Raw genomic sequence first — 72,089 nt, forward strand, 5'->3', positions numbered from 1 at the left:
CGTGCAAGCTTTAATAGGCCTCGAGTGGTTATTTTTAAAACTCTGAACTTTCTCCACAAAAATGCCATTTGGAAGGCTTCTCGCAAGATAGACCTCCAGTGTGAAGGTGCCGCTTTGCGGATTTTTCAGGACCACTCTGCAGAACTTTCCCACCTTTGCAAGACCTTTAACCGCGTTTGCACCTTCCTGGTTAAAAACAAATGTAAATTCGCTATGATGTATCCAGCTCGACTCAGGATCTTTCAGGGATCCTCCTTCACTGACTTCACCACCCCCGGAGTCGCTGAAGCCTATTTTAAAGAGGAGGCTGACTCTCTTGCACGTGATATTTCTGACACCCAGAGGGATGACTACATCCCCCTTGTTTCTTCACAAATTCCCATTATGTCCCTTATGGGCTAAATTGCATTGCGGCTGTCGGGCTGTGCAAAGTTATACCGTTTTGCTCTAATCCTTTCGTTATAGTGATCATTCAATGAGCTTGATATATGTTTTCCTTCCAGTTAAGTTATTTCAGTGTTGCTGGCAGTAACGGATCAGCCCCGCCCTTCTGTTGATTCTGTATGGTTATAACCATCAACTGCTTTTGCTTCACTCGAAGTCTGTTTGTTACTATTTACATTTTTTGTGTAATGTCTGTCTCATTACTCTGCTGTCTGTTTTTCTATCTCTCTCTTTCTTTTTGTTTGTACCCCCGGTTGTGTTATTCTTACCTCATGTCTTACCCCACCCCCCAATTCCACTTCACCTTTCTAGGGATGCAATATTTTACCATGCTTTGCCTTTGCCAGATGAAGTATCTTTCTTTTCTATGGTATGGCTACGGTTAGGATATGCACTTTTAATGTAGGAGGTATTAACACACCAGCTAAGAGGCGGAAGATATTATCTTACATGAACAAACACTATATTGATATTGCATGTTTACAGGAGATGCACCTGGTTCTACAATAAAAGAAAAATTGCAGATGTTGAATTGGTCCTTTTTAGGTGCAGATTCACTTAATTCTAAATCATGCGGAGTGGCAATTTTAACGAGACGATCTCTTCCCATTGAAGTTTTGACAGTAGATGCTGATCCAGACGGCAGATACGTCATTGTGCATGTTAAACTGGGTTGTAAATTTTATCACATATGTAATGTCTATGCCCCAAATGTTTATAAAAAAATATTCTTCACTTCACTTATGGCTAAACTTTACAACTGTGACCTCTCTTTCTTAATTCTATGTGGTGGCTTTAATTTAGTCTCCTCTCTGTATCTGGACAAATCCCATCATACCAGTCGCTCTAGACCCCTTCCCAAATTAGGTGTTCCTTGGCTTGCCAAGAGACTCAACCTAGTAGATACCTGGCGAGCTTTGAACCCAACCGAAAAAGAGTATTCATGCCTCTCTATGGTTCATAACACTTGGTCCCGTATAGACTACATCTTGATCGCTTCCCTGCTCTTCCCTAATATTCGCCAAACCACCATTGAACCGATTTCTATATCAGATCATGGAATGGTGTGGACTGAATTGACTTATTCAATGGAAAAATCTTCTCCCCTTTATGGAAATGTCCTTCCCATTTAGCAAAATCAGATGGTTTTCAACATAAATGTGATGACATCTGGGAAAATTTTTGATTGGATAACTACGCATGCGTCGGCTAACCCTTCCTTTTTTTGGCAAACTGCTAAGACAGTCTTGAGGGGTGAAGTGATCTCCTATTATTCACACCTTAAGAAATCTCTTAACCAGGCATACCTGGAAACACAAACCGCCCTATCCACAGCCTACCAGACCTTTAAATTACATCCCTCTACTGAAAATAGAACAGCATACCTTTTGGCTAAATCTACTTTCAATGATCTTTTACAATTGGCAGGAGGCAAATACCAGTTTAATGTAAGTTAAAAGTTTCACCGTTTTGGGAACAAGATGGGTAAACTTCTTACTTCATTACTACAGGGAACTAGGAAACCAATGGTAGTCCACCCCCTACAAAAATCGGATTGCTCCCTCTCCACTTCTAATGCACAAACTGCAGCCATTCTGCGTGATTATTATGTATCCTTATATTCCTCCCCAGATCCGAAAGATACTCTTTCATCTCATGATGTTTACCCCCCAATTCTGGGACACCCTACCCTTACCCCAGATACCTGTTGAATTAATCTCCTCTTTAACATCTCCCATTACACTCACCGAAATCTTAGGGACAATAAAACGACTTAAACCATGTAAATCCCCAGGGCCAGATGGATACACAAATTAATTTTATAAACAAATGTCCCCTAAGATAGGTTCGACTTTGCAGGCTGTTTTTAACAGAATTCTGACCGAGGGGATCCTTCCTGATAGATTTACAGACGCAGTGATCAAAGTCCTACCTAAACCAGGCCGAAACCTTTCCTTACCGGGCTCCTATAGGCCTATATCACTATTACATTTTTACCTCTATCCTAGCCCAGAGACTAAAACCAATTATGCTGCTTCTTATTCACAAGGACCAAACCGGTTTCATAACTGGTCGCCATTCAGTTGTGAATCTCCGACGGGTCCTCTCGGTCATCCAGCATGCTAATTCGAACTCCTCTGATACTTCTCCCCCTGCACTCATCTTATCTATTGATGCGGAAAAGGCCTTTGACCTTTTACTATGGCCATACCTCTTTAAGACCCTACAGAGATTTGGTTTTCCTGATTCTTTTATTTCAATTATTCGCACCTTGTATTTTTCTCCTTCTTCTTCTATTTCCTGTAACAGTCTCCTCTCTTCCACCTCCATATTGCAAAGGGGGACGAGACAGGGCTGTCCCCTTTCCCCCTTCCTTTTTGATCTCTGATTAAGCCCCTAGCGATAGCTATTCGGAACTCACCTCATATCCATGGAATTACCATTGGCTCGCATGATCTGAAAATTGCACTGTTTGCTGATGACACTCTCTTGTTTTTGACAAATCCAGAGCAATCATTACCCTCCTTATTACAATTGATATACTAATTTGGGAAAAGAGCCGGTTACAGAATCAATGTTACTAAATCAGAACTTTTGCTATTGGGTAATCTGTCACCTTCCATACTCTCTCACCCTGGCATTCCCACTGTCAAGGTGACACATTCCCACTTCAAATATTTAGGTATTAATGTCTGCTCGGACCTATATAATCTTTATAGAATTAATTACCCCCCTGTTATAGACAATTTAGCCCTCAAATTTGACTCTTGGAAGGACTTACCCCTCTCTCTTTTAGGCAGACTTGAAGTGATTAAGTGTATTATTTTCCCCAAGCTATTTTATTTTATACAAATGCTCCCTATTTCACTAACCCGTTCCGATACTCTCAAGCTTAAGGCACTCTTTTCAAGGTTTCTTTGGCAAGGTAAAAGACCACGAATAGCCAGACAGAAATTAAAATCTCCCAAAGCGAATGGAGGCTTTGCAGCTCCTGATGTTCAGGCATATTCTCTAGCAGTCCATTTTTGATATATTGCTGACTGGCTCCATTGCACATCACAATATATTGATCATGACTTGGAAGTAGCGCTATTTTCCCCATTTGCTCCTGGTGCACTGCTGCACTTACACCCGCCTCAGATACCTTCCTCAGTAAAAAGCCATATCTTATTTAGGGACACTTTTTCTGCATGGTTAGCTATTAACAAACTCTGTCACCACGATCCCCACTTCTCCCAATATATTCCATTGTGGGGCAACCCAGCATTCCCACCCTCGCTGCATAATGCCACATACTTTCTATGGAAAGAGACTCCTTCCACAAAGTTTTTGATCATGGAGGAATTCTCTTCTCCTTTTCGGATCTTTGCCAAAATTTTGACTTATCTCCACGTCACATGTATATGTACTTTCAGGTGCGTCACTTTGTACTCTCTTATGGTGCTCAATCCCAAAGGGGAGATTCCAATAGCGTGTACCCAGCCTCTCATGCCATTGATACTCTCCTGCATTCTATCCAGGTACGTCCATATAGAGTGAAATATGCGTACTCTATTTTGTTATTTTGTCTGCCTACTGTACAATGGGATAACTTATTCTCTAAATGGAAAGCTGATATACCTACTTTGTCAGACATTGCTGATATCACACAACCTTGTGAGAGATCCCTAAAATTTTTATCTTCAGCATATTTTCAAGAAGTTCACTTGAGGTTTTTACACAGAGCATATATCTCTCCTTCACAATGAGCTCATATGTTACCCTCAGAATCCGGTGACTGCCTAAAATGTGGGAAGTCCTCAGCAACATTTATACATTGTGTGTGGGAGTGTAGAAAAATTAGACGTTTTTGGTGTAAACTTCTTGCCTATATTAACAGATTACTATCCTCGAATGTACTCCCGGATCAGTTGGCCTGTCTTGCTTTAAACTTTGCAAACTGGCAGATTGCTCTGAGACATTTTTCTCTCCTTAGTGTAATTCTTACGCTTGGCAGAAAATGTATATTGATTAAATGGGTTAAACGTTCTGCCCCTTCCATTGCTGAAGTTCAGCAAACACTATTGCAATTGTTGTACTATGATAGAAAAACAGTTTTAACATCGCCCTCCTTTAGCTCACGGAAATTCTGCCTCAAATGGAGCCCTTTCCTAGACACTTTACCTCCCTCTACCAAACAACATATCTTAAGAACTCTTGATTGTTCATTGTCCTCCTATGAATCGTATGCATATGTTTAAATGATCTGACTGCTATAATTTCTAAGTATATGTTTAATTATTCTCCTCTCTCTGGCACTCTACCACTCATCCTTATCCCGCCCCCCCTCACCCCCCTTTCTCCCCTGTGTTTTCCCCCTCTCCACTAATACTTTGTCTTGATGTTCTCTTTCTGTCTCTATGATTTCCTCTCTATTGGTTAGTACTGTATGGAAGTACTGGTTATACTATGCTAATTGTATGGGTATGGGTCTGACACCCCTTTCTAATCTTGGTGTATTTGTAGTTAGATTCAGTTAAAAACCGGTTTGCCTTGATGCGGTTTTATACCTATGGTTTTACCAGCTGTTTTATGACTTGATGTATATCACAGGCCTCTTCTATACCGAGATGTCTTCGCATAAGACTGATTTATCCTAGATTGCTTTTATATATATACTATGCTCAGTAATTTCCATGCACTCTTTATTGTTCGATTCTTTTTCTGTTACTTCTGAATGACTGAAAAAATTTCAATAAACATATTTTAAAAAAATATATATATAAAAATGAAGATGCAATTAATTAAAAACTTATCACACAGTGTCAACTTGCAGGTATCTGATTGTATATTATATTAAAATAGTGGACTGTAAAACTAATCATTGATGTGTAGAGTTGCATGAGTAGGTAATTATGCACAATAATACATTATAATAATTCCTCATAATTACAAATGGTCCAAAAGTCCACTTGGGGGCTAGAGGATGATGCCAAGCTGATAGAGTCTATTGTCTGATGGTGGTGGTGGCACATGATTATTGGGTCAGAGTGTCTGCTAAGTGACAAAGTCATTGAACCAGTGTTCATAGAATGGTTGCAGAGAAAGTACAGTATGTGCCCTCAAGAGATCCCAAGTTATATCCAAGCCAATGCACCACATGTTTCCACTAGTTACTTATAAATGTCTGCTGATGACATTCACTCATTTGGATATGAGTCAAAAGCAGGGATAAAAAAACAAAGAAAAATATAAAATATATTGCTGGAAATGCAAACCTAAGGTGGAGTGATCAGACAATTTCTCAGACCAATAAAATGGTATATTGTAGACTATAGGATCACACATTGTAAGCTATGAGGCTGTCTATAAAAAAAATCTAACAGCTCTTTAAGTATTGCAGTTTAGCAAATTTATGTTGTACACATGGGATTGTCATACATACAAATGTGTTCATACACCTAGCGTCTCTATGCCATACAGCTCGACTGAGTCACTCCGAGCTGTGTTTTGTTATACTCTTCAAATTTTGCATCTGCTCTGCATTGCAAAATACCACTCAAAGTGTACAATAGACATTGGGCTGAGACTTTAATTGCACAGGAATTATGTTTACAAAATATACAAAGTCATAGATGAAGAACATAGTTACATAGTTACATAGTTTGTGAGGATGAAAAAAGACATACGTCCGTCGAGTTCAACCTATTTGTGTTCTCTACTCTGTATTATTTTCAGAATTAATTTTATCTGTTGATAAAGTCTGCCGTTGTGTTGTATTCCCTCATTTTATTATAACTATGGTACTTGATCTATCCACCATAACACTGTATATCCTTATCCATTAGGAATTTATCTAGGCCATTCTTAAAAGTACAGACCGAGTCTGCCATGACTACTTTCTCAGGCAGGGAATTCCAAACTCGTATTGTCCTTACTGTGAAAAAACCTTTACGCCTCTGTGTGCGCCATCTCCTCTCCTCTAACCTAAGTGGGTGTCCACGTGTTTTCTGTGCTGGTGTTAACAAAAAAAGATCCCCCGATAGCTCTGTGTATTGTCCCCTTAAATATTTATAAATGTTTATCAAGTCCCCTCTTAATCTCCTCTTTTCTAGTGTGAACATGTCAAGCCTTGCAAGTCTTTCCTGGTATTCCAGCATCTCTTTCCCCCTAATTAGTTTGGTCGTCCACCTCTGAACCTTTCTAGTTTCAGGATATCCTTTTTGTAGTAGGGTGCCCAAAATTGTGCACAGTATTCCAGATGGGGCCTCACTAGGGCTTTATATAACGGGAGTGTAACACTCTCATCCCTTGCATCAATACCCCTCTTTATGAATGCTAGTACTTTGTTTGCCTTTTTGGCGCTATCCTGCATTGGGTGCTGCTGCAAAGTTTGTTATCTATATGAACACCTAAATTTTTTTCCAGTACAGGGTCCCCTAAAATCACCCCATTAAGTATATAGGTGTAATTTTTGTTCTTGCTACCAAGGTGCATTACCTTACACTTGTCTGTATTAAACCTCATTCTCCATTTTGCTGCCCATGATTCCAGTTTAAATAGATCATTCTGGAGAGACTCAGCATCTCCCTCCGAATTTATAACCTTACATAGTTTGGTATCATCTGCAAAAATTAACACCATGTTATCTATACTTTCCGCTAGATCATTAATGAAAATGTTAAACAATAGTGGTCCGAGAACAGACCCTTGTGGCACCCCACTTAGAACTTCAGTTCAGTTTGAAAAAGTTCCATTTACCACAACTCGCTTCTCCCTATTATCTAACCAGTTACTAACCCAAGTGCACATTGTGCTCCCTAGCCCTTGTTCATGTAATTTATAAATAAGTCTCATGTGTGGCACTGTGTCAAAAGCTTTAGCAAAGTCTAAAAATATTACATCCACCGCCTTACCCTGATCAAGGTTAACACTAACTGTTTCATAAAAGCCTAGTAAGTTTGTTTGACATGATCTATCCTTCACAAATTCATGTTGGTTCCTAATAATAATCTTTTTGGCTTTGAGGATCTTCTGTACGCTATCCCTCGGAATGCTTTCTAGGACTTTCCCCACTATAGATGTAAGACTAACTGGTCTATAATTGCCTGATTCAGCTTTATTTCCCTCTTTGAAGATTGGCACTACTTTCGCTATACGCCAGTCTTTGGGAACCATGCCTGAAGTAAGGGAGTCATTAAAGATTAAAAATTAAAAATAGAGGTCGGAGTGTAGCTCCATGAGAACCCTTGGATGAATACCGTCTGGACCAGGTGACTTATTAATCTTAACTTTTTTCAATCGGTCGCAGACTTAAATAAGCACTAAGCAGTGGGACATTATCCTTATTGGGGTTAGGTTCTATTTCATACATCTGGTCCTCTATTGTAAATACTGATGAGAAAAACTTGTTTAATGTATCCGCTATGTCGTTATCATTTTTCATTAAGTCTCACAGTTTTTCCTTTAAAAGGCCTATACTCTCCTTCTTTAATCTTTTGCTGTTCATATATTTAAATAATTTTTGGGGTTTGATTTACTTTCCTTTGCTACTAGCTTTTCAGTTTCTACTTTAGCCGTTCTTAATTCTATTTTGCATATCTTGTTGCAAACCTTATAGTACTCGAATGACTCCGCCTTTCCATCTGATTTGTATTTTCTGAATGCTCGCCTTTTTCTGCCCATTAATTCCTTAATATTTTTATTAAGCCACATTGGTTTGGATTTTTTAGTCCTTTGTTTGCTGCCCATGGGAATACATTTACGAGTAATCTTATCGAGCAGTGATTTTAATGCCTCCCATTTTTCCATAGTGTTTTTTCCTTGAAACAAAATTTCCCATTCAGTGTCCCTTAAAGCTTCTCTCATCATGTCAAAGTTGGCTTTGCTGAAGTTCAGAGTCCTAGTTGAACCTATATAGGACTGCTTATGAAAATTGATATTGAATGTGACCATATTTTGGTCGCTGTTTCCTATGGGCTCCCCTACTATAATATCTGATATCAAATCCCCATTGCTAGTCAACAACAAGTCTAAGATTGCATTGTACCTTTTTGGTTCCTCGTTTAGTTGAAGTAAGTAGAAGTAAGAACAATGGAGCTTGTCATGAGAAAAGCCATGGCTGCTGCATCATAGCCTCAACAATACAGATTCAGACTCATTCGCACACAGATGTACAAATGTTGAACATCAAATTGATCACTGTAACCTTGCAAAGTAGTTTTTTGCTTCATGTAGTATTATATAGCTATGGGAGAGGTAACATTTTTGTGGGAATGGCACAAATAGAACAATATATGCTCAGGATTTCAACCACCCAATCAAGGAATAAAGGTAATCACCAAGCTGCTGCTTATAGCCTACCAGAGTAGTTTATGTAAAAAAAGATTTGGCAAGGGATTGCTACAAACATTTTGGTTAATTATGTGCACCTACTGGTTATTAGAGATGTGCACTGACTCCTGTATTTTGGTTTTGTTTTTTGTTCTAATTCATTGTCGGGTTTTGGTTTTTATCAAAATGGTACTCACGTGTTTTGGTTTTCAAACTGTATTTTTTTTTAAAAATGAATAAAAACAGATAAAAATCACATAATTTTGGCTGTTTTTTGCTCCTACAGTATTATTAATCTCAATAATATTTATTCACATTTATTTCCAGTCAATTTTGATCACCTCACAGCTCATAATATTGTTTTCACCAATATAGGTGGCAGCAAGCTGGGTGGTTACTAAGCAACAGAGCAGCAACACAAACTCACAACAGTTTATAGCAAATCTATGAAACATTGCCACACAGCAAAGGCAGAAAATTAAGCAGTGTAAGATGGAATTGTCCTTGGGCCTTCCACTCACACTTATTTTGGACATACAAAGTTTAACAAAACGAGCAATTCAGCAACTTGTTTTGTTTGGGCACCCAAATACCAATTTTTTTTAAAGATTACCTCTGATAACTAATGAGTACAGTAGGTGGATGATGAGGATGTTGATGGCAGAGATAGCATGGGCTGGTGCAAACTGTTGTTAGGTGATACTGGTGTTCTTGTTTTTATATTACATGTTATTATCATTTTGTAAAATACAATTCATGAACTCACAGCAAGTGATGCAACATGGAGGAGGTGCCTAGATGGTTAACATCCCTACTTCTACTAACTTTGGCATCATAAATGGAGCAAATGCATTCACAAAGATTGTCAGGATTTGGGTAAAAATAAACCCACACCAAAGAGGGTTTTTTTTGTATGTTTTTTGGTCCAATGTCCAGGCATCACAATGGCTTTCTGCTTATCTCAGGTAAGAAATGCTGCCACTGGTGGCTAACTTACACACACAACATTCTCATCTTTAACAGCATCATTAGCATCAGATAGTACATAATTATCACCCTGATCCTGTTGCACTACCATCCTCAATTCCTATTATGGGGTATATGCAATTGCGGTCGAATTCCCGAAATTGTCGAATTTCGGGTCATTTTCGACCAAAAAAAAATTTTGCCTATGCAATTCAGTGCTTTCCGACCAAAAAACGGACTTTCAAAATTCGACTTTTTGAAATTCGAATTTTTGCAAATTCGACTTTTCTGCAATGATACAAGTGCTGCAATTCGACCAAAGCATATTCAATTCAAGTTTGGAAATTCGACAGCAGTGCTTTTAGACAGCAAATTCGTCATTTTCAATCCGCCACACTTTGGAGGGTGAAAACAAATAAAAAAAATTTAAACATGTTTTTTTTGTGTGTTTTTTTTGGGAATAGCAGATCTATTTATATTAGAAGGGATTAGGTACTTTTTTTTTTTTTTTTGGAGGCACAAATATTATTTATATATTTTTTAAAATATTATTTTTTTTTTATTTTATTTTTTTATTGCTGGAACGGTAAAATCCTAAAAAAAATGGCGTGGGGTCCCCCCTCCAAAGCATAACCAGCCTCGGGCTCTTCGAGCTGGTCCTGGTTCTAAAAATTCGGGGAAAAAATTGACAGGGGATCCCCCGTATTTTTAAAACCAGCACCGGGCTCTGCGCCTGGTGCTGGTGCCTAAAATACGGGGGACAAAAAGCGTAGGGGTCCCCCATATTTTTAACACCAGCATCGGGCTCCACTAGCTGGACAGATAATGCCACAGCCGGGGGTCACTTTTATGCCGTGCCCTGCGGCCGTGGCATTAAATATCCAACTAGTCACCCCTGGCCGGGGTACCCTGGGGGAGTGGGGTCCCATTCAATCAAGGGGTTCCCCCCCCCCCAGCCACCCAAGGGCCAGGGGTGAAGCCCGAGGCTGTCCCCCCCATCCAATGGGCTGCGGATGGGGGGGCTGATAGCCTTTTGTGATCATGAAAAGAATATTGTTTTTTCCAGCAGTACTACAAGTCCCAGCAAGGCTCCCCCGCTAGCTGGTACTTGGAGAACCACAAGCACCAGCATGTGGGAGAAAAACGGGCCCGCTGGTACCTGTAGTACTACTGAAAAAAAAAAACCCAAATAAAAACAGGACACACACACCGTGAAAGTAAAACTTTATTTCATACGTCGACACACACATACTTACCTATGTTCACACGCCGACATCGGTCCTCTTCTCCATGTAGAATCCAGGGGTACCTGAAAATAAAAGATCAATATACTCACCTCAGCCATGGTCCAGAGATAAATCCACGTACTTGTAGAAAAAAACAAAACGCAAATACCCGACCAAACGGACTGAAAGGGGTCCCATGCTGACACATGAGACCCCTATCCCCGAATGCAGAGAGACCTGTCAGTGACAGCTGTCACAGAAAGGTCTCTAAAGCCAATCAGGAAGCGCAACTTTGTTGCGCTCATCTGATTGGCTCTGCGTGTCTGAGCAGACAGCGCATCGCACAGCCCAGTCCATTATATTCAATGGTGGGAACTTAGCGGCTAGCGGTGAGGTCACCCGTCGGTCAGCGGCTGACCGCGGGTTAACCCCACCGCTACCCGCAAAGTTCCCACCATTGAAAGTAATGGAGCGGCTTTGCGATGCGCTGTCACAGCACAGACAGCGCACAGCCAATCAGATGAGCGCCACGGAAGTAGCGCTTCCTGATTGGCTGAAGGGACTTCAGTGACAGGAGTCACGTGATGTCCCGGGATTCGGGAGAAAGGGGTCTGATGTGAAAGCATGGGACCCCTTTCTTAGTTCGGTATGGATCGGTGTTCGTTTTTTTGTTTTGCCAAGTACGTGGATTATCTCTGGACCTGGATGTACCTCTGGACACTGGAAGGTGAGTATAATTTTTTCACAGGTACCTCGGATCGTCGGAGACCGTGGCAGTCGGCGTGTCAACATAGGTAAGTATGTGTGTGTCGGTAGTGTGTAATAAAGTTTTACTATCAAGGTGTGTGTGTACTGTTTTTATTTGGGTATTTTTTTTCCAGTAGTACTACAGGTACCAGCGGGCCCGTTTTTCTCCCGCATGCTGGTACTTGTGGTTCTCCAAGTACCAGCTTGCGGGGGAGGCTTGCTGGGACTTGTAGTAGTACTACTGGAAAAAACAATATCTTTTCATTATCACAAAAGGCTATCAGCCCCCACATCCGCAGCCCATTGGATGGGGGGGGACAGCCTCGGGCTTCACCCCTGGCCCTTGGGTGGCTGGGGGGGGGACCCCTTGATTGTAGGGGTCCCCACTCCCCCAGGGTACCCCGGCCAGGGGTGACTAGTTGGATATTTAATGCCACGGCCGCAGGGCACTGTATAAAAGTGACCCCCGGCTGTGGCATTATCTGTCCAGCTAGTGGAGCCCGATGCTGGTGTTAAAAATACGGGGGACCCCTACTCTTTTTGTCCCCCGTAATTTTGGCACCAGCACCAGGCGCAGAGCCCGGTGCTGGTTTTAAAAATACGGGGGATCCCTGCCCAATTTTTCCCCTGCATTTTTAGAACCAGGACCAGCTCGAAGAGCCCGAGGCTGGTTATGCTTTGGAGGGGGGACCCCACGCCATTTTTTTTTCCGGGTTTTTCCCGTTTTTTTAAAATCGCGGCAAAATCCGCCAAATCGGACGATTTTCGCCCGCGATTCTGGCGAATCCGTTTTTCATTGAATATGGTGAATTCCGGAAGCCACCTTCCGGAATTCACCTGTCGAATTAAGTCGAATTAAAAAACGGCGAAAAATTGCAGCGATTCGCCGTGAATTGCATATACCCCTATATCTACATCTTTACTTGTACTACTCATCCAAACATTTGCAGGGGGTGCAGAAATGGTGGAAGGAGGCATCTCTACGAGTGATAACTAAACTATGAATGGACTAATCTACTACAGACAAGAACCGCTAACTGCTAAAATCTAATTTTATTGCATATATATTTTTTATTTTTTTTATTAAAAAGCGCTCAAAAAACAATGGGGGTCATTCCGAGTTGTTCGCTCGCTGCCGTTTTTAGCAGAATTGCTATCAGGCTAAAAACCGGCAGTTCTGTGCATGCGTATGGGCCGCAGGGCGCACACGCTAAGTACTTTCACACAAAACTATGCAATTTTACACAGGGCCGAGCGACGCTTTTCAGTCGCTCTGCAGATCGGTGAGTGATTGACAGGAAGTGGGTGTTTCTGGGCGGAAACTGAGCATTTTCCGGGAGTGTGCTAAAAAATGCAGGCGTGTCAGGTAAAAACGCAGGTGTGCCTGGGGAAACGGGGGCGTGGCTGGCCGTACGCAGGGCGTGTATGTGACGTCAAACCAGGAACCAAACAGTCTGCAGTGATCGCAATCTAGGAGTAGGTCTGGAGCTATTCAGAAACTGCAGGGAAAAATGTAATAGCAGAACTACTAACCTTTCGTTAGCAATTCTGCTAAGCTAAGATACACTCCCAGAGGGCGGCGGCCTAGCGTGTGCATTGCTGCTAAAAGCAGCTAGCGAGCGAACAACTCGGAATGAGGGCCAATGTCTTTAGCATAATCACTTTATACTGAACAACATAAGCATAATATACATGCAATATTAAGAGGCAATAAAGTTTTGTAGTCTGGATATACTCCGCTTTATATGCAATATTTATCGAGGCAATAAAATTGTGTAGTCCTCCAATTTAATATAGCATAATGTGCAATGCTCCAATTTAATTTAGCATAATGCAGATCTTTATATCTATAAAGAAAAGACAATTGTATGCACTTTTCACTGAGGCCAGCTGGGGACAAGTCTTCCTTTTTAAATATATACTCAAAGTCCTCTTTATATCCACTGCTGTTTTTTGGCTGAGTAGTGTCACAGCTATAGTTGTCTTTTCCAATCCCATGCAGCCATCTAGAGCTCCTGAGGTACAGTAACTTGATATACTTCTCCTAGCTTTCAGTGCAGTTAAAAGCCTCATTCCTTATAATAGCGCTGAAATCCAAACAAATAGGTGCTCACCAGATATTTGATAATACGTTTCTCTGCTTTTAACAGATATCAGCGGCATCCTCAGATCCATATTACATGTACTCGGAACCTTATATTTATAGCGCATCTCATTAGTGTGCAAAGTGCATCTCAGTTAGTGCCTCCTGTGTGTAGTGGATTAGGCCATACATTGTTTTGTTATATCTTGTATTAGAGGTTCACATGTTCCTCTAATTGGAGGCTGCTGTTCAATTGGTATAGATAAAGTTTACATCTTTGCCATTTTGACCAGTGCCTTTAATTTGTGGATGTGTTGTAGATCTCGTAGCTAATGTGGATACCCCTGAATTTCTTCATGGATTTGTGAATACACAGTTTGTTTTTCAGCCTTAGTGTTATTCTGTTTTTATGGGCACTGATATGTCTCTTTTAAAGGTGACACCTCTACTTCTTTTCCTCTACGAGTAAAGTGAAAGAAATGTCAGACTCATAAATACTGTACTGTAACCAACTTTTTTTAGGCACTGATTTGTCCGTTTTTAATGTGATGCATATATCTCTTTTTTAACATTGTGACAGATTTTGATTTCAGGTGCCCTTTCCTAAACGTTATCCCCCTGGACCACCAGTAGATGTTGTAGTACTATTATGACTGGCAGCAGCCACAGCACTATTACTTGGTTGCTACTCCTGCTCTTCTATAGACTGATTGTGATCCATATTGACTCACTAATTATATTTATTAAAGCAGTGGAGCATGGCATCTACTGGGCTTTATTGAATGCACACATGGTATAAAAAAATGACAGCTTTTTTTAACAAATGACAGTTTAACACTGCTGATTCACAGTGCTTATATTTATTAATTCAGAGGGGCAAAGCACCTACTGGGCATTATTGAAAATACACAAGTTGTATAAAAAAAAGAAAGCAACCTTTTTGTTTTTTCACAAATAAAATCTCACTGCAGACTCACAGTGCTTATATTAATTAATGCAGTGTATGCCGCAGTCGCCCACCCCTGATCCACGCTGGTGCCCGATAACAGGTTTGGACTGGGCTGCTGGGTTTATCCTCTGTAGTCTCCACTGCTTTGGAGCACCACCCACTATAATCAGTGGGTGTGGCCTATGCAAACTTGAGCTGCTCACTATCAGAGATCACAGCGGTGTATTTGCAGTGCTATGTTTTGCAGAAGCACATTGTGACAGATCCGGCAGGAGAGGTTCCTGCAGCTCTGACCATCTCCAGATGCAGGCACGATGACTTAAATCATGTAGCTCAGCTGAGGAACTGGCTATTATACAAGTGAGTGACCTAGCTGCTCTCCTCGGTGGGTGACTGACTGGAGTACTGACTATTCTGCTGTACCCTATTGCATATTACCAGGCACCAGATATAATACTGCTCACTGCACAGATCCTGACAAAGTATCCTCATCCTGGTCCACCCTCTTATCTCCTCCCCTCCTCTCCAGAGCTCTGCAACTCTGGAGTCTGAGATCCCTTCATAAAAAGGTCAGTGTCTGGGAGTGAAAAAGACATTTGTGGAAGAGGGGAGGATATAATGTGTACTATTGTTATGTGTGGGCAGGCAGTTGCTAGGGAATACTGCTGTCATGTGTGGGCAGGGGGTTGTTAGGGTACACTGCAATCATGTGTGGGCAGGGGAGTATGTTAGGGTATACTGCAGTCATGTGTGGGCAGGGGGGTGTTTGGATACACTGCTGTCATATTTAGGCAAGGGGATATTAGGGCTTACTTTTGTCCTGTGTGGGCAGTGAAGTGTTAGTGTATATTGCTGTCATGTGTGGGCAGGGGGATGTTAGGGTATAATGCTGTCATGTGTGGACAAGTTTGGGCAGGGATATGTTAGGGTATACTGTTGTCATGAGTGGGCAGGGGATGTTAGGATATACTGCTTTCATGTTTAGGCAGGGGGTGTTAGGGTATACTGTTGTCATGTGTGGGCAGGGGTTTGCTAGGATATATTGTCATGTGTGAGCAGGCGGTGTTAGAGTATATTGCTGTCATGTATGGGCAGGGGGGTGTTAGGGTCTACTGCTGTCATGTGTGGGCAGGAGGGTGTAAGTTTATATTATGTTTAATGGGCAGGGTGGTGTAAGTCTATACAGTTGAGATTTGTGGACAGGAGGTGTAAATATATACTATTGTGATTAATGGATAGGGGGTGTGAGGGTATATTATTGTCAATTGTGGAGAGGGGGTGTAAGTGTATACTATTGTCATGTGTGAGCAGGGGAGTGTAAGTGCATATTATTGTCATTTGTGGGCAGGGGAATGTAAGTGTACATTATTGTATATTATTGTTTATGTGAGGAGTGGGGTTATCAAAGTCATCAGCAAGGGTGGGAGTAAAGTGAAAATTCCATAATCCTAAATTCTGCAGCCACCTACTGTGTCCTCTCCTGCCTTTCTTCCTATCCTTTGGTTCTGGCCTGGTCCCTACTCAGCCGCTGACATTAAACACCCTTTCGTTGCCAGAAGCACCATATCCTTCACATATCCCTTCAGTGGGCACCAGCTGCTGCATTTCCCTAGTTTGCCTTTAATGAACCAATCTGACACTGCACGCAAGTCTCCCAGTAATGGAGAGTAACTGAGACTGAGATGGCATCTGATGTCTGTGCGGCCTGGCCGGTGTGGCTGGAGGGGCCACTATCCCTCTCTCCTCTTCCAATTGCTCAAAGTCTGACCCTGGCTTCCCGGAGGCTGTCCTTGCTGTCGACACCGGGGATTCAATGCCACAAACTCGTGACTGTCCCCAATATTAAACAGAAGGAGGAGCCGCCATCCATGCGCTGCTGCAGTTCTGGGCCTAGGTAAGAAAGAATTGTAATACCATATATTTCTAATCTACTGCTATCCCCCACTACTTTCACCCTCTCTCTGTAAGCCACTACTGCCACCCTCTCCCTGGCATCACCCTCACCCTGTCACTACTGCTGTAACCCTCTGCCTGTCACCCACACCTCTCTGTTACCCTCTCCTTGTCACCTTCTCCATGGCATCACCCACTACTTGTCTCCATAAACCTCTCCCTTGCATCACCTACTACTTGTCTCCATCACCACCTCCTTGGTGTCACCCACTACTTGTCTCCATCACCCACTGCCTCTTTACATCACTCTCTTACTGTTACCCACTACTTGTTTCCTTCATTCTCTCCCTGTCACCCTCTCCCTGGTGTCACTCACGGCTTGTCTCAGTCACTCTCTCCCTCTCATCTTTTCCCTGTTACCCACTACTTGCTCCATCACCCATTGCCTCTCTCCATCACCCTCTCTGTGTCACCCCCTCCCTGGTTTCACCCACTGCCTTGTTCCATCACCATTGTCATGATCCTGACTGTATTTCTCATGTTCTGTGACTTACCTCAGCATATTCTGCAAACAGGCATCTGCTTCTCAAACTAACTGCAGTCTTTATTACTTGCTGATTAGCACCTGAGTAGGAATTCCTCTGTGTGAGTAATTGCCAAGATCCAGTGTTCAGCAACTGGGCTCTCTGTTTATCACACCCAGCTGGCAGTAAAGTCTGTACATGCTGTTTTTGCGTAGCTCTCTCATCATAATGTATGCTTCCTAGTGTGTGGGCCGACTAGGCCTCAATATACATCAGAGCCTAAGCCTGGAGTACTGCTGTGACAAGTCCTGATCACCTGACTGCAGCACAGACAATCATGTGACTGTCTGAACATGCTACTTTCCAGCTGATTGCCCCAGCCAATCCATACACACTGGCTGCTATAAGAATGCTGGGTAAGGACTGCCTAACCGTCAGTGCTATGATTGTCATACCCTGTATGGTTGTTTGCTCCAGGTTACCTTGCTTCCAGGTTACCTTGCTCTAGGAGATTCCACTCTGTCATGAGTTCCATCCAGCTTGCAGCTCTGCCTGGCTCATTGGTGTTCTGCCATCGATACTCAGCTCCATTGGTGTTCCGCCATCGATACTTAACTCCATCATTGTTCTGCCATCAATCTCTAGCTCCATCGGTGTTCCTCCATCGATCTCTAGCTCCATCGGTGTTCTGCCATCTATCTCGAGCTACAGTGGTGCTCCACACCAATATCCAGTATCATCGGTATTCTTCTTATCTCCAGTGGTCAGTAACCTTGTGCTCATTTGTATTGGGGCCTCATCAGTGGATTACACTGCATCTAAGCCTGCTGCTGTATGCTTATTTATATTGGGATTTCATCAGTGGTTTACACTGCATCTAAAGTCTACTGTCGTGTGCTCACCCATCCTGAGACTGCATTAGTGGTTCACACTACATCTGATATTACATCTTGCCATTGATGTTACATTTGCTACAGCATTGCCTTAGTTCCTATGCCTATGTTACTGCATGATCTGTGATACTGATTACCTGAGTCTATTACCATCTGCCGGTATCTGTACCATCTTGTGTGCTGAATATAAAGACTTATTTTATTTTACAATCTCCTCTGTTCTGGTCACGCCTTTGGGCCTATGTTCAAATACACCACATCCTGGTTAATGTACAAGACCTTGATTAAAGCTCCCAGATTCACATTCCAGTCTGCCTCTATGCCTGATATCTCCACTGGTCAGAGTCAGACTTCAGGCGTGACAACCATCTTCTTGTTGCCATCTTCCTGACGTGAAACCACTTCCCCTTCCTGGATGGCCATGCCACCTTTTCGGACGCACGTGGGGGGTGGTGCCATTTGTCATCTTGCCCTGGGCACCAAACACCCTAGATAAATCTCTGCCATGAACACATACAAGTTTTTATTTTTTTTATTTTTTTTAATTTTAGTCTTTAAAGCTCATTTTTTTACACCCTGCTGCAAATCACTGTGTGTAAACAGTATTATTAATGCAGTGGCAAGGCCTGGCTCTGAAAACACACAAGTTTGTTTGTTTTTTATAATTTTTTTACACACTGCTGCAAATCACTGTATCTATTATAGTAATGGTGTCTTATAATAGTTGAGATGGACTAAATCATTAATATTAACATACAAGGTAGGACCCACTATCTAACCAGAAGTTGTGTGGCTGCAGAGACCCTCCTGGAATTGTGTTGGACTATCCTAATTTGGAGGTAATAGCCAATCATGCATACTTTGGTGGATTTGGTCCACTCTGCTGTTTGTAGATTTTATGATTATGTATATCAATAAATATATTTATCCTTGAAACTTGACGCCATCTATGGTCCTTGAGAACCTGGCAGCCCAGTGGGACAGGACGTCTACTAAGGAAACAAAGATACACTCCTAAGGCCTGTTTTATTCCCCAAAAGAGTAAGTGCAACTGGTATATTCTTATAATTGCGTATCATATGCAGTATTATGTTATGTGCATCTGTTTTATTTTTAGCTGTCTGAAATAAAATTTCTGAGTGTGAGTACACTCTTTCATTACCTCACTTGTACTGATGGTGTGGCATAGTATTTTCTATAGGATAATAACACCAAAAGGGTCATTTGGTTGCATGTTGCATGAAGTAACCGTGACTTTCATAACTTTTTTCAATTTTTAATATCACATCTGCAAAGACGTTTTAAGGAGTGCCACTGAGGGCATTATCAGGTCTTGTATTGTTCATGTAGATCATTAATATATCATTTTGTCCTTTTTTTTTTTGATAAATGTATTTATTGGGTTTTTCTGAGAGAAACGTAGCAAAGACATTACAGGAGCAGATATATCATCAGGAATATTAGATGTCATTGTTACTAACTTAAAATAAACACAGCATAAAATAGGAGACATCTAGGGTATCACCTGACATTTGTTGAAAGAGAAAATTCTGCACCTGCAATTGAATTACTCTAAACAATAAAAACTGTATCAAAGATTAAGAAGTGGGGGAGGTAGAAAGGGGGGAAATAGAAGGGAAGGGGGAGAGGGGTAAAAAAGAATATACACAAAGAAAATAAGGAAAGAAAAGATCTATACACATCTTCAACATTTTTCAGCATTATCCAAACCTTGTAGACACATTTACCTTAGTAAAAATGGGTAGGACTCAATGTGGTATCACTGTTCAGACAATTGTAGAAGACCCAGTAAGTAAATCAAAAGTAGGCGATTTTATATACATAAAATACAAATTTAGATCTAGCTACAGGTGGAAGAGGGTCTTCGAAACACCTGGAGTGGTATACATAAGTAGGTAGTGAACGGTAGAGGGGGGACTTAAGTAAGAGTGGGTAGAAAAAGAATTGGAGGAGGCAATCAGCATGGGCATATACTAGATTACAAGAGGCATATGGCATGTAAACTATTCAGTAGAATGTCTAGGGGTGTCCAACACCGCATAGATTTTGTTTTGCAGTCCTATAGGCTTTGATAATATAAAGGCTCCCCATTTCCCAAGAAAAGTAGACATACCAACCCAAGAGTTTGAAACCAATTCATATCTATCGAAATACATATATCTCATTAGAAGGTCATCCACTTCTCTTAGAGCTGGGGAGTGCATAACAATCCATGAATTCAGTATTACCTTTTTTGTGCCTGTCACAAAAATGTCCAAGAAAGGAACAAGCGGTTCTGTGGAGGGAGACAAATTCCAAGTGTCGAAGTTGGCAAAAAGCAATGTAACTGGGTCTAAAGAAATATTCAAGAGGAAGGTATTGTTCAGATAATTTATAATCTGACGCCAGTATTTTTTAATATGTCCACAGGACCACAGATTGTGGAACAGAGATGCTAAAGATGCGCTACATTTTGGGCATCAACCGGATTCTCCCTCAACAAAATGCTTCCTCCGACCTTGTGACATATAGGCTTTATACACTGTTTTAATATGTACTTCTTGTAAAACAGAAGCAAGTACAGTACGAAGAGTGTTATCATAGTGTTTGAATAAAACATCTGCATGTGTCAATGATGGTATGTCAGTTTTCCAGGTTGTGTGTGTTCTTTAATTTTCAAAGAGTATGAATTCAGAAGTTTAATATAGAGTAGTCTGGGCTTGAATTTATTATTGCTATAGCTAAGGAATATTGGTTGTAGGGGGTCTTGAGAAATATCTATTTCAGACATGGTGGGCAGGGAAAGAGCATAATGGGAAACCTGCATGACAGCAAGTAAACAGTTACTTGGAAGTTTAAATTGGAGTCGCAAATTTTGAAATTACTTTATCTTACCCCCCGAGTCGAATACCTGAGATATAACTCTAAGGCCTTTTGTGATGAGCTTTTGGCAAGCAGGGTTTTTGATCCCAGGTGTAAAGGCTGGGTTTCCCCAGATCGGGAGCCAATCTCTCCTGAAGGTGTGCCTGTGTAATGTAGTATTCACTGCAACCCATGCCCCATAAATATCTCTAAAAAGTAAATTGATAGAAACATGTTTAGGTAGTAGGTGTCTGGGCGGTTTGGAGGAGAGCTCCTGGAGAATAAGGAGAGAAAATTTGCACTCCAGTTCAAAATCAGTATATATACCATGCTCCATTAACAATCAAGGGTGAATCTAAAGAGAAGTGCTCTAGAGTAATGGGTCAAATCTGGCAGGCTCATTTCCCCCTCAGATTTGTGTCCCCGTAACTTCCAGGAAGCAATTCGAGGTTTCCTAGACTTCCACAAAAACTTAGAGCAAGCAGTGGTGATACATCTAATATCCTTCGCTGTTAGTTTAATAGGCAGTAATTGCATAAGGTAAGTTAGTTTAGGTAAGAGGACCGCTTTGAATACTTCAATCCTTCATAAGAGGGACAATGGTAAGTCATGCCAACTTTTCATTGATTTTTTTATTCTGTCTATGGCTGGAACATAATTTAATTTATAAAGGTCACTCAATTTGCTTGGTATATTGATACCAAGGTATTTAATATGGGATGGCATAATCTTAATGTCTCTCAGATTGTTTGCACATAGTAACACCGGTGGATTACCTTTCAAAATAAGCAATTCTGATTTATTAATATTTATTTTGTATCCGGATATGGCACCAAACTTAGAAATAATATCTAAAGCCACTGGAATTGAATGTTCCGGGTTGGAAAGGAATAGGAGTATATCATCGACAAATAATGATACTCTAAAATCCTGTTGACCAACCATGATGCCTTGGAACATTGGTGACTGTCTTATAGCTATTGCTAAGGGATCAAATGCTAGTATGAACAGTAACGGGGAAAGAGGGCAGCCCTGCCTCGTTCCCCTTAATATCGGGAAGGGGTCTGAAAGGAGTCCATTGCAAATTATCTGAGAAGACGGATGAGTATAAAGAGTTTTCAGGAAAAAGATAAACTTCTGTGGGAAAGATAAATGGGATAAAACATCATAGAGATGATCTCAGTGCACCATATCAAACGCCTTCTCCGCATCAAGGGAAAGAATAGCCATGGGAGTGTTTGACATGGCGCACTGGGACCCACACATAGTAATAAGAAGGCGACAGATGTTAACCACAGGATTTCTGCCCTGAAAAAAGCCCATCTGGTCTCCATGAATGAGGGAAGGCAAGACCAACTTCAGTTGGTTAGCTAAAATCTTAGTCAAAAGTTTGTATTCTATTTTTAGGAGTGATGGCCTGTAAGATCCCAGATCTGAGGAATCTCTACCTGGTTTGATTAACACCCTTATATTAGCAGTATTGTAATATAGAGGAATTTGACAAGACTCCAAAATTGAGTTAAAAACTAGAACTAAAATAGGCATGATCCTTGGGGCCATCAATTTATAGAAATCTGATGTAAAGCCATCTGGGCTTGGAGCTTTACCCACTTTAAGGTGGGCGATGGCGGAGGAAACTTCATCCACCGAGACCGTCCTAATCAAAGAGTCACACATAGTCTGCGATAATTCTGGTAAAGGCAAGTTATCCGAGAATTGTGCATCTCTGGGAGTAGAACTCTGTGGGGCAGAATATAAGTTTCTATAGAACTCATGTAACATCCCGGCTATTTGAGAGTTGGAGTTGGCCAAGGAACCATCCCTGCGCTTTAAAGGGTATATAATAGAGGGAATGCGCTGACCCTTGAGTAAACTAGACAGTAATTTATTTGTTTTATTCGCAAATTTGTGGGACTTAAAGTTTCTCATGAAAGTATAAGAGGCTTCCATTTTAATAAATATCCCTTCGAATTGCTTCCTTGCTTGTAAGTAAGCGTCACGAGTGATCGGTGTGGGATTGATTTTGTACGATTGAAAAGTGGAGATAAGTAATGTTTGCGCTAAAGTGTAGGCCAATATGTCTTTATTCCTGTGCGCAGTAGTGTGGGAGATGATAACACCTCTGATAGTTGCTTTAAATGCTTGCCAAAAAAGCACCGGATTATGTATTTTTGTGTCTAAATTTTCCTTTTCAAAGTCTTCCCAAGCCTGAAAAACTACACCCTTCAGAGTATTGGAATGTGCCAGAGAGGAAGTGCAATGCCATAGAATAAAATTTCCTTTGCCGTGAGCAAACAAGAGTTTCACCCATACTACCGCATGGTCAGAAATTGTAATGGACTCCATTCTGCAGCAACATTTTTAGGCAATAATGAAATAGATATCAAAATGTAGTCAATATGAGATAAAGTACCCTTCCCTGCCAATAGGCAGGAGAATTCCCTATCAATCGCGTGTAACGTGCACCAGGAGTCTAATAAACCAAGTTTTTTCGCAAGTTCTGGGATGCCATTGTCATGATCCAGGTAATTCCTTATCAGTAAAATGCCTCCTGAGACTGTCCCAGCGTTCCAAGCCTGGATTCCATCTGCACTGTCTGCATGCAGCACGCTGCATCTCATTGTCTAAAATCCCTTCACTGTGATTCTGGCAGCTTCATGGTTAAAACTCACATGCAAGTTACAAACAGTCTTTCCCTCCAAGTTCAAACATGGGTGCAGCCATGTTTGTTTATATCACATGTTACTTTTCAGCCTATCAGCTGCACTCTGGTTTCTATCTAATTATCCAGCAGCTGCACTCTAGACTCTTCTTAATCAGCCAGCCAATCCCTGTTTCCCAGTTGGTATAAATATCTAGTTCCTGGGCTGGAAAGATGTCAGCGTTTCAATTGTCATCCTAGTGATAGCAGTCTCTCCTGATTGTGGTGATCGCTGTCTGCAAGCTCCACTAGAGACTGGCACCAATTCCTATCCTCATGGTGCAGCCTGACTCTGCAGTGTCTCATCATTGCACCCTGTGACTGGCAATTACCTGACACCGGCTTCCAGCTTCCAGCGGTGCTCTGCCCTGCCAGTAACCATCGGTGTTCCGCCATCGATCTCCAGTCACCATCGGTGTTCTGTCATCGATCCCAAGTCACCATCAGTGTTCTGTCATCGATCCCAAGTCACCATCGGTGTTCCGTCATCGATCTCCAGTCACCATCGGTGCTCTGTCATCGATCCCAAGTCACCATCGGTGTTGCATCATCAATCCCCAGTCACCATCAGTGTTCCATCATCGATCTCTAGTCACCATCGGTGCTCTGTCATCGATCTCTAGCATCACCAGTGTTTCTGTATCTGATCTTCCATTACACTGGTATCTGACACCATTTCACAGCTTACCACCTGTGTCGGTTCTATCTGGCATTTCCTGGCAGTTCACAAGTGCTCACCTCATTTAGCACTTCATCAGCATCTCCAGCTTCCAGCGTGTCATTTGCTGAACATTTCCCACGCATACCATCTATACAGCAGTTAGCTGTTTATCTGGACTTATCATCTCCAGGTCTTCCAAGACCATTTAGTGCTAATATCATGCTTCAATTCCATATTGCTGAGCACCATTGTCTTCCTTAAACTGTGAACTGTGTTTAATAAACATTTCAAACTTTTACAAAGTTGTCGTGGTTACGCCTTCGGGCATCTGTGGTAAAGGTTCCCTGCATGTTTATGAACTCTGTACTGACGCCCAGGTTCACATATACCTCAGCCCCTACAATTGAGGCTTCCCCTGGTCAGCACCATCCCTCAGTTGTGACAGCAATGATAATGGTAATTTAGATGGTGATGTTGAGACAATCTGTCTATCTAACTGAGCAAGGGACACTAAATTCACATCACATAAAAATAGGGCGTGAGGAAGCATTAAAGCAATAATTTTCAGCATAAAGGCCTTAGAATATACATTAGGAGCATTTATAGAGATACAAACACATTTCTGTCTTTCATATATCAGATGGCAGAAGACATACCTGCCCAATGGGTCTAATTTTATTTCTAACACTTCCACTTGGAGTAGGAATCTAGCTATAATCGCCACTTCGCTGGCCTTTGAATTATAAGCGGAAGCAAGGAGTTTCCACCCTAGTATATTAAGCTTGAGCACTTCGCTCTGTACAAGATGGGTTTCTTGCAGACATACTGTATCCAAGTGCAGTTTACGAAGGTACTTCAACACACATTTACACTTTTTTGGGGAGTAAACCCCCCCACATTCCAACTACCTATTTGAACAGACATGTCAATAGGTCAGAAAGAGTATATAAAACACGAGTGTCTTTACATAAAATGTCCACACTGAGTATATTATATAGGTGAAACCACCTGAGTCTGACTGGACAATGAGATGTGTCTTTAATGAGCACGAGAGAAAAATAGCGTTGAAGAAAAACGGGAGAAAAAAGGGAAGCAAAAAAAGGTGAAGACCTAAAAGAAAAACAGTAATCAATAGAAAACATGGGTAAGGGTAAACCTTCCTTGAACATTAAGCAACAACATATTGCTTAGTGTAAAAGCAATAAAAAAAACAAACGTCTCCAGCGCCTGTCTGCCCATCATCTTTAAGGAGCAAACAGTGTGTAACCTGAGCACATAGAAGAAAACAGTAACAATTCAAAACTGTAGAAGAACTCAATATTGTTATGATAACATACAAAAAACTAGCATTAGCCAATATTTGAGCATGTGGCACTAGTGTTTTATGTAACATCATGGTGGAGTAGCTGTAGCACAACCAGAAATATAGATAAGGCACTGCAGTATTTTAAGAAAGGACGGTAAAGCAGGTACCAAAATCAGAATTGTTAACAAAAAACGGCACCTAGGCATCAGACCCGATCCCATGAGTCAATATGAATCAAACCCAAACAGCATACGCTGGCCCCGGTAGTTAGTGGTGTAAAGAGGGACCAATAGCAGTCTGAGAGATATCATAACTCCAGCTATGTGAGGGCAATAAAGCTTAATTTTGTAGTGTATGGAATACGGAGTTAACAAACAGGGGGGTATATTTACTAAAATTCGTATTTTTCTGAATGAGGTTAAAGCTCAAACACGAATGACATCGAATGTGTGAATTTGCAACTTTTTGAATTTATTATGCCTCATTTACTATGCTGTCGTGTTTTGATTATTTCCATTTTTCGATGTCGATGTCATTCGTGTTTTTCCAAGGTAGAATGCGGCCGATTTTGTGGATTTGCGGCCGTGTTGTCAGGTTTTTTTTTCGACTGCGTCATTTTTTGGTTACGGCAGTGTTTTCCCGTTCCCGGCCGCGTTTTTTTTCAAAGTTTCGTTTTTGTCACACGTCTGTGATTGGTTTGATTCGTGATGGAGGCGTGTCTGTGCTCATTACTATAAAACCGCCCCAAACTGTCCGAACCTCGTGGATTTAGCTAGTGGAGAGGTGAGAGGAAGTTTTGTTTGGAGTTGGAGAGTTGATAGGAGTTTTTGGCGGTTTTGAGGAGGTTCTTTGCGATTGTTGAGTGCTGTACTGTGTGTGTAAGTAGTCTTTTCATACTTGTTGTGTAGTTATTTAAAAGTCTGTCTAGTTTTTTGTCTTTGTTTTTTTTAAAGTCTATTGTCATTGTTTGTGAGTGAGTGTGTGTGTGTGTGTGTGTGTGTGTGTGTGTGTGTTTGGTGTGTAGTGGTAGCGGAGGAGTGTGTTTAGTGTTTTTTTTTCTCAGTGTTATTTGTTGTTTGTCCTGAATATGTCCCAGTCAGAGGTGAGTGTGGTGGAGGAGGTGAGTGAGAGGGAGAAGGTGAGTGAGGTGGAGGAGGTGAGTGTGGTGGAGGAGGTGAGTGAGAGGGAGGAGGTGAGTGAGGTGGAGGAGGTTAGTGAGGAGGAGGGGGAGGTTGCTGCTGCGGCCTCGAGTGATAGTGACAGTGATGGTGCTGTGGCTCCGCAGCCACGCACCACTACAAAGACGGGCCGCAATGTCAAATTCAGCTACGCAGAGAATATGGCATTTGTGCGGGAGCTGATGAGACATCATCGTCAGCTGTTTGGCCATGATGCTGCCAAGGTTTCTTCACGCAGGAAGAGTGTTCTGTGGGGGAAGGTAGTTGCGGCAGTTAATAGTGAGGGTGTGGTGAGGAGGACCGAGGACACGTGTCGTAAGCGATGCTACGACATCAAGCGGCGTGTCAAGGCTAAGATGTCTAAGGAGGCTAAATCAGCCCGCCAAACAGGGGGTGGACACCCCTTCCAAGCATCATATCGGGATTGGGAGGAGCCTGTGCATACTCTTATTTCGGTTGGTGCGACTCATGTCCGGGATTCGGATCGCCCAAGGCAGGATGGTGAGTTGTATTTCTTTTTATAATTTATAATTAAAACATCTGTGCTTTGTCCTTAGTTGTCTGAAATGTCTTCTAGCTAATTGTGATTGTAAGTTGGTTAATTCTTCTAATGTGTTGGTGATGTAGTTTTATTCACAAATAGTTATGTTTTTGTCCTTTGTATTGTCAATTTAGCAGGTGACCTTGGCCTTTTTCTGTTTTTTTTTTTTTAAAGTAAATTGTTGTGGGTGTCTTTAAATGAAGTGTGAGTCATGTGTTTTGCGTAATGTGTGTTAATTTTTTTTTAATGGACTTATGGTTATTGTGTGTTGTTCTGGGTTGTCCTTTGTGTGGTTGATGTGATTTTTCATGCAGATTTTAATTTGTTGCTTACAATTTGGCGCATATATTTGGTGGTAGTGTTTGGTTGTTAGCAGCAAACAAATGTTAAATACAGAGCAATATTCTGGTTGTGTTAAGCTACCACGGTTGGGTTTTTAGTAGTATAATATTGTGAATTCTGCACCTTTGGGTATGGATTGGTTGGTGTAATTGTTTCATAATTTAAGTATACACACCCAATGAGGTCAGGCAGAAAAGCATAAGCATAGTTTTGTTCACTTCTCATCAGGTTCCTCATATGTTTACATCACAATAAGGTTTTTGCATAAACATATAAACATAATATAATGTTCATAAGGACAATCTTCATATTTCTACAGTACGAAAGAGACGCAGCACAGCCAGGCCACAACCCACACTGCCAAGAGATGCAGATGCTGGCGATGCAGGTAAGAATTTAGTGTATACACATATTCTGAAAACACATAGAAATGCTGAATTTTAATGTTTATCACATAGGTCCTTCTTAATCAAACACCCATCCACTAAGACGACCATCACAGGGCTCGGATAGTCTCCATAAGATGGGTACCAAGAGACGCCGTGTTGAGGCGGAATATCCACCCGCATCCTCACCACCACAACGGCGCATCTCTACAGTGTCGTCCCAGCCACCACAAGCCATTTTGGCCAGTCCACAAAGCGAGGAACCACAATCCCCTCAGCTGTCTGATGAGTACACATAACATTTAATTGTAAAAACTTTAAAAAACAGTGGGGTAGATATATTAACCAAGAGAAGGCATAAGGAAGTGATAAACAAGTGATATGTGCAAGGTGATAAAGGCAGCAGCCAATCAGATCCTAACTGTTAATTTACATATTGGAGCTGATTGGCTGGTGACTTTATCACCTTGCACATATCACTGGTTTATCACATCCTTATGCCTTCTCCAGGTTAATACATCTGCCCCAGTGTTTGTGCACAGCCAAAAAAAATGTGTTTAAAAAAACACTCATCCTTGTAATAATCCCCAACAGCAAGCACATGGGGGTAACGTTAGTAAGATTATTATTTTTTTTTTCAGATGTGATGTTGGCCATAGCAACCAATTTTTTTATTTTATTTTTGCTAGAAACAGCTACATAAATGTTAAGTCTAATCCGATTGTTTTGTATGGCCAACAACACCAGTTCTAAACATCGCCCACCTTAAGACATTTTCTACCATATTTTTTATTACATTTGCACTATATTTAATCAAGTTTTGGCCAGACCACTGACTGCCTTGAACAATGTATGAGTGTATTGCTCAACACATTTAATTTATTATGTGTGTTTTACAAAAGTAAGCTTCATACACAATATGTAAATGTAGTAATTTGTATTTGTTAGAGTTCTTCGTGTTAGCACATTAATTATGGCTCAGAGTCCAACAATTCCCTGAAACATTTTTGAACTGAGTAGGGAACAGAAGAAGCCACATATTTCTACAAAAAGGTGACCTAAATTGTTAAGTTTAGCCCACAATCTATTTATCATTTACAACATGAATATTATGAAGTAATGCATGTTGACGTAAAGCTATAAAAAACCAATGCTAAATATTGACTAAATAGTGGCTGACTTCAACCCCATACAAAAACACCCATCATGCCCGAGGATACCCAGCAGGAAACTGACTTGCAGGAATCGTACACACTACACCTGCAAGCGATTGATCCAAACCAGCCAACCACGCCGCAGGACATAACCCAACCACGCCAAACATCCCACAGCCCCCAATTGAGCCCAACACCACCAAAGCCACAAATGGGCCCAGAGTTTTGGTCCAGTTGGGCCACACAACAGGCGCAACACTATGCCTGTCTGAACACCCACAGCCAATACCTTGCCAGTCTGCCCCATCATCTGCCTAGACTCAGTCGGAACTCAGGCAGACTGATAGTTCAAGTTGGCAGAGTAGCAAATTCTATGGAGCAGATGAGGGCAGACAACAGCCAAATGCATTCAAATTTACAAAGAATCATGGATGACCAACAGCGGCAGCAACAAGCCCTCATACAAATTATACAACATAACCAATTAATAACCGAAAGCGTCTCCCGAATCATTGCCAACAACACTGCGGCAACTACACAACTCACAGCAAGCCTCAACAACCTGAGCCAAAGCCTAAATGTGTTGGCATCCCACCAACTAAGCTCAAGCTCAGGAACAACCACACCAAGCCAGACCCCAGTTACCTCCCCAGTTAGACGATCCAGCAGAACCAGGACCAATGAACCATCCCAATCTTCTGCACCCAGCAAACAAAAAACAAAGAAATGATCAAGGCTGCAGCTACAACTACAGTATGTTATTAGAAAATTAATATAAATTAATCATACGCAATATGTGTAATGTTTCATTTGTTAATGAGTGACAGTGTAAGTTATACATTTTATTGCCTAACTGTAAACAACATGAGAAATAACAAACAATAACGCAACACAAACAGAATTCAGACCTATCAAACATTTTATAATTGGTGTTAGGCAAGGTTAATTATGAATAAATAATACTTGCCGGTAAAATAATGCAGAATCACTTCTTGCCTTACCTGCCTCCCTACATCTGTACTCACACTGTCGCCAGATGTTTCTAACTCACCTACTTGCTGACTGTTTTCTTCATCACCAACATGTGGCAGATGTTGGCGCAAACACATGTTATGAAGAAAACAGCAGCAGAACACAATACTAGTCACCTTTGAGGGACTATACAACAAAAGCCCTGCAGACTTATCCAGACACCGAAACCCAGCTTTCAGCACCCCAAAATATCTTTCTATCACATTCCGCGTGGACTTATGTGCATTATTATAATTGTGTTCAGCAGGAGAATCAGGTTGGGACAATGGAGTAAGGAGCCAAGAGTAGCAGCCATAACCACCATCACCTGAAAGACAGATATAGGCAACATTAGGACATGTGGTTTATGGAAAAAAAAAACATAATGACGAGGTTGAAGTTACCACACATACACACAACACACTTGGAACATACCCAGCAGCCAGCCATCAGGCATTTGTCTGGCATCAAACTTATCAAAGAGGGATGACTGACTGAGGATGAAGGAGTCATGGCAGCCGCCAGGGTAAGCCGCAACAACACTCATAATTTTTAGATTTGCATCACAAACCACCTGGACATTAGTGGATTGGCCCAGATGTCCATTGGTATAAATATATTGCCTGCCCCTATGTGGTCTCAGCTCAACGTGTGTGCTATCTATGGCACCCAGCACATTGGGCATGCCAGCAAGCTCATAGAAAGCTACCCTGACTGCATGCCACTGCGATTCCTGGGTAGGGAAGCAGATAGAGGCATCTATGTGGGGATCCAAGACATCCAAAACCTGACTGGACATTACAAAATATAAGGTGAGTGTCATGACCTGTAATAATTACAATACTGTGTTATATTACATAACAGAAGCACCACTTAGACATAGACGTGTATGTATGTTTTAACTCACCTGAATTAAATATTTTGAAAAGGTGGGCTGTGAGATACCAATTACATCGCCAGTCACAGCCTGGAAGCTACCAGTAACCATAAAGTGCAACACAGCCAGGAGTTTGTGCAGGCCTGAGACAGAGCGAGAGCGTGCTGTCTCAGGGTCTAGGTCCAGTTTGACAAGGTCATACAGATGGAAAATGTTGTTTTTATTTAGCCGGAACATCTGTATGACCTGGTCATCGGCCAATGCGTTCAAGTTTAAACGCCCCCTAAAAAAACGAGGCCTGCGCAGCCTCCGCGGCACCTGTACAACCTGCTGACCATGTTCAGTTTCCTGCCCCTGGTTTATTGTAGCCTCATGGAGCAGTCTCAGGTATCCCACAGCAAAAAAGAAATCAGTACTACACATGGCAGCAGCCATTTTAGAGTGAGAGATTAGAAAAATGTGCTTGGGTCCCTTTTAAAGGTCAAAAAAATTAAGGTGTGATTAATGTAGAATTGGAAACACATGTAAACACGCTTCTCAAAAGCAGGTCTAAATTTTTTCCGCATTTTTTTTACGAATTGGTTTTTTACACGGCCGCAAATGCATTTTCACGGTAGAGATTTCAAATACGAATGCATAGTAAATGACCGAGTTCTATACCTAAACAGCTGCGTTTGACCGATGGTGTATTCATTCGTATTTTTACAACACAGCCGTAAAAAAAATACGAATGCCCTCATCACTGCCGAGATTGGAGTTTAGTAAATTCCCGAGATGACACTTTGAACAAAAATCACCAAATCGGTCAAAATCGGGAGCTTAGTAAATATACCCCAATGAGAGAGAACAACAACAAGTGTCCTGGATGATCATTCACATTCAGACATCCTGGAGCAGAAATGAGCATTTGCAGAGGATTCTCTGAGGAATTCTTCAGCGTCTGTGGGAGTCAGGAAGTCCTTACAAGAAAAGCCATTGTACAGGTGCAGCCGCGCTGGGTAAAGCAGTGCAAACTTTCTATTCTCTTGAATAAATCGTGAACAGAGTGGTGCAAAATCTCTCCTGGCCTTGGATAATTCTACTGAATAATCTTGGAATAATAAGATCTTGTGGCCCTACCAGGATAGTTGTTTAAGCTTGCGGGATGCTGACCATAATAGTTCCTTATGTAAGAAATTGAGTGGCTTGAAAATCACTGCACAAGGTCTAGCACCCTCTTGTGGCCTCACTGGGACTAATCTGTGAGCCCTTTCTATTACAAGATCAGTACAGCTATCCTGTACATGTAATAACTCAGCTAGGGAAGTCTTTATGAAATCAAATAGGGCTTGGCCTTTCATTGACTCCGGCAAGCCTATGATCCATAAGTTCCCTCTTCTGTATCTATTTTCCAAATCCTGTAGTTTGTTGTGAAGGTGGAGGATTTCTTTAGTATTCTGGGAAGTAGATTTCTTAAGATTGGCTACGTCTGCAAATGTTTCCCCAAGCCTCTGCTCCACTCTCAATACTCTCTGAGTGAGCTGTGCAAGCTGCTTATTAATGTCTGCCATTTGCTCCTTAAACATGGGGCTGATAGCAGCCTTAATAGCACTGACCATCTCTGCTTGTGTAACCTGCGTTACTCAAGGGAGCAGTACCTTGTCATGAGCTGTGAGGGAACCAGGGAGTGAGTCCGCATCAGAGTGATCATCCAGGTCTGCCCCGCAAGAGTCCTCTTCCCCGGAGAGAGGTGCATCGTCTAGCTGGTGGGGGTGGGATACGGCATCCAGCACCATCTTGGTCTGTGTGCGGCACTTCTCCTTGTCCCTCTGGGCGCTCACCTTATTGCTTGGCATGGGTGGGAAATAGCGGTCCATGCAGCGGGGAGGGAGCCTGAGAGAAGCGGGCAGCAAGGACTCACAGATGAAGGCTGTGAAGCCTTGAAACGGGTAGATGGGCGGCCGGTGCAGCGAAGCTCCGGAGCTCAGCAGCCGTCTATGAAGTGGGCGAAAGTGGAAGTCCAATCTTGTCCTTTAAAGTGATAGGTGTGTAGGAAACTTTACTCATTCCACATTAATTAAGTGCATGGAGGTTTGACACTTGTTGTGTGTTTATGAGATCATATTGTGATAAATTTAGTATCATCATTCAGTTTTAGTTGATCACAATTCACATTTAATTTTCCATTAACCTGTACTTTTTAATCACTGTTAGTCTTTACATCTAAAAGCTCTGGCTGTTAATCAAGTTTGTTAGCAAACAAAAAAAAATAAGCAATTGGGCAAAACAATGTAGCAGCACAGGTGGGGCTGAGAGATTTGTGCAGGGTAATAAATGGCTTCTTCATTTCTACACTGCAATTTAGATTTCAGTTTGAACACACCCCACCAAAATCTAAATCTCTCTGCACATGTTGCAGTACATCTGCTCCACCTGCACTGCAACATGGTTTTGTCCAATTGCTTAATTTTTTGGTTTGCTAAGAAATCTGGATAAGTCTTTAATGACAAATATGTTCTCCTTTTTATCACCAATTGTAACAATGATTGGCAATTTGAGTAAACATTTTCTTTAAGAATCTAAACTTAAGTTGGAAAAGTTTTGTATTATCATATACTGGATATGTATCTTGGTGCATCATTTTTCGATAGCTCTTAAAATGTCACTTTCCTTTAGTTTTTCCATCATGGTAGTAGTTCAGTGACCCCCTAACTTTTAAATCCATTTTTCTTTCTCTTTTTCTTCAGTTTGATGTGACTCATCACTGTAGACTCTATGTGCCTTGGAGGTAATTCTGACCCGATTGCACGCTACAGTTTATTGCAGCGGTGCAATCGGGTCAGAACTGTGCATGCGTTGGTGCATGCCAGACAGCCGACGGCCATCGGGCTGCTACAATCGCCTCTGCCTGATTGACAGGCAGAGGCGGTCGCTGGGTGGGGGGGAGGAACGGCTGCGTTTGGCCACTGTTTTGTGGGCGTGGTCTGGCCAATGCAGGTGTGGCCAGACCGAATGGGGGGGCGGGCCGCAGCGGCTGCGTGATGTCACACGCAGCTGCTGCGGGCCGGGGAGCCATGAGTAGCTCCCGGCCAGCACGCTAAAGCTGCGCTGGTCGGGAGCTAGGCTTGAAGTGCAAAGGCATCGCCACTGTGCAATGTCTTTGCACTTCTGTGGGGGAGGGGGGTGGCACTGACATGCAGGGTGGGCTAGGCCTGTGCTGGGCATCCCCCCGCATGTCAGTGTGAATTATCGTAGTTGTGCTAAATTTAGCACAGCTACGATCATCTCGGAATGACCCCCCTAATTCAGAGTTGAGAGCAGTTGGGCAAAGCCATGTGCAATGCAGGGGGGCCATATATAACATGTGCAGAGAGAGTTACATTTGGGTGGGGTGTGTTCAAACTGAAATCTAAATGGCAGTGTAAAAATAAAGCAGACAGTATTTACCCTGCATTTAAACAAAATAATCCACCCATATCTAACTCTGAATAAAAAATCCTTGTATACACACAGACGTATCGGGAGGTCAACTCAATGTCACTCCCTGGACGTCTGTGGGCAGACAATATCTCAGGCGCACCAGTATACTAGTTCAAATAAATATTGCCCTAATCACAATTAAGGAAAAGGAACCAAAATTTCATACCGATTGCCACTTATTAAAAAAACACTGGTGCGCCTGAGATATTGTCTGCCCACAGACGTCCAGCGAGTGACATTGAGTTGACCTCCCGATACGTCTGTGTGTATACAAGGATTTTTTATTCTGTGTTGTATTTGGAAGTTTTTTTGGGCGGCATATATAATGTCAACACGTAGGACAATGGATGAAAGGAATGTGAGGAGAAATCTGATATTAAATACTACCTTAGTTAAAGAAAATGTTTCAGGTGAAGCAAATCCGTTAGACATGCAGCATCTGTTCTTTAGACTAGAAACACTGTTAATGTCAGAAACTCGACACTGGCTTGATAAAATGCTCCTAGTTTAATATAAAAAAGATAATATTATCCCTAGGGGGCTAAGGATATTTAAATCTTGTTCATTTAAAGATAATGTAGAGTTGATAGAAAAGTGGAATAATATTTTGGATCAGTGTTCATTTTCCCTGATAGATCTATTGATTGAATATCGGGAATCTAAGGTAAAAGAGACCTCTCTTGAAATAGATAATACACAAAAACTGTTGGAACCTTTTAATGTAAGGGCTGACTTTAAAGATTTGGATTATAAATAAAACCAAAAAATAGAAACATTTGAACAGCAATTGATAAGCACAAAAAATCAAAAGGTAATTAGGGATAAACAGGATTATGAAAGAAATGAAGTCAGGACTTACAATAGAAGGTTCAGAACAAATACAGGGCAGGATAATTCTGCTGTCTATGGGAAAGAGAGATATGGTCCTAATATTAATAATAAAAATAGGTATAATAAAATCCAACATATAGATAAAAGAAGGGAGGGAGAGAGACATGAGCGATCCAGACAGTTTAGCCCAAGGAATCCTATGAGAGCAAGAGGCCCACCAACAAACTCAAACAGTACAGGTTTGAGTGTAGATTACAGTCAAAAAGGAGCCAGACCAAAGAATAGGGATGTATCAGCCAATGGTAATAGGGAACCTCAGAGCTCTACCTCCAGCTCCTGTTTTTAGAGAAGGACCTCTACCCAATTTGGAAGAATCGGAACAGATTTTCAGCTCTGGGCCAAGATTCACCAAAGAGGAAAGGTCTAGAAGAAGAGGATGTAGAGGAGGGAGAAAAAAGTTCAACTAAAAGCGCAAGAAGAGAATAAGAAATAGGGGGCTTTTTAGTTTATCTTCCAGAATTCTCAGTGAAAGTGAAAAATCCATTATTGCTAAGGGGCTGAATTATGCCCCTACACAAAAGCCAGACCTGTTTGAGCTTTTTATTGAGCTCAACAGGTTCACAAGAGACCTATGTCGGCAAAGATACTTTGCCAATAAGAAACTGAAGAACAAGGAAGATGCCCTCCCAATCCTTCTGGATAACACAGATCAGTTGGCCCTTAATACACTTATCCAATTAGAACAGGAAAATGATAGGACAGTTCAGTTGTATAATATAGAACAGACAGAGAGAAAAGGGTTTAGAAAACAATCAGAATTCTACCCAATGCAGTATAAGAGTGGAATGATTGAAACATTCTACACTCTAACTCTAGATTAGGGGTGGGCAACATGCGGCCCGCGGGCAGGATGCGGCCCGCAAACCGATTCTGCCTGGCCCGCTGTCCCATACCACTGTGCAATGACAAGCGGCCCGGCTGAGCCGCTTGTCATTGCGCTACGAAGCTCCGTGACATCAGGCGCTGGGTGGCATAGGAGGGCGGAGCCACGACAGGAGCGTGCAGAGGGAAGCGGGCAGCAGCAGCGGCTCTGCGCAGCGCAGCGGGCAGCGGATCTGGCAGAAGGCGGTGGATAATCAGGGCAGCAGATCTGCCACTGTGAAAAAAATGCATCAAAGGTAAAGCTGCTATATGGGTCTGGGGGGGGGGGAGGGGAGGGAGAGGAGGAGGGGGGTATAGACTGCTGTATAGGTTCAGGGGAAGGGGGGTAGAGACTGCTGTATAGGTTCAGGGGAGGGGGTGAAGGGGGGTAGTGACTGCTATATGGGTTCAGGGGTGGGGGAAGGGGGGTAGAGACTGCTATATGGGTTTATGGGAGAGGGGAGGTTTGAGACTGCTATGTGGGTTCAGGGAAGCGGGTGGGGGAAGCTAGTAACCAGCTGTGAATATGATTGATAACAGCATTACACAGGATGCTGTTTGTTTGTTTTCAGCAGTTTTTTTATTTTTATTTTTTTATTACTGGATGTTTTTTAGACATTTGTATTTTGCCTGTAAAAAACTACGTATGCGGTGTAATGTATATTGTGGTGTGTGTGTTTTTATAGTTATATTTTTATATATATATATATATATATATATATTAATACTATGTTTTTATAGTTATATATGTATATATATATATATATATATATATATATATATATAACTATGGGCCTAATTCAGACCTGATCGCTAGGGTGTGATTTTTGCACTGCTACGATCAGGTAGTCGCCGCCTACAGGGGGAGGGGGTAATTGCTGTGCAGGGGAGCGATCGCATGTGCAGGAGAGCTGCAGAAACAGAAGTTTGTGCAGTCTCTGCGCAGCCCAGGACTTACTCTTCCAGTGCGATGATCGGGGCCGGAGCTGACGTCAGAAACCCTCCCTCCAAACGCCTGGTCCCTCCTGCATTTTTCCGTGCACTCCTCTAAACCGGTCAGTTGCCACCCACAAATGGCCTCTTCCTGTCAATCACCTTGCGATCACCTGTGCGATCGCTTTGTTCGCACCATCCCATCACTGCCTGACGCTCCCAAGCGCGGCGGACCGATGTGCCTGCGCACTGCAATTCATGCGCAGTTCAGACCCGATCACCCGCTGTGCGAAAATACACAGCAGCGACCGGGTCTGAATTGGGCTCTATAACGGGTCTCATTTTGCAGCAACTGCTGACTAAGGGGCTGATTCAGACCTGATCACTGTGCTGCAAATTTTGCTGTCCTGCGTTCGGGTAGTCGCCGCCCCCAGGAGGAGTGTAAATTCACCCGTGCAAGTGTACGATCGTATGTGTACGCAGAGCTGCAAAAATCTACTTTGTGCAGTCTCTGCGCAGCCCAGGACTTACTCCTACAAATATTTGTCATTCATATTAGTCCCCGCCCTTGTGTGTGGCCCTCGAATATTCACTGGAAGTGTTAAGCGGCCCCCCAGCTGAAATAATTGCCCACCCCTGCTCTAGATGGTTTGAGAGAAATTTGTGAGAAGAAGAATAAATATAAAGATAATTTACATATAAATGAGAGGAGAGCTCTGAAAAATCTTATGAAAGATGATACTATTATCATCAAAAATGCAGATAAGGGAGGGGGAACAGTTGTGCAAGATAAAGTTGACTATGAAAAAGAGGCATATAGGCAGCTTGAAAATAATTTTTTTTATACAAAACTATCATTCAACCCAACCTCCAGGTTCAATTGTGAATATAGGAGATTGTTATATGAGGCAGTTGACAATGGGCCGGTATCCAGACAGGAATTTCACTATTTATTTATAACACACCCTATAACACCTACTTATTATCATTTGCCCAAAATACACAAATCCCTCACAGCACCCCCCGGGCGTCCCATAATTTTAGGTATATATCATCATTTATATATTCTTTTTTACAGCCACATGTGGTCTCACTCAGATCATATATTAGAAATTCCATGCATTTCTTGGAATTATTGTCCACCGTGACATGGCAAGATAATTATGTATTTATCACATGTGACGTAGAGTCATTATATACAAATATTCCTCATAAAGAGGGATTAGAAGCCGTAAAAAGCTTCCTTCTTTCTGATGATCTGGATGAGGCCAGATGCAGGTTTGTTTTGGATGCTATCACTTTCACTTTAACTCACAATTATTTTACTTTTAATACACAATTTTATTTACAGACACATGGTACTGCCATGGGCACCAAGTTCGCCCCCAGCTTCGCCAATCTATATATGGGCCTTTTTGAGAATACACTTATTTGGCCGATTGAGGCTGGGGCGGGCTTGGTGTTCTATGGCAGATACATAGATGACATGTTCTTTATTTGGGAAGGGGATTTAAGTTCAGCTGAGAAATTTGTGGAATATTTGAATCAAAACCAATTTGGATTAAAACTCACGAGCACTATTCATAATTCTCGAGTTTCCTTTCTGGACATCGCCCTTGAAGTAAAAATGGGATTATAATCACATCCACGTTTATGAAGGATGTTGATTGTAATAAGTTTTTACATTATTCAAGCTGCCACTATTTGCCATGGCTTAGAAACATACCTAGGAGTCAGTATATGAGACATAGACGGAATTGTACAGATATTATGGAATACGATCGACAGGCATGTGATCTTACCCTTGCACTCCTAGAACAAGACTACCCTGAGGAAATCTTGGAGGAAGCAAGGGAAGAAGTAAGAAAAAAAGATAGAAAAACATTACGTACCAAGAATTCTAATCCCATCCTCCCTAAAGGGAATACTCAATTTAGATTTATAACTAAATATAACTCCTGCTCAAGGGAAATTAAGAACTTGTTAAAGAAAAATATGTCAGTTCTGAGGGCAGATAAAGTATTGGCACCTCTATTAGAGGTAGATCCACAGATTGTTTTTAAGAAAGCTAGAAGTCTACAAAATCATTTGACCCCAAGCCATTATGTTAATTCTTCTTTGACTGTAAAAACTGATAAGACATGGCTAGATGTGATACCTCTTAAAAAGGGTTGCTTTAGGTGCGGCCGTTCGAAATGTATGACATGTAGACATGTCGTTCATAATAGTACACATTTTCGTTCCACAACGTACAATACTGAGTTTGAGATAAAGGGTCATATTGATTGTAATTCAACATATGTTGTTTATTTGATTACATGCAGCTGTGGGGTACAATATGTGGGAAGAACGACTAGAAAACTTAACACCAGGTTCTTAGAACATAGGCGCAATATATTGAAGGGGTTAAGAACACATAGCCTGTCAGCACATATTAAGAACAGACATGATGGCAAATTGGATGGTATAGCACTACAAGGGATCGAACACATACCCATTACAGCCAGGGGAGGTGATAGATATAACAGATTAAGTAAAAGAGAAGCATTTTGGATCTTCTCATTGGGATCTCTCTCGCCTCTGGGTCTAAATGATAACATAGAAATAAACAACATATGAATTAGAGAATAAGAAAAGAGCTGTAAAGGGATTTCTGGTGGTCAATCTATCTCTGAGGTCTTGGAGCTATCATGGGTGATAGGATGGGAGATATAGTGACAAGATTGATTTCTAATATATTAGTAAGCATATAGTCTTCCCTCTTTTCTCCTTCCTCCCTTTATTTTTCTTTTTTGTTTTCATTCTATCCTCATTCCCAGTGGGTTTAGTATCTGGGATAAGGGAATGTCCATTAGAGTCATAGAGAGTTGATTGGGCCAGGTAATAGTTAATAAATTAACTCTAAATTGCTAAATGAGCATTCAATCTCTCTTTAAAAACCTATGGACAGTACACTTAGTGTACAAATCTAGAGCTGTCTGTGAAAGCATTAGATATATGTATTAGTGGTTGGTTAATAGGGAATAATTATATGAGAATTATAGTATATTATTATTTTCAAATTTTAAAAAAATAAAAAAATAAATAATAATGAGATGAATTTAGATAAATGGTGAATTGTAGTGGGAGGTGGGATTCGAACCTGGGATATGGTGCTGCTGTGGCTTGTGGGGCGGTGGCCCTGACCGCTAGGCTATAGCAGCCTGCAATAATGGATAGTGTCCCACTTCCATTTGTTCCTATATTACTCTCTATTATCCATTTGTTCTCCTTTGCCTACGTGTTGCCAGATATAATTTATTATATTTTATTAAACTATTAATTTAATTTCGAGGGGTGCAGTTTCTTTGAATGTGTTAGAGACTGTGAATTTTCCCTTCTTTTAATTATAATGTGGATTATATCATATAGTTATAAAGGATATAGTTCCTAGCAAGTGCTGCTATAATAAAGACTGCCTTACAGTAGATTGAATTGTCTATTTAGACAACACCTGTAGTACACCTGCAGTCTATAATGAGCACCAGTCTATGATTGGCGGAAACAGTGTTTAAATACTAGGATAGGAATAAGTGATGGACACCTTCTGATGAAACCGTTCAATTGACATAATGGAGAAACGCGTTAAGGATTTTTTCCATACTCCATTTGGGAACACCGACGTTTGGGACTACAGAACCAACATCTTGGCAAAAAATCTCCAACCTATACCTTGGTGAGAAGCTCCCTTAAAAGTACTAATGAGGAGAAGCTGAGCGGCGTGCAGCCACAGTGGAGAGTTGTTTTCTCACCCCCCTAATTGGAAGCTCTGAGGTCAGTACGTGAAGCTGCTATCACTCCGGGAATACGCGACTCCGGCAGAGATACACCGAGCGGCGCGCAGCCGCAGCCGGGCACTGCGTTTCCCGGAGCTTAACATCTGAAACCCTGCTGCTGGGGAGGTGAGCAACAATATTTCACAATATTCCTCTAATTAAACTCTGGGACATTTATTATTATTTATTTATTACCAGTTATTTATATAGCGCACACATATTCTGCAACGCTTTACAGAGAATATTTGGCCATTCACATCAGTCCCTGCCCCAGTGGAGCTTACAATCTATATTTCCTATCACATGTACACACAGACACATTCACACTAGGGTCAATTTTTGTTGGAAGCCAATTAACTTACCAGTATATTTTTGGATTGTGGGAGGAAACCGGAGTACCCGGAGGAAACCCACGCAAGTACGGGGAGAATATACAAACTCCGCACAGTTAGAGCCATGGTGGGAATCGAACCCATGACCTCAGTGCTGTGAGGCAGTAATGCTAACCATTACACCATCCGTACTGCCCTAACTTCATTAGCCATAATTGACTGATTCCATTAATCAAAAATTCAGTACTTGAATCAGACCCTGGATCTAATAACGATACAAAATTACTAACCATGGTTATGTGATACAAAACAAAATTCGTTATTAGGAGTGGCAACGTATGTATTTCATCTGGGTTGGAGACCAAGGACTGTCCCAATAGCTATCCCTAGTCACCATCTAGCTCTATGAGTGTTCCCATTTATGTTAATCCGTGATTATATATAAAAATTGTGAAGATTAGAATATCTAGTTTTTATTTTTATGTGAATTTGTGATGAATGCAAAAGTCGTGAAAGATTATAATATTTAACTTTTTATGCGTAATAAATTTTATACTATGCAAAAAATATTATAAGTACCTTTCCTTGTTTGCACAATTAATTTATAGACACAGCAGGTGTTTAGCGCTCTCTTTATAATTTATTTATTCATATCTAACTCTCTCTGCAAACGTTATATCTGCCACACCTGCAGTGCACATGGTATTGCCCATCTGCTAACAAATTTGCTGCTGCGATCAAGTCTGAATTACCCACATGCTCAAAAGTTAAGATAAGTTGTTATGCAGAAATAGCTGTAATATGTATCCCAATAATCACCCGTTACTGCAGTCTCCTACTGTACTTGCAACATTTATAAATCTACATGGACTGTCGATTTTGCATGTTTGGGTATTAGGTATACAAGTATGAAATTCTCCTTAAATTGTACTAGCTTTTCTTTCTTGGCATTTTCAAAGATATTGCATGGATGCTAACTGTTCATAATTAGATGGAATAAGCATTGGTTTATTTTTGTCTCTGACAATTTATTTTGACATTTTTAAAGAAGATGTCCAACATAGAAGAATTTGATTTGTTTAAATAGCAAGTAAAATATCTCTTAAACATCTAACTGTTATTTTTCACAGCTAACATTGTGTATTTTGTGCAGTGTAGAAATTGTTATTTTACTTTCTTTGTTTTATATTTATTTTTTTCTATACACTGTGACACAACCTGGCCCTGAACACATACAAGTTTTACCCAAAAAAAAAAAAAAAAGTATTTTTTTAACAATTTACAACTTCACACTGCGACTCACACGGGATCCGATCTGAAGATCGACAGTGTCTAGGTCGACAATGTTTGGGTCGCCCACTAATGGTCGATAGTCACTAGATCGACAGGGTTTATAGGTCGACATGTTCTAGGTCGACATGAGTTTTTCACTTTTTTTTTCTTTTTTTTAACTTTTTCATACTTAATGATCCACGCGGACTACGATTGGGAATAGTAACCTGTGCCGAGTGCAGCAATAGCGGAGCGAGGCACCTTGCCCGAAGCATTGCGAGCAAAGCGAGCCATGCGAGGGGACATGGTGCACTAATTGGGCTTCCCGGTCACTGTACGGAAAAAAACGACACAAAAAAACATGAAAAACTCATGTCGACCTTTTGACCTTTCGAACTAGAACATTTCGACCTATGCAGCGATCTGTGTCTATCTCTGAATCTGCCCCTGAGGCTGAAACCTTGCTCTTGTAGTTATGAATAAATGTGCAAAATTGCTGGTACTCCCATCCTACCACCGCAGTTATCGACACCATCCGCATCACTTCTTTGTCACATTATGCCCACATATTATACCACACAGCAGTGCATCCATTTTATGCCACACTGTAGTATACCCCTGTGGCCAAAGACCCGTCCAACATGATAATCTCATGGCATGTTTAAAAAAATGTAAATGGACAAATCAAAGCTAGGTGCCCTGTAATGTAAATTTATATTTTGCAATGTGTTATATAGCATGTTATATTTACACAGTTGTTGAATTGCACATTTAAAATGTATAGACTATGCACTTATAAGAAAATAAGAAATGTATAGGGTATTTTTTTTCAAAAATATGTTCACATTTGGAATTAAATTGCACTTGACACATTTTCACAGATTGTGCTTGGGACAGCAAACTGGTTTGGGATATATATATACTGTATGTATATAGGAAAGGGAAGCAAGAAATAGCTTTATCCAGAAAATCTGTATTTATTTATATTTTGTGAGATAGCATAATGGTTAAAGAGACCACAGGACAGAACCACCCCTCTTTTTTAAGATTATTTGAGCAATAAACATCTTGCCTTCAAGAAGACTGCCTTTAATCTTGTGACCATCGGGAATGCAACAAACGCAATTCTGTTCTCTGGCTATTCTTGGTAGAGAAAAAAAAAAGGCATTTTGTTTCCCCCAGCACCCTGAATGATAACAGTAACCAGATGTAAATCCCGCACAATATAAGAATTCAGAGATCTCAGTTACATATACAGTATTTGTGCAAATGTATGAATAAGCCCCAAAGCCACATCAAGGCGCCTCTCACACCTTGATGTGGCTTTGGGGCTTATTCATACATTTGCACAATTATATGTAACTGAGATTTCTGAATTCTAATATTGTGCGGGATTTACATCTGGTTACTGTTATCATTCAGGGTGCTGGGGGAAACAAAATGCCTTTTTTCTCTTGCTTAGAAATACCCCTCCCTTACAATCACCTGAATGATATCACTAAACTAATTGAGCATCGGCCACACTATATATGTCTGTTGTGAGAGGCAGAGAGGTTCCTGCATTAGGAGGAGGTGCAGGCTCTGAAATGACATATGGAGCATTATGGGGTTGCTCCGAGGTAGGTAGCTCTTAGCTTATATATATTTAAGTAAGGAGCCATTATCATGTGGCTCCTTGCTGGTTAATCATAGACCCAGATTGGGGTAATGGAGGTGTGAGTTGTGGTGCCTCTGGACTGGCTGAGCTGGATGGCTTAAGTGTGGCATACCTTTACATTCTATTAACACTTTTCACACACTAATTTCTTTAACGCTACTTCTACATTTTAATTACATCTCATTTTTGTATCACCTTCTTTATAGCTTCGGCTTCCTAACACTAATTTATTAACACTATAGTTTTTTCACTGGTATGCTGCCCTGGGCTTACTGGCTTATGCTGGTGTTTTGGGGTGCCACACCCTGCAGCTAGATATAGCGCTAGGGACCACAAATATTTAGAGACGCCTTGATGTGGCTTTGGGGCTTATTCATACATTTGCGCAAATATATGTAACCGAGATCTCTGAATTCTAATATTTTGCGGGATTTACATCTGGTTACTGTTATCATTCAGGGTGCTGGGGGAAACAAATGGCTTTTTTTCTTGCTTAGAAATACCCCTCCCTTACAAGCACCTGGATGATATCACTAAGCTAATTGAGCATCTGCCACACTATATATGTCTGTTCTTGGTAGAGTCCAGCAGCTCCAAGCTCCACCCTCTTCCAACTACCATTATGAAACTGGTCCATGTGAGGGACCAGTGTTATTCAACCGACACCAATTAGGAGGTGTGTCATCATACACAGCAGCAAATAGTTCTAGGGCCAGTGGTAGGATCTGGTGGTGGCAGCAAAGTACTTGCCCACTGAGCAGTGGATGGAGTCAGTAATAGGTGGTTACCGATGGTAAGTGGGAATCTCCTCTTGGCTCACGTTCCATGAGACCCAAACAAAGTCTGAGGCAATGCACATCCAGTCACAACCCCACAATTATGTTACATTGTTGTGTTCACACAATATACCACACTGCAGTGCCCACACATTATACCACAATGTAGTGAATCCACATTATACCACACAATAGTGCATCCACTTTATGCCATAATGTAGTGCCCCAAACATTATTCCACACTATAATGAACCACCATTATGCCATGCTATAGTATCCTCCCCATTATACTATACTGTTGTTCAACCAACATTGTGCCTCATTGTAATGCTCCTACATTATGCCACACTGTACTGCCACAATATTCCAAATAGAAGTGCACCCACATTTTGCCACAGTGTACTCACAAGATGTAGGCAACATGGCTATAAATTAGTAGGGCCTTCCAGTGATCACCCTGTCTCCCCAAAGGCCCTTGGGGGACATCCCTGGGGGGAGTTTAATTGTTTATGCACCTGTAGCTTCCATCTAAAGTGACCAGGAGCAATTAAATTGTTTCAATCGCCCATCACTTATTGCAGATTTTTACTTCCACCCTCCGAAGGTGTGAGCAGAAATTCACCCAAATTAGGGCTTTTGGGTGTATTAACTGCAGCACGCCCATCTTCTGGGCACCTTAACTGTAGCTTAACATGGAAGAAGAAATTGAAATGTAAATGTGATGTGTCCCTGTTATGTGTAAGAAGATAGGGAATGTCTATTTTTAGTAAACTTTGATTGATAACTTTACCTTAACATAGTCTTCTCAGGTACTCTCCAGGAATCCGAAACCCAATCCTGACTCCATTTGTTTAATATGAATGAGTGCTGAATGCACATGTCTGGTACTGTACATGTAAAGAACAGTAACTTGCAACTTAGTACTGCAACACAATATACAGTAGTTACAAACCAATAAAGTAAATTAATAATAATACAAAAAAAAAAAAACACAGCCAAAACAAGCCTAGATATCATAATATTATAGTCAAAAAATAATTTAATAACACTATTACTTTTGTAAAAAAAATTAAAAACTGACTTGGATTATCTGTGTTTTACATACTGAAGTTATAATTTCAGCTTTAAATCATATAATGAGATAGTGACTTAGTATCAGTGCAGTATTTTATTGGTTGTGTTGATTATATACTGTGGTAATTGTCAGAAGGAACTTGTTTTAATCAAGCTATATGCCAGGATCTCTGCCAATGGGCAATGTTTCATTTGCCTATGAAGCATATTCAGTCTATAAATCATGCATTCATCACTTTAATTGACCAATATCTTGTTTTTTTGTGTTTAAACTGCAAAAATACGAGCACAATCTACAATTATACAACAATATAAAAGATGAAGACACAGCTATTTGCTTTCTGTACCAAGTCACTATATAAAAAAAGAAAATTTGGAATTATTGCAATTACAGACAGGAACTTTTTAATTTTTTCCATTTTGTTTATTTAACAAAACAAACTTTTTTTTAAATTATTCTTATTGGACGTGGAAGTCTGGTTTTACAGTTCCAGTGTACAAGCTAGCAATCAGGCTCAGGAAAACTCTGAGAATCGCTCATGTGTCCTGTTTTTTTTTTAAATAGCCAAAAAGAAGACTTTGCACTACTGTGATGCATTGACGTCCGCTAACATTTATATATGAAGTGCAACATTGGTGAGCAAGTGTGCCAAGGGAGCATTTCTTCTTTTGTAGAAGTATTTTTACTATCAGTTATGGCATCAAAGTGTATTTTTAGATTATGCAATAAAAATATGGAATAGGGTCTTCTGCACAGAATACAATATTTTCAAACTATTTAACTAACAACTGACCTCAGTTTTGCCTCTCACATTACTCCCTACCTTTTCTGTGTGTTGTTGGCCCCTCACCATACAGTATCTTGTGTATGCAGGGCTGAATTAAGATTTTGAAGAGCCTGGGACACTTAAGACAGTGGTGCACTCTCCCTCTTGTCAGCACCTCTCCCCTGCATGTAGTGTGTCCTGGATTTTAAACACAGCAAGCAGACCTTGCCTTGTGCATGTGTGCTCACCTCTCTGATCCCGAGGGACTGTATGTGCTGTGTGCAGGCTGACATGGTCCATCACTCCTCTCAGCAGCAGCGCTGGGGCTTCCTGCTATACCACCTACAGTAGTACTGACTCCTTCCTTCCTGTGAATCAGCTTTCAATCCGGCCGCAACCCAGCCGAGTCCACAACCGCTTGCCATGGTTGAGAATCAGTGGTGGGGGCCATCCAACTCCGTACAGGGATGGTGACCTGAAATAAGAGGACAGATGGGCTCCCAGCTATCCCCACAGCAGCCACTGCTTGCTGCAGTACAGACCAAGTGGACACCAGTGGGACTGCTGTGAGGAGGCACAGAGGAGAGTTGAGAAGGTGCAACAGAGTATGGATGGCCATCAACCATCGATGATTCCAAATCCTCTATTGTTTTTGACCAGTATTTAATACTTTCACCATAGGTGGCAGATCATCAGAAAGTGTTCCGCCATCGATGGTGTGGTGCGGGGCCGATTGCAATGGATTTTTACTGTGCACTGCACTGTGCCTGGAGTCAGAGGTAGATAGATGCTGGCTTGGCCAGACGTACTTCAACTCCTGGCTCTACTCATTACTGTCTAGTGCTGACGGGATAAATTAATGGAGGTGAAGGGAAGGCATAGTGGCTGATATCAGTCAGCACGTCACCAGGCCCTCCCCATCCTCCCTCTCCCTGCTCCCATCCTCCCTCTTCCTGCCCACTGTGTCTATCACTCAGTGGGGGACTTATGCAGCCAGCCGCTGGGGGAGCTACACCGCCACGCATGCGCAGAGGTAACTATTGCTCACAGAGATGTTCTCCAGCAAAGCCTTCTCTGCACATGCGTGGCTATTCAATACCATGAACCATATATGGTAGATGATAGCATATTTCATAACCATCAATGGTTCCAGATAATTGCTCCATCAATGATAACCATCAATGGGGGATGTACTGATGGAAATTCCTAGGACAGAGATGGCACATTCCACTCAATAAATGATTTCTTTCTGGACACTAGTGCTGCCTTCAGCCAGTCGGTCCCAGCGGCCGCACTGTGCATCCTCAAGCTGGTCCTGCCCTCAGGAAATGACCTGTGGCTGCTGCAGGGAGAGCTGCTTGTGGCAGTGGTGGCTGGGCTGAAACAGCTCTGACCATGGGCCCCCTGACAGCTGGTACTTGCCCCCTTCCCCCCCCCCCCTTAATCTGGCTCTGTGTGTATGCCTACCTGTTTTTACACAGATGGCTCTAGTGTCCAAATCTAAATATCTTACTGCCATTTTTTAACTGCCACCATGCCAGATCCATTCTATCAAAGAACATCAACATCCACTTACTTGAAGAACAGCTCATAATCAGTGGCCAAGATTACATATTTTTTGTCCCCAAAAGAAATATTACATAGTGTATCAAAAAAAGTGAAAATTCAAAATTATATGACCTATGAAATAAAAATCTTTATATTTATTTGTTTTCTGACTGTAGATTTTTTTAAAAAAAAGGTACTTAGCTAGAAACCATACAGATGCATCCTCATACATCTAGCACAAAACGCCATGCAGCGTGAGATGCCTTTTTTTTGTAAATTCTTTTTATTACATTTTTGCATAAAGAGAAAACAGTATACAAATGTCAAATATGTGAGATTGATATAACACAATAAAAAGAATAGCAACCCGGAAAGGGTCCCACACATCGAAAAATGTATTCACTTGGAAAATACTATAGCAAATATTTGTGGAACATATAAACAAACAAATAAACCTTTAATCAGGTAATATCAAGAACTAAAGTAGAAGAAATAAAAAAGAAAAAGGGGGGCGGATCTAAAACAATGAAAAGGGTAGACTGGGAGGGAAAGGAATAGGGAAGGGCAAATACATAAGAGATAGAGAGTGTTGTGAGACTTCAATTGTTGTCATTTAAGGACTAATATGGGGAGGAGATGTCATGAAGCAATTCTCCTATGAAGAGGTTGTTCTGCATGATCGAATAAGGCAAAATCAGAGTCTTGAGTCAATTGGCCAAGAGTTTGTATATATAAGACCCATTTTTTATGAAACGCTACAACACCGGTAACAATGTTAGTTAAGGCAGGTTTTTCTGTCAAAATACAGTACATAGTTGTAACATTTTCTGGTGTACCTCAGAGAGTGAATGTGAAGTGCGAGACAACCAATGAGTTAGTATTATTTTCTTTGCAACAGTAACTATTACTGTAAGTAATGGGGTGAAAGCACGTTTATTTGGACCGAGGTTCCAGTATGTAAAATCAGCTAAGAGACAAGCAGTGGGATCGAGGGTGATGGAAAGTTTGAATATACATTTGATATAATTAAGGAGGTTAAACCAGAAGCGACGTACATATGGGCAGTCCCACATACAATGAAAGAAAGAAGCAGTGGCATAATGACATTTAGTACACTCTGCAGAATTTGCCGTATTTAAATGAGCATATTGTGCTGGGGAGATGTACGCCCTATGAAGCGTTCTTACATGAACCTCTTGCAAATAAAAGGATTGAAGGGCTTTCATAGCTGAAATATATTGAACATTCATATGGTCATGTTGGGGGATGTAAGTTAGGTCTGCATTCCATTTAACGCTAACTCTCTCCCATCGCTTCTCAGAGGTACACTCAGTGAGGAGAGAATATAGTAATCGGATACAAAACATTTTTTTCTTACAAAAGTTCAATAATGGTTGTAGACTGTCAGAAAGTAGACATCGGAGTATGTGAAGGAGGTATCCAAGTAAGAGAAGAAAAGTAATGACGTTCTTGTAAATACAAAAAGAATGATTATGCAAAATAAAATTTGGTTATGAGGTCAGTGAACTGAACAAAATTACCGCCAGGGTCAAAAATCTTGGAGGAGTTTGACAATCCCTTATTTCTCCAGTGTCGAAATGTGGTATTAGAGATGAATGGTGGGAAGGCAGGATTACCCCATAGTGGAAAATTGGACGAATATAGTGGGTTCCTATTCAGTTAACGATAAACTAAATGCCAAGCCATGTATATATCTCTAAATAACATGTGGTTCTTTATCAGAGGAGGGATGAGGTTGGGTGGTGTGTGTAGCAGAGCTGCCGGAGAAAATGGGTAGAATAAAGCCTCATCCACATGTATGTCTATAAAACTGTATCTATCTGTCAGCCAATCCGTAATGTAGCGAAACATAATCGAAGAAGAGTATATGGAAAAATCAGGCAGTCCCATACCTCCTACTTTGCGTGGAGCCATAAGTTTGGTGAGGACAATTTTTGGTTTCTGCACTGTCCATAAGAAAGTTGTCATCACTCTCCACAAAGTCCTCAAGTCATGGGTAGATAGACAGACTGGGAGCTTTTGCATTACATAGAATATTTTTGGAAATATAATAATTTATATAACAGCTATTCGGTCCAATAATGATATTGGAAGGAGTTTCCAAACGGTAAGTTTGCCAGTTATTTTAGTGATAATGGAAGTAAAATGTAATGTGTATAGTTGTGACAGAGTGGAGGGTATCTCAATTCCCAGATATTTTTTAGAGGTATGAGATAAATGAAAGGATAAAGAGGAAAGAAAGAGAGCCAAATTATTACGAGAGTTGCCTAGGCATAATAGCTCAGATTTAGAAATATTAATGCAGTATCCTGCTATAGAGCCAAATGATAGACTCAAATCTAAAATGGCAGGGATAGATCTTTGGGGATTAGAACTAAACAATAACATGTCATCAGCAAAGAGTGACACTTTCAGTTCTATACTGCCAACCGTTATTCCTGTGAATATTGGTGAAGAACGAAGTGCTATGGCAAGGGATTCTAGGGCCAGGGCAAATAAAAGAGGGGATAGGGGACATCCTTGTCCTGTACCCTTTTTAACTTTGAAGGGGGGAGATAAGAGGCCATTACAAGAGATGTGAGTGTGGTATAAACTTTTGAGTATAGATATGAATTGGGTGGGGAAGCCAAATGTATCCAGAGCAGAAAATAAATGCTTCCAGTCAGCATGGGCAAATGCCTTCTCGGCGTCAAGTGAGACTAATAAGTTGGTGGATAAAGGGGAGGCATCAGAAACTGAGATTGTGGAGAGAACACGATGAATATTAATTTCTGATTGGCGTCCGGCTATAAAGCCAGACTGGTCTGGATAACTCAATAAGGGCATAAGGGGCTTTAGCCTATCAGCTAGAATATTTGTAAGTAATTTGTAGTCGAAATTCAATAGAGATATAGAACAATATGATTCTGGAAGCGATAAATCTCTGTCTGGTTTGGGTAAAACTTTGAGTGTAGTGGTATTAAAGTGTTGGTGGGGCTGTGAATGAGGTCAATATAGAGTTAAGGGCTCTAACTAGAATTGGACCAATTTGAGGAAGTAAAATCTTGTAGAAATCTCTGCCAAAGCTGTCTGGCCCAGGAGCTTTATCAGATTTAGTGTGGCGTACAGCTTTTTCCACTTCTTGTAAAGGGGTAACGAGAGAACATGAATCAGTGGACGATAATTGGGGGCAAGGTATATTATTCCAAAAACCAGTAGGAGTAGGAGAGCTAGAGGGGGATGTTGGGTAGGAAGAAAGAGGGTCTGAATATAGTAGACTGTAGAAATCACTGAGGATGTCAGCAATTTCTGGATCGGAGGCTGTGAGAGAGCCAGAGGATTTGTGGAGAGGATATACCACTGCAGGTGGGTGGATACTCATAAGGAGATTAGTAAGTAATTTTCCAATTTTGTTTCCAAACTTATGAAAATTATAATTAACAGAAAACAGGTGATGGTCACCCAAGGATCCCATATACTGTACTATTCAAAATGTGTTTTTGATTGTTGGTATAATTGCTTATTAGTAGAATTCGGGCATTATTTGTATTGTTGGAAAGTAGAAGTGAGAGCTGATTGGAGTGATAAGTATTGGGAAGTGTATTTGGAATTGGCTACAAAGGAAATACTCTCGCCTCTAAGAACAGTTTTTCGCTGTCATCCAAAACAACATCGGATCTGAGGAGAGGTGATCTCTATTAAGCTGTTCATTGTCCCTTCAGGTGGATTCCAAACGCAAGCGGAAATCAGAGGATCTAGCTAAATATGAGGGGAATTTACATAACCTAGGTGTTGGTATAGAGTTATCTGTAGTTAAAGTAGCCGTCACTAAGGCGTAGTATGAAATAACAATTGATTAAATTGAGAGTCACTAATAGAAGGGAATAAAGAATGAGAGATGAGTATATAATCGATCCATGACAAAGTAGATTGGGCAGCCGATAGGCATGTATAGTCCCTATCAGTAGGGTGGTGTGCCTGCCAAATATCAATTAGTTGGAGCTGATCCGAGAACATAGGTATCCAAAGTTTAGGAAGGTAATGAGAAGAGGAGGGAGTGGCAGATTTGTCTAATAATAGGGACAATACTAAATTAAAATCACCACCAATAATCAGGGGATTATCTAAATAGGGAGTAAATAAGGCAATTCATTTTTGAAAAAAAGATCTGGAATACGTCGTAGGGAAGTATATGTTCCCTATAATTAACAGTTTATTTTTAATCGTCAATGAAGCAATAACATAGCGTCCATCAGGATCATTAACTATGTGTGTCACAGCATGGGGGAGAGAATACTTAATTAAAATTACCACACCTCGAGCTTTGGAGGAAAAAGGACTGGATGCTAACACTGTTCAACCAAGCATAGCTAATTTAGTCACCTCCAAGGGGATTAAATGTGTTTCCTGGAGGAGAGCTATATCAATATTATGTTTATTGAGATAAAGAAGTACTTTTCTTCTCTTAGCCAGAGAGTTGAAGCCTCCCACGTTCCATGTTCCCACCTTCACAGCAGACATAATGAGACGGAAAGGACATAGAAATCTCTTGCCTCTTTAGGCATAGTAACAATGAGAAAAATGGGAGGGGGAGGGGGGAAGGAAAGGAGACAAACACAGAACATAGAAAAAGATATAATACTCATCGTACTAGTCAGGTCTATTATTGGCATTCAAGGAATTATATGTAAGATAAGAAAGGTGAAAAGGGATAAATAGACCTCTGCCTTCTGGTGAATGTCAGCAACCTCATGCATAGTGACTCCCAATTGATTCTCAGTCTGTGTCACTCTGTGGGTAAGGGCTTTCAGTTGAGCTGAGATATCTGCTACTGCCTGTGTAAGGAGCGGTGCCATAGTGGACCATATTTCTTCTCCATAGGTAACAGGTGAGTCTGGGAAGCGACATACCTGGTGTGGGAAGTCAGACAGCTCAGTGGCTGTTTTCTTAGATGCAGGGGATGCCACGTCTGTGCCACGATCCGGCGCCATATTCCCCTCTGAGTGGCATTTCTCCTGGCGCAGTGTGGGCTTTCCGGGCTGGGAGGCGGAGGTAACAAAGCGGTCCATCAGGACCCATGATGCATGCGGTGAGGCGCTGGATGGATTGGAGGCTGGTATTAGCCGTTAAAAGGTGCCATTCACGGTGGGGGTAGCGGAGCTCTGGTGACTGCCTGCTAGCCCATGCAACCCGGAACTGGAAGTCCCGCGTGAGATGCTTTTTATCAGTAAGCTGCCAGGTCCCATGCAACTCTGCTAATGTTGGGCATCTTTATTTGCTGAAAATTCATCTTAGTAGTAAAGTAATGCAACTAGGATGAACACAGACTCTGTGCTAATTGTGTGTGACTCAGTCTGTATATGGAGCAGAACAGAATATGCAGAGCGGACAACAGAAATCTTGGGGCCTGGTACAGGGATATCTCTGGGGGCCCCTCAATTATATATATATATATATATATATATATATAAAATAACTATTTATATATATATATATATATTCATATTCATAAATATGTATCTTCTTCCTGCCCCACATATCCCACAGTCTGTCTCTCCCCAATGACTCCATGCTGCATTCCCAGATCCCCCACCCTATCCCAAAGCCCTATAACCCCTCACCAAGACACTCTTACCCCGGGGAGAGACTTACCTGTGCTACACTCCCCAGTACCCAAACACGAACATCGCACAGCATGCACCACTAGAAGAGGCCAGCGCAGGGCACTGGAATCCTGGCCAGTGCAGCTGCTGCCATGTCCGGTAATTGCATGCAACAGATCAGGACCCGGAAGAGCGGGTGCACACTCGTGCTGCTTTCACTCTGAGGCTGCACCCCTACCACCTACAGCTCGCTGCCCTATTTGGACAAGACAGCTCAAAACCATGCCGGACACTAAGCAACATATCCTTGTGGCCCCTCTGATCTTTGGGGCCCAGTACAGGTGTCCCCTTTACCCCCCTGTAGCCATCCCAGAGAATATGTATTGAAAAAAAGTTGCCGCTGCTACATTGCAGCACTTTGTATGCAGATACAATAGACTCAGTTGCACACAGTTATACAAGTGTCATACAGTATATACAAATGTCCCAATACTTTAAGATTCTCATGCGACCTGGAATGCCAACAGGGGCTGCTTTGTGTGATTGCAGCAAAGATTTATGACATCATATCTGTGTATTGGCCGGAAACAATATTAAAATAGACATCAGAAACAAAAAGTTCTTAGACTAGGATATATAACACTCTTGTTTGCTAATTAAAGACAGTACATCAAGATGCATTTGTTTAAATTGCATTGTCAATTTTGTATCCTGTAATACATAGTAATAGTATAATGTATCAAGCAGTTGTATGCAAAATTCTGTGAAACACTAGGATAAAATGCTAATCTTTAATAGGGATGTGGCGGCCCAAATCATGGGTTTTGGTTTTGGATCTGTATCTCCTTCGTGTTTTTAATATGTAAAACAGCTTAAATTATTATTATTGACCTCAACAATACTGATTTCCGATCATTTCCTGTCAATTTTGACCACCTCAGAGCTTACAATATTGTTTTTATCTACTTTAGGCCAAAAGGTTGCACCGAGGTAGCTGGATGACTCAGCTAAGTGACAGCAGTGGGAGGCACAAACATGTGGCACTTAAACTTCCAACATGGCACATCTAGGAAACAGAATGGAACTGCTTTGGCAGACAGGAAGGCAGTTTAATAAACTATGAAAATGTTTGTCATCTACACTAGAAGAGTCAGCAATGATCCAAACAGCCTATATTGCAAAGAAAAGATGTTGCATATATTAAACAGGACATGCACAGTGCATCCTAGTGAAGCAAATGAAGGACTTGATCTACAAGGAAAACATGCTTAGCAGCATCACTTTGTTTCAACTCCTCCTTCATTTTTTCCAGCTGTTTTAAGAGCCTATTAAAAGGAATTGCCTGACTCAATCTGGCAGTGTCTGACTTCACATGTGGCACCTTCAAAGGGTTTGAGAACCTTAAACAACATGAAAAGTATTCTCCACTGAGTATTCTCCACTTGAGTAAGGTACAATCTACCTTCTTTCCTATGTTATAGATAATTGTTTAGCCTTGGATGGCCTTTTGCTGCTCCTTAATCTGCTGATGCATATAATGGGTAGAATTCCACCTAGTTTCTACCTCTTGCTTCAGCTGATGACAGGGCAAATTCAACAGTACTTACATGCACTTCAATCTTTGACATGCACTTGCTGAATGTAGAAAATATCCTAAACTTTTTCAGCCCACAGAGAGCATCTCCTGCATGCACCTGTCATTTTTTTAAATTAATTTGCACCAACAAATTCATCCTGTGAGCAAAACAGGGGACATGTTGAAATTCACCCTGCTGTAATGCCGTTACAATATTGGTGACATTGTCTGAATTCACAAATCCTGAGGAGATTCCAAGTGGGGTAAGCCATTTTGCAATGATTTCCTTGAGTTTTTCTAAGAGGTTGTCAGTGGTATGCCTCTTAGTGAAGCCTGTGATACAAAGAGTAGACTTCCCCTGAATGAGCTGGCATTTGTTAGATGTTGCTGCTGCTGTTGGTGCTGCTGAAGGCAATACACCTATCCAATGGGCTGTCACTTTCATATAATCTTTAGCTTGCCATGTTTCACTTGTCCACATATCCATGGTTAAGTGGACAGTGGTTACAACTGCATTTTGGAGAACACAAAATAAGTTTTTTTTAATGTCCTTGTACATACTAAAAATAGTTTTTTCTAATGGAGTGGAATCTAGATGGGATTTGGTAGCAGGTCACAAGACCTCAATTAACTGTCTAAAACGCACTGTAATGTTGGATATTGGATACACGTCTAATACCAGCACAGTTGTTATAGCATCAGTAATCAGCTGTGCAACTGGGTGACTGCTGTCATACTTGCTCTCCCTTGCAATTGATTTTTTTAACAGTCTATTTTTTGTTAAACTACTACAAATAGTCTTCTTTGTCCCCTTCTGGGATGTAGATCCACTCACAGCAGCATCAGCAGCAGCTGAAGGCGAAGCACTCATGTATCCTTCTGAGGAAGCCTGGATAGGAGAGCAGTAAGTCATGCTTATGAAATCGGATGCAAGAATACTTTAAATCATGATTGAGGCTATGGACGATGAAGGTGTTGGTGGTGGAGATTGTAGGCCCTTGAATCTAACAGAGAAAAGGGAGCTAGGTGATGCTGGAATGGTTGTTATGTTTTTAGCCAGAGTTTCTGTAGTTGTCAAAAACTTTTGATTAATGCGCTGCAAGTGACATAACAGGGAGGAGGTCCCTAAATGAGTAAGTTCCTAACCTCTAATTACTATGGCTTTTCATAGGGTACAGATGGCTTGACACTTGTAGTCCATATTTTGGGTAAAAAATAACTCCACACATAAAAGGAGGATTTTTTTGTCTTTTGCCCAGGCATGACAATGGGCTTTGTCTTATCATGGGCAACAACTCTTTCACTGGGGCCTGATTTACATAAACAACATTCTCATCAACATCATTATTAGCACTAGCTACACAAATATACTCCTTATCTTGGTACACTTCCACAGAAGCATCCTCAATTTCTATGTAAGCATGTTGAGATTTGTGATGTTTCTGAGCACACAGTTGGTTTCTGTGCCTTAACAATTTTTTTGACACTTCTACAGAGAGGAGAGATTACATCATCATAAGAGGAAGAACCACCATTCATAAATAAAATGCAAGGCCTTAGTCTTTCCTTGACTTTTTGGGTAGTCAATGGCATACTGACATTTTTTTTAAAAAAAAACCTTTTTACTTAAAGAAGTGGAAAGAAAAAGTGATCAACATTAGCAAAATCAGAAATGCATTGTCAAAGTGCACCAGAATATACCAAGAAATTCTGTAAATTAAGTCCTATAACAAACTACAGTACATAAATGTTGTTGAATCCACTTATTTTTTTATTTTTTTACAGGAAGAATAACAAGCAAGGTTACATTAGAAGAATAACTTGAGGAAATGGGGAGAGGAATTGGGATAGAGGAGTGAGGCAAGGATAATACCGCTGTTGTCCACGTTATATAGGATATGGCGGGTTAAGTAATCTGTTAAAGACTCCAAACTAGCGTCAATAAAGGAAAGTGACTTTACAAGGTGCCTGGTATTTGTCTATGAAAGTATAGACAAGAGCACCTCTGGCTGGACACAGCAGTCCCTTGTCAGATGCAGCACCCCTTTATGTACAATAAGCACGCCTAGGGATGGATCCCATACAATGTCACAATATGTGTATAATACACTGCGGTCTGATGGCAGTGTGAAGAAAATAATAGTAAATATATTTATATATACATATAAATGGTTATCTTTGGGGCACCTATTCATATACCTTTCTATAGATTAATACCTTAACACAGAAATCTTAAAAATTTTTTTTTGAATTTCACAATGAATCATTGAGTGCAACCAAAATTAATTAATAGAAAAGCTAAAAAGTGTACACATATATTACTCCATGGACACAATATATATGTTAAAAATCAATTGTATATTTTTATTATTGATCTGAGTGATCAATCCATTAGGGTATTTTTATGGATTGATCACGCAGATCCAATAATAAAAAGATACGATTGATTTTTCACATATATATATATATATATATATATATTGTGTCCATGGAGTAATATTATATGTGTACACTTGTAAGCTTTTCTATTAATTAATTTTGGATAAACTCAATGATTCATTGTGATATTCAAACAATTTTTTTAAAGATTTCTGTGATAAGGAATTAACCTATAGAAAGGTAATGTAGACGCTGATATTCTTATCAATAAATTATAATTTTCCAAATGTAATCAATAAAAGGTATTTATTTTTCAAAAAAATGTAACATTTCTCTAAGCAATACAATATAAGATATGCAGTATGTGTTTGGTAAATGGCTTTGATTCCTAATACCAGTATTCTACACACCACAATGACAATACATACATATAACATATACAAAAAAGCATAGAAAAAAATGTATATTTAAAAAAGAGTGAAACACCTCAGCATATTACTCACTCTAGTATATATACTCCAGAATCCAAAAATAATCCATTTGTATTGGATCCACAAATTCCTAAAAGTCCTCAATTTTGACTAGTTTGTTTCAATAGTCACAGTCTTTCGCACTATATGAAAGTGTGGACTTACTGTTCACTTCGTAGTGCTGCAACTACAAGGAAGAAACACCGGGTGCCTGCCAGCAGAGCTTGATGTTTTGCTGGAGGATCAACTAGTTTCGCATGTCTCGCAAGTTTCATCAGGATACCTGAGCAAGTCTCTTTCCCGTGCTTTTAAACCCGTGCTGCTGTGGTTTTCATGGTGACCCTTTCATCACTTCCGCCCAAGATGTGATATAATTATGTTTTTCCCCCAAAATCGGGTGTAATTGCTCTGGGCAGTAGTATTTTACAATTAATCAGTATGTTATCACAATTACTTTTATTTTTTTATTTTTATACTTGGAATGTCTCATCCATTTATATTGTTTTGGTGTCTGGCGGCACGTCATTTTCGCCCATTTCGATGACATCACATTTCCATGGTGACCGTTAGCAACACTTTTCCTACAGGTTATTGGTGAAAGTACATTTCCGTCCTCTTTCAATGGCGTCACGTCACTTCCGCTAGTGGTTCGGCTTACAAGTAGATACGCTCCTCGCCGGTAAGGGACGTACTACCTTATGGCATGTCACTTCTGTCCATACTGAAAGCATCACGTTGCTATAGTGACAATTATTGCTGTGCCAAAGATAGCTAATGAACTTCCGCCCTCTCTCAGCGGCGTCGCGTCACTTCCGATTGTAGTTCGGCTTACGAGTAGCTTCACTCTTTGCTGTTAGGGACATCATTTCTGCTGTATATCCCAGCGTCTTGCTTCCGCTCATATTTGTATTCCCATGTTCAAGGTATTATTAGTCATTTGGCAGGACTTTAATAAAAAATATAAAAATAAACAAAAAATAAATAAAATAAATAAAAAATATATATAAATAAACTGAAATAAAAAAGTTTAACATATACAGAACATATACATAAAACAACACTGTGATTGGGTGACTATAAATCCCCCCATTAATTTTCCTTAATATATTATATATATTCAAAATATCTGATATGTACATCAAAGAAAAGGAAGGTCGTAAGGTGTGGTAATGTTGAATCATTTCTATCATTATTTTTCTTTCAAGAAAGGGTGGATTTCCCATTCCGCATTAAGGCCACTTGGGGTTAACATCTCCAATTCAAAGATTGTTTTTGCTTCTTCTTTAAGTAATAAGTTATTCCAATTTCCCCCTCTCCAGGGTTTTGGTACTAATTTAATTCTGACAAAAATAAGAGCCGAATGATCACTATTATGTACTTGAGTGAAATGTTCCTGAATGCTATGATTTTCCTTATTGTTCTTTATGTTATTTAAATGCTCATTAATCCTAGTGTGAAGGTGGCGAAAAGTTTTTCCCACATATTTTAGCCCACATGAGCAAGTGAGAAAATAAATGACTCCTTTAGAGTTACAAGTAATTTTATCCTTTATTTTATATTCCTTCTTTGTATTATTAGATGTATAGGTTCTAAATGGATTTGTAGAATTATTTCTTGTTTTCTTGCAAGCAATACAATTATTACACTTAAAGAAACCGGGTTCAGAGGCATTCAGCCAAGTTTTATTCCCATTTGTTTCTTTTTTCACATGGCTTTTTACTAGACTATTTTTAATAGTGGGTGCTCTTCTATATGTGATTGTTGGTCTTGATGGTAGGACTTCTTTTAGATCTTCATCCACAGAGAGGATAATGCAATGTTTATATATAATTTGCTCCAATTGTTTTTGTTGACTGGAATAGTTTGTTATGAACATCAGTTCATCATGTCTGTCATCATCCTTTTCTTTATAGCAAAGAAGGTCTGTTCTATTAATTTTATCTATCACCTCTTTATCCTTAAAAAGTGCCTCTCTCTCATAATGTTTTTCTTCAAATTGTGTAATTAACTCAAGGGTTTGTTCTTCGTTTTCCTCTCTTCTTAAACAGTTCCTTTTGATTCTTTTCATTTGGTTTTTAGAGATGTTTGACAGCCACTTCGGATGATGGTTACTATCTACATCTAGATAGCTGTTACAATTTACTTCCTTAGATAAAGTTCTAGTCTCAATCTTGTTGTTCTTAATATATATGGTCAAATCCAGGAAATTTATGCATTCATTACTTATTTCCCTCGTAAGTTCCAGATTGAAAATATTTTGATTGAGCTCATCAATAAAATTCTCAAGATCCATAATAGGTCCATCCCAAATGATAATCACATCATCGATGTATCTGGCCCATAATATAAGATTTGGTAGGTAATTATTGTTATTCCATATATATTCATCTTCCTATTGTGCAAGGAATAGGTTTGCATATGATGGAGCAAAGTTAGTCCCCATAGCTGTTCCTTGGGTCTGTATATAAAATTATCATTATACCAAAAATAATTATGAGTGAGGGTAAATTTAATACCTTCTAATAGAAACTTGATCTGTTGTTCCTTCATATTGGACTCCTTCGTAAGAATCTTCTTGATGTTCTCTATCCCTTAATTATGTCTAATTGAGGTATATAACGATTTCACATCACATGTCGCCAAAAGGTAATTTCTCTCCATGTGACTTTACTCAGCATTTTTACTACCTGTATAGTGTCCCTAATATAGCTCATTGTGTGGTTACAAGTGGTTTCAGAAATGTATCTATATCACAGGAAAGGTTTGAGGTCAAAGATTGATAATTGTTCATTTTGTCTGATGAAACTGATTATTGAAGATAGGGAAATAAGAATTAAACAGAAGAAGAAATCAAGTGTATAAGAAAAAAGCTAAAACCATTGGAAAAATTAACAGATTTCAAGAACCTAGAGACTCTTACTAACAATAAGCTTCAGAAAATAGAATTAGAGACAATTGAACAGAAGAAAGGAAAATTTGCTAGAAATCATGAAGATTATAGGGGAGATAATAGGAACTGGAAGGTACAGAAGACTCTACCAAATGAGAAAGAGATATAACACACAAAGGTATGGGAATCATACTGCTAATGGATATGGGAGATCACAGCAATATCAAGAATGGAACCACCGAAGCCAAAGAAGTGGAAGAAATATAGAGAGGGAGAGACACTCTACATCTGAAAATTACCACAAGCCACAAAGAGGGGGAACGGAAAAGAACAATCATTACAAATATAATTATCCCCACAGAGAAAGAATACTATCTTCAACCGGAATCAAAAAGGGACATCAGAATTATTCTAAAGAAGATACGACATTTCGGCAAACCATGGCAGACAAAGAAAAAACAGGAAGATATAAGATGGCCAATTATCCCACAGCCAATACATAAAAAAGGAGCTTCAATTGTGGGAAAGATCACCAAGAGTTTTTGGATACATCTGCCCGTACTTTGATGGAGAGAATAAATAATAGATCAAAGAAAAGGTTACAAAAGAAACAAACAACCAGGTGATTAGTGAAGAAGATTATGAAGACACTGAAGCTTTTCCTGGATGCTTTTTTAGAACTAGCACAAAAAAGCCAGACCTCCATAAATCTTGGAGCCATCCCAAAGAAAACCCCAGATTCGGAGACAAGAAAGCAAGGAAGAAAAAGAAATTCTTCAACAAGAAATGGGGAAAGTGTTGAGGAATTAAGAACTGGCCCCAAAAAAAAGACAGGGAAGAAAATACATCGCAGGGGATATTCAACTTAAGCCAATACCAATTAACATCATTCAAAATGAAGGTATTACAGAAAGGTCTTAAGTTTGCCCCAACAAATTTTTTGAACAAATTTGATACTTTGACCTCCAAAAATGTATTCGGAAGATCACTTTGAAATAATTATTCTAAAGAAATGAAACAAAGACGGTGAAAGAAGTAACTGTCAATGATTATGAACATTCGAAATTAAAAGAGAAATCAACATTCTATCCAATGTATCTTAAAGGCCATTATTTGAACACGTTTCAAAAGTTAGTGGATTAGGATATTAAGACAATTCCGGACAAAGTGAAAACAAAATGGAATATTACAAAAAAGGAAAATGAGGCTTTAAGAAACTTGAAGAGAAATTAGAATATTATAATAAAGCCAGCGGATAAAGGGGGGGTGGGGGGCATTGTTATAATGGACCGAGAGAAAAATAATGACGAATCATTCAAATTATTAGGAGATACTGTCACTTATCAACTACTAAAAAAGACCCTACAGAAGATTATAAAATAGAATTAGGCTCAATTCTTAAGGATGCGGTTGAAGTAGGGATCCTTACAAATGAAGAATTCAAATTTATATATCTGGAACATCAAAAAACAGCATTATTCTACCATTTGCCCAAAATCCATAAGGATCGAACAGCGCCCCCTGGAAGACCTATAGTGGCAGGAATTCAATCTTTGACCTCAAACCTTTCCTGTTATATAAATACATTTCTGAAACCACTTATGACTACACAACAAAGCTATATTAGGGACACTACACAAGTATTAAACATGCTGAGTAAAGTCACAAGGAGAGAAAATTACCTTTTGGCAACATGTGATGTGAAATAGTTATATACCTCAATTAGACATAATCAAGGGATAGAGAACATCAAGAAGTTTCTTACGAAGTCCAATATGAAGGAACAACAGATCAAGTTTCTATTAGAAAGTATTACATTTACCCTTACTCATAATTATTTTTGGTATAACGATAATTTTATATACAGACCCAAGGAACAGCTATGGGGACTAACTTTGCTCCGTCATATGCAAACCTCTTCCTTGAGCAATAGGAAAAAGAATATATATGGAATAACAATAATTACCTACCAAATCTAATATTATGGGCCAGATACATCGATGATGTGATTATCATTTGGGATGGACCTAGTATGGATCTTGAGAATTTTATTGATAAGCTCAATAGAAATATTTTCAATCTGGAATTTACGAGGGAAATAAGTAATGAAAGCATAAATTTCCTGAATTTGACCATATATATTAAGAACAATAAGATTGAGACTAGAACTTTCTCTAAGGAAGTAGATTGTAACAGCTATCTAGATGTAGGTAGTAATCATCATCCAAAGTGGCTGTCGAATATCCCTAAAAACCAAATGAAAAGAATCAAAAGGAACTGTTTAAGAAGAGAGGAAAATGAAGAACAAACCCTTGAGTTAATTACACAATTTGAAGAAAACCATTATGAGAGAGAGGCAGTTTTTAAGGATAAAGAGGTGATAGATAAAATTAATAGAACAGACCTTCTTTGCTATAAAGAAAATAATGATGATAGACATGATGAACTGATGTTCATAATAAACTATTCCAGTCAACAAAAACAATTGGAGCAAATTATATATAAATATTGGCATATCCTCTCTGTGGATGAAGATCTAAAAGAAGTCCTACCATCAAGACCAACAATCACATATAGAAGAGCACCCACTATTAAGAGTAGTCTAGTAAAAAGCCATCTGAAAAAAGAAACAAATGGGAATAAAAATTGGCTGAATGCCTGTGAACCCGGTTTCTATAAGTGTAATAATTGTATCGTTTGCAAGAAAACAAGAAATAATTCTACAAAGCCACTTAGAACCTATACATCTAATAATACAAAGAAGGAATATAAAATAAAGGATAAAATCACTTGCAACTCTAAAGGAGTCATTTATTTTCTCACTTGCCTATGTGGGCTACAATATGTGGGGAAAACTTTTTGCCACCTATACACTAGGATTAATGAGCATTTAAATAACATAAAGAACAATAAGGAAAATCATAGCATTCAGGAACATTTCACTCAAGTACATAATAGTGATCCTTTGGCTCTTATTTTTGTCGGAAATTAAATTAGTACCAAAACCCTGGAGAGGGGGAAATTGGAATAACTTATTACTTAAAGAAGAAGCAAAAACAATCTTTGAATTGGATATGTTAACCCCAAGTGGCCTTAATGCAGAATGGGAACTCCACCCTTTCTTGAAAGAAAAATAATGATAGAAATGATTCAACATTACCACACCTTATGACCTTCCTTTTCTTTGATGTAAATATCAGATATTTTGAAAATATATAATATATTAAGGAAAATTAATGGGGGGATTTAGAGTCACCCAATCACAGTGTTGTTTTATGTATATGTATGTTTGTATGTTAAACTTTTTTATTTCAGTTTATTTATATATTTTTTAATTTATTTTTTATTTATTTTTATAATTTTTATTAAAGTCCTGGCAAATGACTGTAGGCATCTAATAATACCTTGAACATGGGAATACAAATATGGGTGGAAGTAAGACGCTGGCATATACAGCAGAAATGATGTCAGCAAAGAGTGAAGCTACTCGTAAGCCGATCTACAAAGGGAAGTGACGCAACGCCACTGAGAGAGGGCGGAAGTTCATTAGCTATCCTTGGCACAGCAATGATAATTGTCACTATAGCAATGTGATGCTTTCAGAATTGACAGAAGTGACGTGCCGTAAGGTAGTGTGTCCCTTAGTGGAGAGGAGCGTATCTACTTGTAAGCCGAAAAACTAACGGAAGTGACAAGACGCCACTGAAAGAGGACGGAAATGTACTTTCACCAATAACCTGCAGGAAAAGTGTTGCTAACGGTCACCATGGAAATGTGATGTCTTTGAAATGGGCGGAAATTACGTGCCGCCAGACACCAAAACAATATAAACGGATGAGACATTCCATGTATAAAAATAAAAAAATAAAAGTAATTGTGATAACATACTGATGAATTGTAAAATACTACTGCCCAGAGCAATTACACCCGATTTTGGGGGAAACTATATTTATATCACATCTTGGGCGGAGGTGATGAAAGGGTCACCATGACAACCGCAGCAGAAAGGGTTTAAAAGCACGGGAAAGAGACTTGCTAAGGTATCCTGATGAAGCCTGCAAGACAGGTGAAACTAGTTGATCCTACAGCAAACATCAAGCTCTGCCAGCAGACACCCGATGTTTCTTCCTTGTAATTGCAGCATGAAGTGAACAAACAGTAAGTCCACACTTTCATATAGTGCGAATGACTGTGACTATTGAAACAAACTAGTCAAAATTGAGGACTTTTAGGAATTGTGGATCCAATATAAATGTATTATTTTTGGATTCTGGAGTATGCTGAGGTTTTTCACTCTTTTTTAAATATACATTTTTTCTATGCTTTTTTTGTATATGTTATATGTATGTATTGTCATTGTGGTGTGTAGAATACCGGTATTAGGAATCACAGCCATTTACCAAATACATACTGCATATCTTATATTGTATTACTTATGAATATTTTACATTTTTTTGAAAAATAAATACCTTTTATTGATTACATTTGGAAAATTATAATTTATTGATGAGAATATCAGCGTCTATATTACTTGCTGAAAAGCGCTTGGAGAAACTTTCCTGTATACAATATATTTATTAGGGGATGTGTGGAAACCCCTTTTTTCTCCATAGCAGCTAAACATAGCAAGTAAGGTGGTGAGCGCAGCCCTTAGATCCTTGTTTTCTAATATGAATAGGTGCCCAATCTTAGGGGAGCAGTCGATTTTATTATAAGGTAATTGATACTTGGTTTGGAGAACAATTTATATTAAATTCAGAATATAAGAGTTTATAAAGCGCAGTACTAGTCACCAAATATCTTCTCTCTCTCTCTCTCTCTCTATATATATATATATATATATATACACAATGTAGAGCAATGTTGGCACTCGCAGGATTTAACGAAAATAGATTACTTAGCAGGCGTGAAACACCATAATCTGTGCAGATTATGGTGTTTCACGCCTGCTAAATAATCTATTCTCGTCAAATCCTGCGAGTGCCACCATTGCTCTACATTGTGTATATGCTGCCATATCTTTGACCAAGGGAGGCACCGAGGCAATATTGCAACATTGTATATGAGAGTGCTGGCATATATATATATATATATATATATGGTTCAGTAGGTGACCAGCACTCCCATTACCAAAAGGGACAGCTGGCCTGGGTGCCATCCAGAGAGATAGTAGGATCAGGATAGGCAGCAGCACTCACAGGACTTTAAAATGCAGTTTGCGCAGTCTAGATGTTATTGACTGGGCATACTGCATTTTAAAGTCTTGTGAGTGCCGCTGCCTATCCTGCTCATACAGTATATATATATATATATATATATATACATTTTGTTTCATTTTTTTTCAATTATATCTTTAGCTTTATTTTTTCTTTTATGCTGGATGGACAATGCATGGACAGAGCACCTCTGGATGGACAGTGCATGGACAGAGCACCCATGTAGAACAAACAAGCCCCAGACCCTTCATGGACAATGCTGCAGCACCGCTAGATGGACAACACTGCAGCACCCCTGGATGGACACAGCACTCCTGGACAAAGCAGCCCCATCCCTTTGATGGACAACACTGCAGAACCCCTGGACAGACACAGCACCTTTGGAAAGACATAACACAGACACATCTTCTCACTACAAGCTCCACAGCCAGAGTGAAATGGTGCCGATCATGGGGGGCCTTATTAAGAATCCAAAACTAGTAAGAATCCGACAGAAGGAGGATGACATTTTGCCTCATTTTGGGAACCGAGTCAGGCGGGAGAACCTGAGCCGGACTCAGATTGTGAAATTCGGGTGGGTCCAGTTCTCCTAAAGCTCAGCTCTAGTTTTAAAGAAATTTAAATGAATTAAATTATTGTTAATTTTAATACACATTTGAGTACTTTTCTCTAAGGCTCTGACACCTATTACAGTATATAGTATATTAAAAACAGTTTTTTTTTAAATAATAGATAAAAATACTATTATTTTATTAACATGCTAACACTGGAGGAGTGTTATGACAAATATTGTAAAGTTCAGCTGTGCAACAATATATAACCCCCAAAAATAATATGGCTAATATTGTTTTACAAACACTTTAGCAACATTTTTTTTAGCTGTCCCCTCACATTTCAATAGGTCTGCCTGTCATAAGTCAATTGCTTCAATTATGCAAGTTGGTTTTATTCACAGCCTCTGCTTGCCTTTTTTAAATGTCACACTGTTGGTTCATGCCATTAAGCACTAGCCTTTCATCTCATAACTCATCCCCACTTTACAGAGGGTAGCAGGTTTTGCATATAATAACAATTCATTGGCATTTTTACATTCTACATTTGTTGCGACTTTTAGGAGTCACATATTCACATAAGTAATCATTAGTGGCTTTATTTTACAGTATGAATATAGTTAACTATACACAGTTTATTATATTATAGGAAGGATAATAGCAGTACTTGATTTTGTATTTTATTCACACCCTGTGGTGTATTTGGGCACCCTTATTTGTTCTATATTGCTTTAATCTGGTGCAATTGTTTGTATGTATTATATGGGTATAAACTTATTATTTTAATATTTTAATAAGGGCTGACATTTTTGAAACAATATATTTTATTAGAGATGTGCGCAGAACCTCTTATTTTGGTTTTGGCTTGGATTTTAATTCTAACTCATCAGCATGTTTTGGTTTCAGTTTTGGCAAAACCAAGTGTTTTGTTTTGTATCTAGATCTGGATAAAAAACAGTTAACCGAGAACCTTACTCCCCTGAACGCCACGTGTTTTACATGGGTCCGAGCCAGGCTCAGTTGTTCCCGCCTGACTCGGAAAACCCGAACGAGGCAAAACGTCATCATCCTGCTGTCGGATTCTCTTGAGATTCGGATTCCATATAAAGAGCCGCGCGTCACCGTCATTTTCAATTGTGCATTGTAGAGGGTACAGAGAGGACGTGGTTATGCTCTCTCAGTGGCAAATTTCAATATCAGTGCTCTACTGTGATCAGTGCTTATTGCTGCTCAGTAATACTAGTAGAGTGTCTCTCTTGTGCTGCATCTTGCTGCTGTAGGGTGCTGTGGTAGTAGTGTCCTGTTACTGTGTATCATTCATCACCATTCCAGTCACAGTGGTATCTGGGGGGTGACAATTCCTGAGTGGTTTTGTGCTGCTCAGTAATAGTTACTAGTACAGTGTCTCTCTTGTGCTGCATCTTGCTGCTGTAGGGTGCTGTGGTAGTAGTGTCCTGTGACTGTGTATCATTCATCATCATTCCAGTCACAGTGGTATCTGGAGGGTGACAATTCCAGAGTGGTTTTGTGCTGCTCAGTAATACTAGTACAGTGTCTTGTGCTGCATCGTGCTGCTCAGTGTTAGTTCTCCGTAGTATCATCAGTGCTCAGTATCATCAGTGCTCAGTATCATCAGTGCTCAGTATCAGTGCTCAGTATCATCAGTGCTCAGCATCAGTGCTCAGTATCAGTGCTCAGTACCATCAGTGCTCAGTATCAATGCTCAGTATAATCAGTGCTCAGTATAATCAGTGCTCAGTATCAGTGCTCAGTATCATCAGTGTTCAGTATCATCAGTGCTCAGTATAATCAATGCTCAGTATCATCAGTGCTCAGTATCATCAGTGATCAGTATCATCAGTGCTCAGTATCAGTGCTCAGTATCATCAGTGCTCAGTATCATCAGTGCTCAGTATCAGTGCTCAGTATCATCCGTGCTCAGTATCACTGCTTAGTATCATCAGTGCTCAGTATCAGTGCTCAGTATCATCAGTGCTCAGTATAATCAGTACTCAGTATCATCAGTGCTCAGTATCAGTGCTCAGTATAATCAGTGCTCAGTATCATCAGTGCTCAGTATCATCAGTGCTCAGTATCACTGTTCAGTATCATCAGTGCTCAGTATCAGTGCTCAGAATAATCAGTGCTCAGAATAATCAGTGCTCAGTATCATCAGTGCTCAGTATCATCAGTGCTCAGTATAATCAGTGCTCAGTGTCTTGTGGTGCACAGTAATACTACATTACTAATACAGTATCAGTGCTCAGTGTCATCAGTGCTCAGTATCAATGCTCAGTATAATCAGTGCTCAGTATCATCAGTGCTCAGTATCATCAGTGATCAGTATCATCAGTGCTCAGTATCAGTGCTCAGTATCATCAGTGCTCAGTATAATCAGTGCTCAGTATAATCAGTGCTCAGTATCATCAGTGCTCAGTATCAGTGCTCAGTATCATCAGTGCTCAGTATCAGTGCTCAGTATAATCAGTGCTCAGTATAATCAGTGCTCAGTATAATCAGTGCTCAGTATCATCAGTGCTCAGTATAATCAGTACTCAGTATCATCAGTGCTCAGTATCAATGCTCAGTATAATCAGTGCTCAGTATCATCAGTGCTCAGTATCAGTGCTCAGTATCATCAGTGTTCAGTATCATCAGTGCTCAGTATCATCAGTGCTCAGTATAATCAATGCTCAGTATCATCAGTGCTCAGTATCATCAGTGATCAGTATCATCAGTGCTCAGTATCATCAGTGATCAGTATCATCAGTGCTCAGTATCAGTGCTCAGTATCATCAGTGCTCAGTATCATCAGTGCTCAGTATAATCAGTGCTCAGTATAATCAGTGCTCAGTGTCTTGTGGTGCACAGTAATACTACATTACTAATACTAGTACAGTGTCTTGTGCTGCATCTTGCTGCTGTAGGGTGCTGTGGTAGTGTCCTGTCACTGTGCATAGGTCATCATCATTCCAGTCACAGTGTTATCTGGTATCTATCTAGTGGTATCTAATTCCGACATTACTGCCATCTAATTCCAGATATATTACTGTATTAAAAACACATTAAAAAATGGATAACAAAAATGTGGATGGTAAAATAGGGAAAGATCAAGATCCACTTCTACCTAGTGCTGAAGCTGATGCCACTAGTCATGGCAGAGATGATGAAATGCCATCAATGTCATCTGCCCAGGCCGATGCCCAATGTCATAGTAGAGAGCCTGTAAAATCCAAAAAGCAAAAGTTCAGTAAAATGACCCAAAAATCTAAATTAAAATCATCTGAGGAGAAACGTAAACTTGTGAATATGCCATTTACGACACGGAGTGGCAAGGAACGGTTAAGGCCCTCTCCTATGTTCCTCATGACCAGTGGTTCAGATTCACATGACGATGGAAGCACTCATCATCCTGCTAGAAAAATAAAAAGAGTTAAGCTGGCAAAAGCACAGCAAAGTACTGTGTGTTCTTCTAAACCACAAATCCCCAAGGAGAGTCCAATTGTGTCGGTTGCGATGCCTGACCTTACCAACACTGGACGGGAAGAGGTGGCTCATCCGACCATTTGCACACCCCCTGTAAGTGCTGGAAGGAGCACCCACAGTCCAGTTCCTGATATTCAAATTGAAGATGTCACTGTTGAAGTACACCAGGATGAGGATATTGGTGTTGCTGGCGCTGAGGAGGAAATTGACGAGAAGAATTCTGATGGTGAGGTGGTTTGTTTAAGTCAGGCACCCGGGCAGATACCTGTCCGTGGGATAAATAAGGCCATTGACATGCCTGGTCAAAATACAAAAAAAAATCACCTCTTCGGTGTGGAATTATTTCAACAGAAATGCTGACAACAGGTGTCAAGCCGTGTGTTGCCTTTGTCAAGCTGTAATAAGTAGGGGTAAGGATGTTAACCACCTAGGAACATCCTCCCTTATACGTCACCTGGAGCGCATTCATCAGAAGTCATTGACAAGTTCAAAAACTTTGGGTGACAGTGGAAGCAGTCCACTGACAACTAAATCCCTTCTTCCTCTTGTACCCAAGCTCCTGCAAACCACACCACCAACTCCCTCAGTGTCAATTTCCTCCTTAGACAGGAACGCCAATAGTCCAGCAGGCCATGCCACTGGCAAGTCTGATGAGTCCTCTCCTAACTGGGATTCCTCCGATGGATCCTTGAGTGTAACGCCTACTGCTGCTGTTGCTGCTGGCCCTGCTGTTGTTGCTGCTGGGAGTCCATCGTCATCCCAGAGGGGAAGTCGGAAGACCACTTGTACTACTTCCAGTAAGCAATTAACTGTCCAACAGTCCTTTGCAAGGAAGATGAAATATCACAGCAGTCATCCTGTTGCAAAACGGATAACTCAGGCCTTGACAACTATGTTGGTGTTAGACGTGCGTCCGGTATCCACTGTTAGTTCACATGAACTTAGAGAATTGCTTGAGGTAGTGTGTCTCCGGTACCAAATCCTATCTAGGTTCCACTTCCATTTCAAGGACAAGATTGACAAGATCCGAAATGAAATGGTATGCTCTTCCACAGCAAGTGACCTGCTCAATTCCCTGCCTGAACCCTCTAACACCTTCTCTTCCTTTGATCCTACAAATGAAGATGAAGTATCTGCACTCTTTTCATCTGCATACTCTAATACCTCTCCCCTTGACTCTATACCCTCACAAATTAGTAAAGCTCTGTCTACTGTGCTCATCTCAACCTTAACGAAAATCTGTAATCTCTCCCTGTCTCCTGGTATCTTTCTTGCTCTATACAAGCATGCAGTGATTACTCCCATTCTGAAAAAAACAAAACTCTGACCAGAACTCTGTCTCTAACTACCGTCCCATTTCTCAGCTCCCATGCCCCTCCAAGCTACTTGAGAGATTTGCCTACACTCGCCTCACACACTTTCTTGACTCACACAGCCTACTGGACCCACTTCAGTCAGGATTTCGTGCCCAACACT

This window comes from Pseudophryne corroboree, chromosome 3 (assembly GCF_028390025.1).
Source record: "Pseudophryne corroboree isolate aPseCor3 chromosome 3, aPseCor3.hap2, whole genome shotgun sequence".
NCBI classification, from domain to species: Eukaryota; Metazoa; Chordata; class Amphibia; order Anura; family Myobatrachidae; genus Pseudophryne; species Pseudophryne corroboree.